The sequence below is a fragment of the Cryptomeria japonica genome, chromosome 2, assembly GCF_030272615.1.
Source record: "Cryptomeria japonica chromosome 2, Sugi_1.0, whole genome shotgun sequence".
Taxonomy (NCBI): domain Eukaryota; kingdom Viridiplantae; phylum Streptophyta; class Pinopsida; order Cupressales; family Cupressaceae; genus Cryptomeria; species Cryptomeria japonica.
This window is the reverse complement of record NC_081406.1, coordinates 625,200,178-625,272,266: the sequence shown is the minus strand read 5'-3', so window position 1 is coordinate 625,272,266 and position 72,089 is coordinate 625,200,178. Positions and strand designations below refer to the sequence as shown.

Sequence of the window (72,089 nt, the reverse complement as noted above, 5' to 3'; positions counted from 1 at the left end):
AAGGTTATCTTTGCTAAGTCCAAGATGAAAGGAGCAACACTCACTTGGTGGAATTACCTCCAAGGTGAGAGGGTGAAGGAAGGTAGAGGTATGATAACCTCATGGGATAGAATGTTGGCAAAAGTGAAGGCACAATTCATCCCAGTGGACTATGAAGTCCAAGTCTACAAGACATTACAAAGTTTGAGACAAAAAGACCTTGATGTGAGTGCATATACCAAGGACTTCTATAGGTTGAGTGTAAGGACCAAACACCATGAGGAGGAACCAGAGAAAGTGGAAAGATATCTTAGTGGATTGAAATATAGTATCCAAGATGAGATCAACATACTAGCACCTGAGACAATAAACAAGTGCTTCCAACTAGCACTAAGGGTAGCGGAGAAGCTAAAGAGAAAGAATGATCAGAATAACAAAGGCAGAGGGGGCCAAAACATCAGAGGAAGAGGCCATATAAATGGTAGAGGATAGAGTCCTAGGCCACAAGGAGAGGCTAAAAAAGAAAGTCAGCATGGAGATGGTAACACAAGAAGGGGTTTCAGAGGAAGAAGACCTAATCATAGAGGTATATTTGGTGGAAGAAGCTCAGAGCCTTTCAGATGCTACAACTACAATCAAGTAGGTCATACCGCAACCAAGTGCCCTGAGAAGACCAGATCAAGCTCCCAAGGAGAGAGGAGAACACATTTGGTTCAAGACATTGATTGTCAAAGTGTCAATTCACCTGATTCCTATGGACTTCTAGAGAGAGGAGAATCTTTGATGATGAGGAGAACATTGTTGAAGATACCAAGCAATACTGAACCCCCACAAAGGAAGACACTCTTCCGGACCACATGCAAAGAAGGAGGCAAGGTATGTAGGGTTATAATAGATTTAGGTTCAAATGCAAATTTAGTATCCTTAGAAATAGTAGAGAAGTTAAAATTGAGAAGAATTCCTCATCCATTTCCATATAAAGTTTCTTGGCTTGGTAAAGGAAAACAAACCTTGGTAGAGGAGCAATCATGGGTTGAATTTCACTTTGGAGCATAAAAAGACAAAATTCTGTTTGATATTGTTGAGATGGATGTCTGTCATCTTCTTTTTCGAAGGCTATGGCAATATGACTTCAAGGCCCATCATGATGGACACAAGAACACCTACGCCATCACCAAAGATGAAAATGTGATTGAGTTGATACCCCTGCCTGATAATAGCGAGGATCAGAAGGAGAAGCATGCCAAAATCATGATTATGGAAGGAAAAGAGTTCCTCAAGGCAATCAAGGAAGAAGGAGCACCTTGTTTTACAATGATGTTAGTAACAAGGCAAGAAGAAGAGTCCACTGCAGATGGCAAGGTAAAAAAGAAAATGGTGATAGTCCTTGAGGAGGTGAAGGAAATGTTGAGAGAATACAAGGAAATAGTTGTAGGAGAGTTGTGAAGGACTCTAACATCAATAAGGGAGATAAGCCATTGCATTGACTTTATTCCCGATGCCACCTTACCAAACAAGCCAGCCTACAAAATGACTCCCCAACAGAAAGAGGAAGTTGCAGGGGAGATCCAAGAGTTGCTTGATAAAGGTTTGATAGGGAAGAGCTTGATCCCTTGTGCAGTCCTGACTGTCTTAGCACCAAAGAAGAAGGGAACATGGAGATTATGCATTGATTCTTGGGCCATTAACAAGATAACCATATGGTATAGATTCCCTGTGTCTAGAATAGAGATTTGCTCGATTGTTTAGGAGGTGCAAGATATTATTCCATGATTGATTTAAAAAGTGGTTATCACCAAATAAGGATTAGAGCAAGTGATAAGTGGAAAATTTCTTTTAAAACAAACAAAGGATTGTATGAATGGAGGGTGATGCCATTTGGGTTGTCAAATTCCCCTAGCACTTTCTTGAGGCTCATGAATGAGGTGTTGGAGGAATTCATTGGTAAATTTGTCATAGTATATCTAGATGACATCCTAGTGTTCATCAAGACAAAGAAGGAGCACCTAAAACATTTGGATATGGTATTAAGAAGGTTGAATGAAGAGAAACTAATGATAAACATGGAAAAGTGTGTATTTTTGTAGGAATAGCTGACTTACCTTGGGTTTGTGATTTCTAGAGGAAATCTGAAAAATGGATGCTGATAAAGCGAATGCCATTCTCACATGGCTGACTCCTAGAATAATTGGTGATGTAAGGAGTTTGCATGGCCTTGCTATATTTTATAGGAAGTTTATCAAGAATTTTAGACATATTTGTGCTCCCATGTTAGAGACCATTGGGGGTGAACAAAAGTGCAAATTTTCATGGACCAAGGAGTCAGATGAAGCATTTGAAATGTTGAAGAAAAAGGTATGCCAACAACTTGTTCTTACCTTACCTAATTTTGACAAAATCTTTTAGATTGAATATGACGCAAGTCATTTGGTAATAGATGCAATGCTCAGCCAGGAAGGTAGACCAATTGCATTATTTAGCGAAAAGTTCAATGATGCTAAAAATAAAAATTCTTCCTATGATTTGGAGATGTATACATTAGTTCAAGCACTTTGTGGAGGCACTATTTGCCACCCAAAGAGTTTATTGTGTATACAGATAATCAGGCACTAAGCTTCCCAAATAGTCAGGAGAAATTGAGCCATAAACTTATGAAGTGGGTTGAGTCCATTCAAGACTACACCTTTACAATCAAACACAAGAAAGGTGTCTCAAACAAAGTTGCAGATGCTCTTAGTAGGAGGGCACTAACAATTTCATAAATCCAGTTGGAGAGTATAAGAGTTGATTTACTCAAGGGTATGTATGCCACAGATAAAGATTTCAAAGACATCTACAAGGTATGCACTGAGTTTGGTAGCAAGTATCATTTAGAGTATTCTGATTATTTGATTCAAGATGGTCTTATTTTCAATAGATGCCGGTTATGCATCCCAAAATGTTTAATGGGGGATAACATAATTAGGGAGAAGCATAGTGGTTGCATGGGAGGAAACTTTGGACTAGACAAAACTCTTGAGTTGGTGAGAAGATTTTATCACTGGCATAAATTGCAGACATACGTTAGAAAATTTGTGGATTCATGTGTGGTGTGTCAAAAGGCCAAGGGGGATACAATAAACATAGGACTATACAAGCCATTGCCCATTCCTTCAAGATCTTGGGAAAGTGTGAGCATGGAATTTGTGATGGGTTTGCCAAGAACTGAAAAAGGTTTTGACAGTGTTTTTGTAGTTGTTGACAGGTTTGGCAAGATGGCATATTTCTTTCCATGAAAGAGCACAAGTTATGTTACACACATTACAAACCATTTCTTTAATGAGGTTCTGAGAATAGATGGTCTACCCTTGAACATTGTGTCAGACAAATATGTGAAATTTGTAGGGCATTTTTGGAGAACTTTATGGAGGAAGTTGGGCACAAACTTGTCTTTTAGTTCAACTTATCATCCGCAAATGGATGGCCAAACAAAAGTAGTCAATAGAATACTTGGAAACTTGTTAAGGTGCCTCACCACGCAACATGGTGGAAACTGGGATTCCATCATCTCCCAAGTAGAATATGCCTATAATGACTCTATTAATAGGAGTACAAGAAGAAGCCCTTTCCAAATTGTCTATGGGTTGAATTCAAGAGGTGTGCTGGAATTGAGAAACCTACCCTCAACTAAACATATCAGTGCTTGTGGAGAAAAAATTGTTGTAGGGATAAAGGAGATTCATGAATAAGTTAGGATGCAATTGCAGAGAAGTAAAAAGAAGTACAAGGCACATGCTTACAGGAGAAAGAGAGATGTGCAGTTCCAAGTTGGAGACATGGTATGGGCAAATCTGAAAAACGAGAGATTGCCAAAAGGGAAACACACAAAGCTCATGATGAGGAAGGTTGGACCTTGTCAAATACTCAAGAAATTTGGGAATGATGCATATGAAATTCAATTACCTTCAAATATAGGTATATACTCAATCTTTAATGTTTCAGATCTAACACCATTCAAAGGTGCAGGGCAAGAAGATGGTACATTCCCAGTGGAAGATGTTGCAGACATCCTGAAAGACTTTCCAAGTCAGGGGCCACCCAAACTTGAAAGGATCTTGGACACCAAGGTTGTGAAGAAAACTAGGAACAAGGTCTACAAACAATACCTTGTCGAGTGGCAAGGACTCCCTAAGGCAGATGTAGTATGGATGGATGAAGACCAGATGAAGAAATATGGGACTACATTGCAGGAACTCATCTCAAGTGGAATTGAGATTCAACCACCTGGGGAGTATGGTGCAGAAGCACCTAAAGACACAAATGAATCCTAAAGAGTCTAATATCACCCATGAGGTGAAAATGTAATGACCTTGTCACATTGACATCATATGTAGTAGGTTGATAGGTTTGTGAGTCAATAAGACGTAATTGATGTAAGGCATTGTCATGGTTGCATTTTATAAGCCACCATGAACAAATGACCGTTTGGGTCAGTAGGAGTCTAGGCATGAGTTAGACAATAAATATTGGTCTTAGAAATATCAGACCAATCCTTGGAATAGGACGAATACACCTTGGAGTCACCAAATTTGAAAGTTGCAAGTTGACAACTTTTGTTGTCATTGCAAAATGTTGTAAAAAGGGGTAACTAATCCTCTAATGGTTCCAACGTTTGAAAAGTGGTTGGAAACCATTAGGGAGAATATATTAGGCCCACTTGGATCGAGTCCATGGTTGTTTTTGAAGTTGTTGAAGTTGGTGATGTTTTGGAGTTTTGGAGTAATACAACATACTTGGAGTTTCCTGAAAATCTATGCGTTTGATGTTCATTTCTGACCCGTATGGATAGGTGGATTCCTGAAACCAAGTGGATGAGCCAAGGAAGTCTCTTACCTTTCATTTGAATCAATTTTGAGGTCTTGAAACAATTGGGTTATAAAGATCCATCAAAATTTATCTGGACTGGTCACAAACCTTGCCAACATCTAGGGTTTCATTGGAGAAAATGCCCTTAATTTGAGATTTTCACCAAAGGACCAAACAGCCTATGGTAAGATGTTAGAGGGGCAATTGTACCATAAGATTTTGGTGTTGGTTTTCAGGGAGGCTTCAAGCCCGAGGAGATTGAATTGACCCTAGGCAGGCATCTCTATGTGACCTCCTGAATTGTAGCAGTGAAAATCACTTGTAGTAGGAAAAGGAGATGGGATCAAGTCCTGAAACCTTGGATTTGGTGGTTTAACATCTTAAGACACCTTTCAGATGTGTTGGTTTAGTCAGGGGACTAATACAAGGGGTAATTGCTTTGTAAATTAGGCCTAATTGGCTTAATTAGGTCTGTAAGGACAGTAAGGGTACAAACCTTTAAAATTGGGGTTAGAGTCTAAGACTCTGGGGAATTGTGACACAACGGGGAAATTACTTCAACAAATTTGTTCCTCCTTTAAGTGTCCCTTTCCCTACCCAGTCATCACCTATGCCTACTTATCATAATGTCCCACCGCCTTATTCTCAGTCCATGCCTTCCTTGAATAACATCACACCACCTTCTCAATCAACAATGTCTAACATCAATTCTTCTACCGAAGCGACAATTAACAATCTTGCTCAAACTGTGTCTTCCTTACAACAACAAATTGCTTCTATGAGTCAATCCAAGTTTAGCGTGCCCACCTTTGATGTTGCGAGCCTACTTTCTTTTGATATTGTTAAAGTCGTGCCACCTAAACATGTTGAGGTCCCTCAATTAGAACTCTATAATAGAAAAGGTGATCCTCTTACGCATGTCAAAACATTTCAAACCTTGTGTACCGATTTTGCTTATGATCAAAGATTGCTTTAAAAATTGTTTACAAGAACACTAAGAGATAAGGCTTTACAATGGTATTGCTCTTTTCCTTCTTATTCTATCACTTCCTTTCAACAACTGGCAGATGCTTTCATCCAACAATTTCAAAACAACATTGGTCCTAAAATCACTTTGACTGATTTAATGCATTGTAAACAAGGTGTTAAAGAAAAAGTGACTGATTTCATTGGTAGATATAAGCATTTGTGTGCTCAAATTTATTTTCATGTACCTGATAATGATATTCAAAGAATTTTCAGTTCTAATTTACCAAAAGATATCAGGGAAAATCTTCTTTTGTCTGAGTTTACTTCCTTTCCGCAGTTGTGTGCAACACTCCATAATTATCAACTGGTTCTAAGTCAAATGGAACAATCCACTCATATGGCTCTGAGTGATAAGGGGGAGAGTGTTCAACAACCGTTTGCAAAGTTCAAACCAACAAAAAGCTTCATCAAGTTCAATGATACAATCAACAACAACAATGTGAATACTACAACAGGTGTGCCTTGTATTTCTAAATTTTTCCAAAGAGAAAGATAGTTTACTTCTTTGAATGAATCTTTACATAGTATTATGTCTTAGTTGTTTACATTTGATTGATAATAATAATATATTTGTGGCAGGTATGAATGATAAAGACAATAAATCAGTAGCTCCACCTAATCAAAATCTTATGATTTACACTGATCCCTTACATTCTCATACCTCTAACATTATTGAGGTTGTGCCTAATTCTTTCTCTTCTGAAGAATTCAACTCTATGGCTTCGAACTTGGTAAATATGGTAGAAAAACAAGATACGCCTAAGGATCCTTGTATTACATTTGACCCTAGTGAGACCATTAGAGCACTTGATGGCCCTTTATACATAGTTGCGAAGGTTAAGGATATCACTTGCCGTGGTGCCCTTATTGATCCCTCTTGTATGGTTAATGTCATCATTGAGGAGTATCTTTTCACTTGACAATTGCATAAACCAATATATGATGCTTCTAATGTGGTTGTGAAATAATTTGATGGCTTTTCTTGTTCTACCATTGGCTCTATCACCCTTCCTGTTGAAGTTCATATTAAATCCATGGATGTTGATTTTGTTATCATACCCTCTTCTGAGCAATTCCGTGTGAAGATGGGCTTCTTGGCATTGTGTTGTCATTGATGTCAATCGATATAGGATGTTACCGGTATCACAAACATTGATGTCAACTAGTGAACAAGAGGTTGTTGGCATTAGAGTTTGATGTCAACCAGAATAGAAGATGGACAGGTATGAGAGAAGAGTTGATGTGTTGTCATTGGTGACAACCAGGTGACAATCTACATGCAGAAGGAAGAACCAGTGTGTACCGGTACGCTAGAGGTGCAATACAATGACCATTTTGTAAAAGGGTTGTTGATATGGTGTTGCATACAACTAGAATGAAGAGACTACATGATGTGCATTGATTGTTCTGAAGTGGTGGAATTCTATTTGGATCACATCAACACCGGAGGTGAAGTATGAGCAGGCCACCATATTGCTAGTGTAAGGCTAACTAGCATGACTCCCGCCGGATGAAGAAGTTGTCACAGACTAGGTGATAGGTTGACAAAGTATGGTGCCTCTGTGTGCAAGATGACATATGGAAAACCACCGGTACATATGTCATGTCGAAGATGTATCCTCTCCTCGGTAATGTCACACTTGTATCGGCATAATGATTCCTTGAGATAGACATGTGATTGAATACACAGACCAGATGTACAAGTGGAAGATGAGCAAGCCTCCAGAGCATGAGATCAAAAATGCACACCGGATAAGAAAGTGGAAACAAGGTGTGCTACTGAGACATTGAAGGAAGAATGAGATGTTGAGATGGTGTGTTTGTCATCCTAATAAACCAATTGAGAGGAGAACCGGTTTGATGAAGAAGGATGCTAGTGAGTCTGTAGGAATATACATGGTGATACCAGGATGCTGAAGGAAGGTTGATGCAAAATAGTTGGAGTGTGATGACTTGGTGTCATCAATGTGTCTCACCGACAATATGGAAAAGGTGATGGTAGGAAGGATAACCGACAAGGTGATTTGTGCTAGTAGGGTCAGTGAACCGATTATGTCAGTGGTCGGTGACTAAGCTGATCCGACAGAGTAGTGTGATGAGGTGGATACCAACTGTGATGCCACATGGAGCTGAGGTGGCGAATATGCGGAGGTCGGTGACGTTTGGTGTCAAAGAGGTAGTTGTGATTGGTCGATATTAAATATTGATTGCGACAATCACAGAGGAGTTGCAGAGTGTGCGACTTGATGAAAGATGAATGATAGAGGAAGATCAGGGATCTGTTGGCACCATGATCGATGTCTGATATCCGACTGCAGATTGACCTCGAGAAGGAAACAGTTGGATCATAAATGTGTCGACTGATTTTGAGGCTAAAAAACAGGGTTAGATTTGCTATTTTTAGCAAATATGCATTGGATGATGCATTCCTCTAATGCAGGTGATTGGATCTGATAAAGATTTGATCGGTGGAAGAAACCCTAACCGATTGAAGTTTGAATTGGTTTCTAGTGGGAAAACTTGTTTATATATATGAAAGCCAAAATGAATGAGGAGTGTTGGTTGAATGATGTTGCATGGGAAGACTATGTTGGATAGAGTGTTGGTATACCTCTATGAGTAATGAAATCAGTTAGAGTATGCTTGGCGAAGATCTTAAGTGACTAAGTATTAGAAGGAGAACTGATAAGAGGGTTTAACTGATAAGGTCAAGGCTACCAGTGAGAAGGTGGTAGAAAGTGAATGCAAGTTGAATGAAGAAATAGAGGAATCTAGTCAAGCAAGAAGAAATGATAGAGAACCGGTAGTGACAGGTAGCTATGGACAAGATAGAAGTAAACCGGAAGAGATGAGGAAGTATGTTGAGTGAAAGGAATCAGTAAGAAGCAACAGTGTGAGGAAGAGAGAAGAGAGTGAAAGAGGAGATCCATCTTGATAGTGGCTGGGTTATTAAAGATTCAGTCAGAGTAAGCAAAGAACAAGTAAGGCAGAGAAGACACCTTACCGATAGGAAGGATTGTGTTGAGAGGTTACAAGATTCACTTATAACTAGATTACTAACTTTATATTTGAATATAATGCATTATGTTCACTGAGTTGTAGCTTGGTACAAGGGTCGTAGCTCCCTTAGGTTGGTGCCCATAAACTAGTAGGGGTTGGTGATCCTTTGGTTTGTAGCCCATAAATTAGTCAGGGCTTGTAGCTCCTTGGGTTGGTGCCCTAAACATTGTAACTGAGTTTCATTGTGAGGCTAGATTGGAGTAGTAGACTCCAGCAACATTGCTCACCGAGGTTTTTCCCATCTTGGATTTTCCTCATACATACTAGTGTTATGTGATGTCCCTTTGTGTGTATGCATTTGAGTTTAGTCTCCTCACTAACTTGTAAGTCTGCATTGAGTTAGAATCCGTTAACCGGTATGCTCACCTAGAATAATTAAAGGGAAAAGTTGAGAACCACTGATTCACCCCCCTCTCAGTGGTGCATTGTGTCTAACGGGGCTATCCTTGGCTATCTTCCATGAAGGCTATTGCTTCTCCAATCCACAAGTGTTTGAAATTTCCTCACAATGGAGAAATCATGACCGTGAATCATAGCTTATTTCATCCCATCTGACAGAACACCCGGTGTTCCTCTTGATTTCTTTTGGCCTAAAAAATTTCAATCTCTTCCATCAAGGACTGATGCTCTTTTTTAATCTTATCAAAAATGGAAGAAAGATATGATCTTATCCTTAGGTCAATCTAGATCCCCAACACTTGAAATTCCTATTATTCCTCAAGATGAGGTTCTTCCCCTTACAGATAGAACTAATCTCCCTCCTAAGGAAGATCGTCAACCTATTCCTATGGATGTGACTACACCTTCTCCTAAGAGGAACAACAATATTCCTCCTAAGGTTAGACCTATACCTCCTCCTCATGATGGACCTGGTCTTCTTCCTACACCTACCATTCCTCCTTTCTATGGCGCAGTTCCACCTCATTCCTCTTATCGAGAGAAGAGGCCTGCTTCTCCTCTTGTTCAACCAAAAAGACCTTAACCTAAACCTTCAACTATCAAGCAGAGAAACATTCTTACTTTTTCAAGTGTTCCTTCTCCTTCTCAGCTTTCCACTAAGACTCGACAGAATCGTTGTGTGAGAGAACACCGACGAAGACACCATGTTTGAGCTCATGAAGCTATCCCTCAAAATACTCAATCTCCTCAGACTTCGACAGTTGACATGATTCCCTTTTCTCCCAAACAAGATGTTCAACCTACATCTCCAAATCATAAGTTGCACAAAACATGTGATGGTTTTACTCCTATTCATGTTCTTTCTCCTCTTTCTCTAAACTTTGATGAAGAAATGGGTGAAAATGTTATTCATGATGACAATACAACTCCTAATGCTTCTGATAGTGAGTATGAATATGTTGATGTGGACAAGCATTTATCAACTGAATTTTTGCAAACCCTAATCCTAACTCCTACAATCGAACAAAGTGACTTACAACATGAGCATAGTCCTTGTTTGGATCTTGTGATAGCTCCATCTGCTGTGCTCGATGTCGCTCCTCTAGCATGTTGCTTGCCTTCCCAAAATAGTGATCAACAAGATCAGGAGGCAGATGTCATGCTAGATTAGCAATATTAGTATTGTAGATATTCTCTCTCTCTCTCTCTCTCTCTCTCTCTCTCTCTCCCCTTTCTTGCTCTTTTGTGACCATTCTTCTATGTGTATAAATGCTCTTCTATTATCCCCTCAATGTCTACTTGGGGACGATGCAAAGTATTAAGATATTTTCTTGGTCTCTTTCATGTTGACTCAAAAGACATCCTCTCTTCCCTTTCTTCTAAGGTAGTGTCCTTCTTTGGGGAATGCCAATTATTATATGAATACACATACATGATATACATGAGTTATCGTACAACCTACTGACCTTGAGGAAAGTGAAACTATCTCGTACCTCATGTTTTGTGTTCATTATCCTTGGGTTTATTCCTTGATTGAGGGCTAAATTCTTGCGATAACGTGCTTCCTCTCTTCTTTCTCTCTTGGGTGTATCCTACCTTAAAGCAATCGCTCTCGATAAGGCATGTGCGACCACTTTAACATGGGGGCATACACTCTGCTCATATTTTCCTTCTTGATACTTAGAATTACTTAGTGAACTTTGTTTTGCTTTGTAATCTTTAGTATCCTTGCTTTCATGACTCATAGTGAGGGGAACTTTGCTACTTGCTGTCATGGTTCTCCCCTTCTCAATATTCCCTTTTACTTTGTCAATCCAAGTCGGAAGATCCTAAGTCCATTGGGGGCTTGGCACATCTTGCCTCCTTGACGTGGTAAAAGTCTTTCAATCTTGTTTCCTTGTACTTTACTGACACTATTGGCGTACGCTCGTACTCCCGCTAAAGTGGGGGCTAAATGTATTGTCATAAAATTATGACCCTAGCAATTTTTGACCGCATTAGGGTCCTCACACATGTGAGATCGAATCCCCTAGCCTAATCAGGAACCAAAGACTGCTCAACCCTCAGAATCTGCTTCTTCCTTGGCCTCTGCACCACCCTATCTACACTCTGCCTTGGAGAAAGGGGTAGGAAAGGGGCGTGGCGTCCTTGTCCCTGCCTTATTTTGGGGCAGGACCTTTCCTAAGCATGCATTGTAGGTTGTGCAGTGAGCGGGAAAACTTCCCCGATGTCGGCTTGTGACGAAAATCAGTTTCATTAGCCCTAATTGACATGTATTTAAGTTGCATTTTCCCTCTCATTTGCATAAGTTGGGTTAAGCGATAAGACATATACACGAGATCAAGCATTCATGAGCATTCAAGCATTCCTTTCCAACATTGAGCATTCTCAAGTCTCCCTTCAAGGATAGGCGTTGCATTCAAGTAAAGGATTCAACCATTGAGGGGATATTGATTCCAATATTCAATTCCACACAAGCATTTCTATCAACATTTTCTATCACAACCTCCCTTGAGGTGATTTACATTTCAGTCCTTCATTTACATCTACTTGCAAGTACTTTCTTTCATTACTTGGTTAATTCCAAAACCGGGGTTTGACCTAAAGGCAAGCCCCCAATCCCAACCCATTTTCCTCTCTTTTCTATGTGTAAGTTTCAGGTGCACAACTGTACTTTTGAATTCGGGCTCCATTTGCAGAGGTGGAAAAATCCTTTCAATTCGTGGATTTTTCAGAGGACCGTGTACATACCCGCCACGGTCCAGGCAACTTTTCCTCAAATTCACAGGGCGGCTTCGTCTCGATATATTATTGCCAGATTCAGGTGCACAAACTCATCCCATACTCCGGTCTCGAGTTATAATCAATTCTTTGTCACTTTTGCACTACATAATTCAATCAATTCCTTTCCATTTCAAATAGGAAGAGGGGATTAGCTTATCATTCCCATTTCACTCAGAATTCTATCTTCTTCTTTGGAGGTTGAATCTAGTGAACTGTCCTCTCCTCTTCCAGTTTAATTAGGTGAAAAGTGTTTGAAGGGAAATCCGTAGTGAAACTCTCATCTCTCATTGGAGGGAAAGGGTAGTTTTCCTCTTGATCTCCCATTCACACATTTTTCACCCACCAATACATTTTGGTGACATTACAATAGAAGACTGCCATCTAGCTTCCAATTTATTATACAAAGAATCAAGTATCTGTCGTTGTAATTCAATCAATGCTTTTCTATACTGATTCATGTACCAAACAACTTAATCTTCAATCTATTTTTGCTCTTCCTCATCAAAATGATTATAATTCTTATGTACACCAACTAATATACCATAATTCCTTATGTTTCCAATCATTTATCAAGTATAGTGGCTTCAGTTACCTATGGCTTTACTGGTTTAACAGTAGGTGCTCCAACCGCTTTGGATTTCTTACCACTTGCCCTCAATTCCTTCTTGTCTCCTTCAGATTTTGTTTCTTCTGCCTCTTCCTCTGCAGCAACCTTAAAAAATCTTTGGGCTTGATCTTTCTTCCTCTTACCAGTAGCTTTAGGTGCTTCTTGTGCAATCTCTTTAGCTTTTCTTCTGATTTGTATCTTAGGAGGACGAGGAGGGGGCTTCTCCTTAACAACTGTACTTGTGGTTTGTCTACCGGTAGGTGCACTAGAGGTTCTTGCCTTTCCAACTTCAAATCTGGTTCTAGCTTCAACAATCATTTCCTTTGTAAAGCCTTGTTCCACAACAAATTCTTCAACTTCTTTTCTGACCTTTTTAGCTATTACCGGTTTTGCCAACTCAGAATGTACCTCTGTTGATTTCTCTTTAAACATTCCAAACCTAGTTACACTAGGATCTACTGGTGTAGATAGAAGATGATCAACATAAACAATTAAGATGTCTGCTTCTACCTCATATCCCATAGGCATCCCATGAAGTTCTTGGATCTGCAACCTCCATCTGACAAGAATCAGTATCAACCATAAAACAGATAGAGTCTTCATACCTTTTCACTACATGCGTATCCTTTCTTTGTCATGCATTCTCTTCTAGAAATCCTTGAAGTATCCCCATATTTTTGTAAACTCATTCCCAAGCATTTTAATACTTCTCTTAATTTGCAATATTGCCGGTGTATCCTCAGATCATTGAATATCACCAATATCGGGAAAGAAGTTCTGAAAATAGAAAGACAAACCAATAATCAACTAACCAAACTTGAACTTCTGCCACTTGTCCTTCTTGATTGATTCACGATTCAACATCAATTGTGCTCTCAAGGCTTCTGCTAAATCATAATCAACATTCTCTTTCAACATCCAGTAAGCTACGTGGATAGCAACTTCGGGAATGCTATTCATTTGACTTGAATGGTAAACTCTATAGTTGATAACCATAGATGCAAACTTTACCTCTGGATCTTCAATCTCATTTACTATCATCGCATGACCATCCCACTTCGATTTTGTCAATCGGATAACCTCATCTCTCAGGATTGATCTAAGAACATGAACTTCATCGATGGCCCATAATCTGGTGACAACATGGGTAGCCTCCTTTGTAATCTTGTGTGGTCGATCTAACCACATAAACTGATCGTGAATCCTGCTCAAAACATATCTGACATGCTCTTCTTCAAAATCATCTATAAAGTTCACAACATGGTGAAAACCTTTATCGGTAACCCTTTTGAATTGATCCTTTATCACTCCTTGTTCATCACACAGTAATAAGTATTGATCAAAGATGGCAAATGTGCCCAAATCCTCCAGTTTGCAATGGATGTATTATCTAATGTCTTCAACATGCAAAACTCCGTAGGGTACACTAGATAGGGCTCTAGCTGGATCTGTCTCTGTTGACTTATGAGGATATCTCTTGAATTTCGGTCAAGACCTTTTGGTAACATCGACAATGTGTGGTGTATCCATTGTGAAAAATCAAACATAGAATTAGATTCACAGATAAATACCTTTCAACTTCTTCGTAGCTAGAGTTTCCGGTCAAAATACACTTTCATTGATTCACTTCTCCACAAATCTTCTCAATCCGCTATCAAGTTCGCCAAAGCAGCAATCAAATGCCTTTATGTACATCTGTCACTCTCTGAATGTGCTCTTGAAAATGCAAGATGAGAAATGAGACTATAAAACACCTTTTATTTCATTTAATGCTAAACCAATTGAACATACCCTAATCATCGTTCAACCCTAAAACTTGCTACCAGTTTACATACCACATCCAATTTACCAATTATATCTCAAAATCACTTTATAACATCATATTGCATCAAAACATGCAGATTTGACTTACCACACACCATTAGGGGGTCTAGAAATGGATCTGACAATGTGCTCCCCCTAAGCTTCATACATAGCTTAGTTTTCTGGTGAGGGATTCTCCACACCAGATGAAGAGTTGGAGTCCTGTGATGGTTTCTCCTCACTTTTCTTCTTCCATATCTTATTCATCTCACTTCTGGTTTCTTCCAAATCTACCTTCTTCTTTCCTTTTCGATTAACAGACTGATTAACTAGTTGGTTCATGCTTGCTCTACAAAACTTTGCAAGGTGTCCCGATTTGTGACAATGAAAACATGCCATTCCAGATGCTCTCCAGGGTCTAGCATTGCCTCTACCAGCTCTTCTCTGGCAATTCATAGCTACATGACCATAGTTGTGATAGATTGAACATGTCACATTCCATCTATTCTCCATTTCATAAGGACTAGACCGATTCACATAAGGTCTCTACCAAGTAGGGTTCCTCCAGTCATTGTAACATCTTTTCCAAGTAGGGTTCCTCTAGTCATTATAAGATCTCTGCCATTCACTATTAGACCTCTGACCCATGTAAGATCTCTGATTGTTCACCCTTGACGTGCACTGAACAACTCTATACCCATACTTGTTGCAATTGAAGCAATATCCATCAAAAGTACTAGGCTTATATCCTTCATATGCATTAGGTCTATATCCATCAAAAGTATTGGATCTACTTCAACAAATATTTTTAGTATGACCTACCTTATGATAGTTAAAACATATTGGTTTGTAGGTTCTCTTATCGATGATCTTCTTGGTCTTTGGTGCAGATTTGGCTTCATGCATGGTGACCTCAGTACCATATGGCTCTCCTTGTTCAAAGGTTATATATCCCAAGATATGTGTATCTCCATTCTGTCTTTGTGTCTGAATCTTCTCATCAAGAATAGCAGCGCTCTTGTTGAATTTAGCTAGTAACTCATTTGCATCAGCCATCTCCTTCGTAAGCTCCTCATTATTCTTTGTGAGACTTTCTCTAAGAGACATAGCCATGTCTAGATCAGCTTGTATTTCCTCTTTCTCCTCTCTTTCCTCTTGAAGATCTACATGCAGGTTACCAATCTCTTGGTTCAGCTTAATGATCTCATGCTCATGATCTCTTATTTTGGCTTCAACTGTCCTCCTGGCTTCCAACTCTTGACTTATTCTGATGGTAATGGCTTCCAAATCTCTCCTCAGATTTGTCTTATCATCATTCAAATTTTCCACCTCATTAACCAAGGAATCAATGTTTTCTTCATAAAATGAACTGATGTCACTGTGTTCCAACAATTGCTTAGCCAAATCTTTTCTCTTAGCCATTAAAGCTTTGTACTTGACCTTTAGTTCATGATAGGCTTCTTCAGATTCTGCAAGTCTATTTGAAAGCTCTTTGTAACTCATTTAACCTTCCCCCATGTTAGCCTTAGAGATCCTTCCCAAGTGGTTAAGCCTTAAGGGAATAGAATCTGATACCAATTGATAAACTTATAAGGTACTGAGAGGGGGGGATGAATCAATGCAAGCAAAAACTTAATATATTTGATAATTACTTTCACCAACTTGAAAAACAATATGCATGCAAGAAATATAACCACATAAGAAAACATCCAACAAAGTATACAAACCATAACACAATGATTTTCACGCGGAAACCCAAATGGGAAAAACCATAGTGGGAATTAATACCCACAAAGATCAACTATCTGCAAAATAGAGATCTGACCAGTTAAGATCATACAACACCGTGTTAGGGGTACACATGTTAAGATTGTTTTAGACCGGTTAAGAGCTATACAATAAGGCCTACTAGGACCCAACCCTATTAGGAGCTACCCGGTTAAGGTATTTCAAAAACAAGCTAATGTGTCACCTTGTTAGAGGATTTCACCTTCAGGCCTGCTAGGATCCTACCACACCCTGTTAGGAGTGACCTTACTAGAGGATTTTCTTGTTGCAACTGTTAGGGAACAACAAGTTTGACTGATCTATTGTTAGCACCTTTGTGCTTGATTAGATCTGCTTCTGCTCAGCTTCTACCACTGACTAAACATCAAAACCTAACTCCTTCCATCGCATGATTACATTTTTACTCTTGATCTCATGAAATCATATAACTTTCATCTCCGTATAAAACTTTGTTAAGTCGGCCAAGAACCTTGGAACAATTTCCTAGGTTCATTGAATCTAGTCATCTTTACATTTTCCCACTCATTACACTTTACTTATGTCGGCCAAACAAAACATAACTTAAAAACATAACATAAAGTCTACCGGTTTATCGATCAAAGTAACTCTGCTTTACTAGTTTTGTATTCTTCTTGCCTGTGATTGTTCTTCCAATCATAACTTGCTCAATACTCTGAATCTACTAATGCGGTTTCAATCAAAGACTCATGCCAACTTCATAAACATATGTTCCAAACCACAACGTCTAACTCTTCTCCAATCGTTTGTACTAGTTTGATGATCTAGCGATTGTTCTTGTTCACCGGTTGCCTGCAACTTAACAGTTTTGTTGTCTGACAGATTCCACTATCGGTTAGGCTATACCGATTGGTCTAAATGACTTAGATGACTAAAAAAACATGGTTTCCATCAATGACAACACAAATAAAGTCATCAATCAGCCTATTACAACAATATCATCATCATCATGCCAACAATAAGGAGAAGGCAAATAAAAAAAGGAGACAAGGAATTTGAAGGTGGTGATGAAGTGATGGTGTATCTGAGAAAAGAAATATTTCTAGTTGTAACCTATAATAAGTTGCAGTTGAGAAAGTTTGGACCTTGTCAGATCTTGAGGAAATTCAGTTCCGAAAATGCATATGAAGTAGAGTTTCCAAACACTTTGGGTATTGCACCTATATTCAAAATTGCAGATCTACATTAGTATCATGAGACAAAATTCAGTGAAGATAGTGTTGCAGACTTGGAGAAATAGATGCCTCAAAAGGAAACAAATCAGATTGAAGACATTTTGGACAGTAGGATTGGGCGTAGCACCCAGAGCAACCAGTACAGAGAGTATCTTGTGAAGTGGAAGGACATACCAGTTTAAGATTCATCTTGGATTTCTTAGGCATAGGTAGATCATTTTGGTTTTCCCCTAACCCCAACAAGGTGAGAGACTCACTTTTTCAACAACCCCAGATGTTTGATATAGGAGCATCCCTGGTTCTTGGCAATCTTGCATCAACCAAAAACATTCCTTTCTAGTTTGTTTTTTGTTTTGCTGTTTCAACATTTCTTTCAGCATTTTCTTGCATTTGCTCATAGGATCTTGGAGACCTAGATTTTGCTTGTGGACATGTTCATCTACTTTATCCTTGGTTTGTGGGACGTTTGAATCTTTTCTCGACAAGTTATCGATTCTGGAATCTGAGACAGTTTTTTGGTTTAGAACACCGGAACCGTTTGTACCTATTTTGGCTTTGGCGAATCTTGCGGATCCTTTTCGTAGCTTGTGGAGCTTCAATTCGTTGTTTCTGACGTTCCTTGGCATGTGGCTGACCTTTCCTTTGGTCCGCACTACATCCTTTGGATTTTCTGAAGGATTCTGTTTAGCGGAGGCTAACCTGGTAGTTTTAAACGTTTCATCTTATTCATCGGCATTTGATTCATCTTGGGCCAACGCGGATCCCTCTTAATCATATAAATCAATGTAATTAAGCACTAGAAGTCATTCATTTAGAACATAGAAGGTATATCTTGAAATTAAGAGGTCCGAAGTTGACCAACATTGTAATTGAACATGTTTGTATTTGGCATGTGAGCCAAATCTGGTAGCATGCATGTTGCCGACAGATTGTAATTGGTTTCCATGATATAATTCGATCAGTTCTGCATTTCCTCCATCATCTTGTCTTGTTTCTGTTGTGTTTTACTCTTGTTGCACGGTTCAGATTGAACTCCTCGAGGTTCCTCCTAACTGTGATTGCACCAGTGCCAAACCACTTGATCTTTTCTTTTTCATGTTTGCTTAAGTGGGGGCCAAACCACTTGATCTTTTTTCCTAGATGGGGGCCAAACCATTTAATTTTATTTTTTATTTTTTATTTATTATTTTTTATTTATTTTTAAATGTTTGCCTTTGGGTGCCTACAAGAAGTTGAGTCCACTTTTTGGCCAAAAAATGGAAGTGTTTTCCTTGTTTTTTAGATTTTGTCCTGTTTGACCTAAAAATTTGAAGCACTTAAAGCTAAAATCTTTTTAAAAAGTCAGTAATAGAAAATTTAGTTCTCGATGTCTACTTTCCAAATATGTAATTTATTTTAATACCTAGATCTTAAAAATTAAGTTTTAATAGACATTACTAGAACCTATAGTTTAAAAGTCTCTTTTCAGGACCATACCATGCTCGTGTATGACAAACATAATTTGACCTATATGAAAGTATTTTTTTGAATCTTTTTAGAAAAAGATCTATAACTCACTCACCTTTGATGAGGATATTTTTTTGTAATTTTTTTCTACATATTTTTTTTGTTAATTTATTATTGGGCATAATCATTGTTTTGAAAAATCCTCGTGTACGACAAGCATAATTTGACCTAAACTTAACATTTTATTTTTTAAAAACTGTATAGAATTGTCTCTAGTTTGATGTCATATTAATTTTTTTTCAAAAAACTTAAAGACAAAAAAGTTATTAAAAAACCATGTTATTTCAAGTTTATGGACATCTTTCATTAGATATTATTTTAAAAATAAAAATATTGATCCATTTTAAAAATATATATATTTGGAATCTAGACAGTCTCTACTGTAATGGGTTTTCATTGTTTTTTTTTTTTTTTTTGAAAATTTGGTGTTTAGATATATTTTTGAAGTCATTATTTTGTATGAAGATTGATTTGGCCTTCAAGTTGCAGGTCAAACAAGGTCCAAGACAAAGGGTCGGCACTCCAAGCCATTTTCCAAGCCAAAATCCATTAGAACAATCGAGCCATAATTAAAAATAAAAAAGCAAATGGGATCCCATTTTAAAATAGAATGGGATCTGATTTTTTTAATTTTTTTTGTTATTGCTTTTATTTATTATAACATTTAAGTCTAAGTCACGTTTCCCTTTGTCTTTTTCCTTTCTTATACTTTAAGTTATATTTCATGTATATATTGGCAGGATGTTTGAGAGTGATTTTAGATCTCTAGGAGATATAATGCGAATTCTAAAATTTGGAAGATCTTATAAATTTTCAGACAGTCGAATTCCAGCAACTAGCAGGCTCCTATCAGCATTTCTCACTCTCTATATCACTCTCTTTATCTCTCTCAAGCTCTAGACCTATCTCTCTCAATATTAATCTTGCTTTATCCCTCTCTACCTCTCTCTATCTCTCTCCTCTCTCTCCCAAAATCTAGATCTATCTCTCCACCTCTCTCTCACATCTTTAACTCTCTACTCTTTGTCTTCTCTCTTTCTATGCACCTCCCCTCACTCCCTCCCTGCCTCTATTTCTCTCTATACACATCTCTCTCTCTCTCTCTCTATATATATATATATACCTACTTAGATGTTTAAATATTTAAATTTCTTTCTGATATGTTTAAATGTTATGTACATATGTTCTAGATATTTTCAATGTTATGTATAAATGTTATACATGTATAGTTAGATGTTAAAATGTTATCCTAGGACCCCTTAGTACATCCTAGGACCTCTTAAGACACATATGACCCCTTAAGACACTTAGGACCCCTTAGTATATCCTAGGACCTATTAAGACATTATAGGACATCTTTTGACCCCTTAAGACACCTAGGACCCCTTAGTACATCCTAGGACCTCTTAAGACATCATACGGCCCCTTAGTACATCCTAAGAGCTTTTAAGACTCATGCGACCCCTTAGTAATCCTAGGACATCTATTGACCCCTTAAGGCACCTAGGACCCTTAGTAGTACATCTTAAGACATCATACCACCCCAAGTAGGACATCTTAGTACATCCCAGGACCCCATAAGACACCTAAGACTCCTTAGTACATCCTAGGACCTATTAAGACAAATCATATGACCCCTTAGTACATCCTAGGCCTCTAAAGACATCCTATTACATAAGACAGACCCTTAGTACATACTAGGCCCCTTAAGACATCCTAGTACATCTCTCTCTCTCTCTCTCTCTCTCTCTCTCTCTCTCCATTTGTCCCCTTTTAGCCTTTTTAATATTCTCTCTCTCTTATGGTATCCTAAGGGGTCATATGGTGTTCTAACACATGTGTGGCCCCTTAAGAACCCATATGACCCCTTTTAACATCCTAGTACACAACATGACCCCTTAGGACACCATATGAACCCTTTTAACATCATAGTACATGACATGACCCCTTAGGACACCATATGACCCCTTAGGAAAATATGACGTCCTAATGGATCATATGGTGTCCTAAGGGGTCATATGGTGTTCTAACATATGTGTCACCCCTTAGGACCCCATATGACCCCTAACAACACCATATAACCTCTTAGAAAACCATATAACCCCTCAGGATACCATATGACCCATTTTAACATCTTAGTACATGACATGACCCCTTAGGACACCATATGACCCCTTAGTAAAATATGATGGATCCTAATGGGTCATATGGTGTCCTAAGGGGTCATATGGTATTCTAACACATGTGTGGCCCCTTAGGAGCCCATATGACCCCTAACAATAACATATGACCCCTTTTAACATCCTAGTACGACATGACCCCTCGGGACAATATATGACCCCTTTTAAAATCCTCGTTCATGATATAACCCCTAACGACACCATATGACCCCTTAGGACACCATATGATATCCTAATGGGTCATATGGTGTCCTAAGGGGTCATATGGTGTTCTAACACATGTGTGGCCTCTCATGACCCCATATGACCCCTAACAACACCATATGACCCATTACGATACCATATGACCCTTTAGGACACCATATGACCCATTATGACAATATGATGTCCTTATGGGTCATATGGTGTCCTAGCGGGTCATATGATGTTATAAAATGTCTGTGGTCCCTTATGACCCCTGACGACACGATATGACCCCTTAGGACACCACACGACCCTTTACACCATATGACCCCTTAAGAAAATATGATGTCTTAAGGCATCATATGGTGTCTAAATGTGTCATATGGTGTTCTAACACATGAGTGGACCTTTAGGACCCCATATGACCCTTAATGACACCATATGACCCCTCAAGACACCATATAACCCATAACACCACCATATTACCCCTTTGGACACTATATAATCCCTCAGGATACCATATCACCCATTGGAACATCATATGGTGTCCTAAGGGGTCATATGGGGTCCTAAGGGGCCACACATGTGTTAAAACACCATATGACCCCTTAGGATGCCATATGGTGTCCTTAGGGCTCATATGATGTCTTAGGTCATGTACTAGGATGTTAGAAAGGGTCATATGGTGTCTTGAGGGGTCATATGGAGTCGTTAGGTGTCATATGGTGTCGCTAGGTGTCATATGGGGTCTTAAGGGGTCATAAGGTGTCATTAGGGGTCATATGGGGTCCTAAGGGGCCACACGTGTCAGAAAACCATATGACCCCTTGGGACATCATATTGTTGTAAGGGGTCATATGGTGTCCTAAGGGTTCATATGGCATAGTTGGATGTTAAAAGGGGTCATATGGTATCCTAAGGGGTCATATAGTGTCCTAAGGGGTCATATAGTGTCATATGGTGTCTTAAAGGGCCACACATGTGTTAGAACACTATATGACACCTTATGACATCACATTGTCCTAAGGGTTGATATGGTGTTTTAATGGGTCATATGGTGTCATAAGGGGTCATCTCGTGTACTAGGATGTAAAAGGAATCATATGGTGTCCTGATGAGTCATATAGTGTCCTAAGGGGTCATATGGTGTCGTTAGGGGTCATATGGTATCCTGAGGAGTCACATAGTGTCCTAAGGGGTCATATGGTGTCGTTAGGGATCATATTGGGTCCTAAGGGGTCATATGGTGTCGTTAGGTGTCATATGGGGTCCGAAGGGGCCACATATGTGTTAGAGCACCATATGCCCCCTTTAGACACCATATGACCCCTTAGGACATCATATTGTCCTAAAGAGTCATATGGTGTCCTAAGGGTTCATATGGTGTCTTAAGGGGTCATGTCGTGTACTAGGATGTTAAAATGGGTCATATGGTGTCCTAAGGGGTCATATAGTTACCTAAGGGGTCATATGGTGTACTGAGGGGTCATATAGTGTCCTAAGGGGTCATATGGTGTTGTTAGAGGTCATATGGTGTCGTTAGGTGTCATATGGGGTCCTTAGGGGGCACACATGTGTTAGAACACCATATGACCCCTTAAGACACCATATGACCCATTAGGACATCATATGGTCCTAAGGGGTCATATAGGGTCCTAAGGGGCCACACATGTGTTAGAACACCACATGACCCCTTAGGGTGTCATATGGCATCCTTAGGGCTCATATGGTGTCCTAAGGGGTCATTTTGTATATACTAGGATGTTAAAAAGGGTCATATGGAGTCATGGGGTGTTGGTATTATGGATGACTTCGTCATGTGTTGCATTGGTTTTGTCATTGATGTCAACACTTATCTTCTTGGAGGTCTACATTATTGATTTGGCAATCTGGTTATATTGGTTTATTATTAACCCGACACATTGTGTTCACTGGTATGGTTAGTGGCTTATGCATAATCATCGATATGGTTAGTTTCTTATACAATGTTGTGGAGGATATTTAAGTGAAGATGAAATTGTTTCTAAAGTTTTAAGCGCTTTGCCACTGGCTTACAAAATGAAAGTAACTGCTATTAATGAATTGAGAACAATGCCTAATACATCAATTTCTAGAGATACCTTGGTTGGAAAACTTTCTGCATTTGAGCTTGAAGAGTTTGGTCCTGTTGCTATAGTCAAAACTGATATAGCTTTCAAAGCATCATCATGAGCATCATCATCATCATCTGATAAAACTGATTGGAAAATGCTTTATGCAAAAGAAATTGAAGATATGAGAAGAGAAAATGAAGAACTTGAAGAATTTGAAGCACTATTTGCAAGGAAGATGCCTAAAGGTCCAATAGGAAGTAAGTATGAAAGTAAAGCACCTTTTAAATGTTTTAATTGCAATAAAGTTGGTCATATGGCTTCTAGGTGTCCTGATAGACATGCAACACTAAGATAGGAAGCAAAAAGAAAATATAAACCTAACCCTAAATATCAAAAATACAGATTTAAGAAAAACAAAGATAAGTCATGTTACTATGCAGATGAAGGTGTTACAGATGATTCAAATGAAGATCTAACAGATAGTGGATGGGCATTTGTTACAATAAAAGAAGATCAATCGACACCTATTGTCAACCCGGTAGAGCAGGCATTAGCAACAAAAATTGAAGAAATGATGAATGGATCATTGATAGCGGATGCTCACATCATATGACTGGTGATAAAAGCAAATTATTATCATTACAGGAAATTCATGGAGGTCTAGTAAGATTTGGACATGACAAAGCTTATTTAATTAAAGGAAGAGGCACTATATATTTGGATGGTAAGCACAATATTGATAATGTTTATTATGTAGAAGGTTTAAAGCATAATATTTTGAGTGTTGGTCAATTAGTGGAAAAATGATTTCAATTACAATTCAAGAATGAAAAATGCAAAATCATGAACAAAACTGGATTGGAGATTGCAATCGGTAATCAGACTAAAGGTAATATCTTTCACTTGAATACTAGTGATAAGACATGTTTGATTGCACACATTGATGAAAGTTGGTTATGACATAAAATACTTTGTCATGTGAATTTTGATTGCATTGTAAAGATCAGTTCAACTAAGGCAGTAAGGGGTTTACCTAAGATTGTGAAACCTCATAATCTAGTATGTAAGGAATGTCAAATGGGAAAGCAAGTTAGAACAACATTTAAGAGCAATTCCGATAAATCCAATAATATTCTTGATTTAATTCATACTGATTTATGTGGTCCAACAAGAACAAGAAGTCTTCAGGGAGATAGATACTTTATGCTAATAATTGATGATTATTCTAGAATGTGTTGGGTTACTTTTCTCAGGGAGAAATCAGAAGCTTTTGGAAGATTCAAGATATACAAGGCAATGGTAGAGAATGAAACCGACAAGAAAATCAAATGTTATGATTTGATCAAGGAGGGGAATTTACATCTAGAGAATTTAATGCATTCTGTGAGGAGAATGGAATCGAAAGACAACTATCAGCACCCCAGACACCTTAACAAAATGGAGTTGTGGAAAGGAATAACAAAACTATTTTGGATGCAGCAAGAACCATGATGATGGAAGAAAATCTACCTCATGTATATTGGAGAGAAGCAGTGAATACAACGGTTTATACTTTCAACAGAGTTCGCATCAAAAGTGAAACCAGTAAGACCCCTTATGAACTATGGTTTGGTCATACTCCTACTCTTAAATACTTCAGAATATTTGGAAGCAAATGTTATATTAGGAGAGATGCGTATATTGGCAAATTTGATCCTAGAAGTGACGAAGGAATATTTCTTGGTTATTCAACTAGAAGCAAGGCATATAGATGTTATAATAAAAGATTGCAGAAAATCATTGAGAGTACTAATGTGAAGAGAGATGAACATTTTAGAGGAGAATTAAGATTTGTAGAACCGACAGTTGAAATTATTATAAATGAACTGACACAGATTGCACCGGTACAGAGTGAAGATCCAGTCACACTGACATTATTAAAAATCTCAACTATGACTAAAGAACAACAACATGTGAATAAGCCCACATATGTAAGATTGAATCATTCAGAGAATCAGATAATTGGAAACAAAAATCAAGGTGTTATGACAAGAGGAATATTGACAAATGAAGAGGTATGTTTAATTTCTCAAGTTGAACCAGCATATGTTATTAAAGCATGTCAAGATAAACATTGGATAAAAGCAATGGAAGATGAATTAGAACAGATTGAAAAGAATAAAACTTGGGCATTAGTTTCTCGACCTAAAGACAAAAACGTAATTGGAACTAAATGGGTATTTAGAAATAAATGTAATGAGGAGGGTGAAGAAATTAGAAACAAAGCAAGATTAGTTTGTAAAGGTTATTCACAGAAAAAATGAATTGATTATAATGAAACCTTTGCACTGGTAGCTAGAATTGAAGCAGTTAGACTATTTCTTGCATTTGCAGCTCATAAGAACTATAAAGTTTATCAGATGGATGTAAAATGTGCTTTTTTGAATGGAGATCTTGAAGAAGAAATTTACATTGAACAACCTGATGGATTTTCTTTGACAGTTGATAAGGATATGGTTTGCAGGTTAAGGAAAACTTTATATGGATTAAAGAAAGCTCCCAGAGCTTGGTATGCTAGACTTGATAAATATCTTTTAAAGCTTGGATACACAAAAATACTGACAGCAACTTGTACTACAAAATCACCAATGATGATATTTTGGTTATTGAAGTATTTGTGGATGATATCATTTTTGGAGGTGAAGATGGATTATGTAAAGACTTTGCTAATAAGATGCAAGAAGAATTTGAAATGTCTATGATTGGAGAGATAAACAAATTTCTAGGTTTGTAGATTTCCCAAACAGATAAATGTATATTCATATGTCAAACAAAATACTTGAAGGAACTTTTGAAGAAATTTGGTATGGAAAACTCCAAACCGGTAAGCACTCCTATGACTACAACAGATAAATTGACATTGAAGGATGATTAAGCTCCTATAAAGCCAACAAGGTACAAATATATGATTGGAGGATTACTGTATTTGACACAAACCATACCTGATATAATGAATGCAGTCTGTATTGTTTCAAGATTTCAAAACAATCTTATAGAAAATCAAGAATCAACAGTAAAAAGGATTTTTCGGTACCTACAAGGCACAACAAATCTTGGTTTATGGTATCCTAAGAATGACAATTTTGAGTTATGTGCATATATAGATACAAATTGGGTAGGAGATGTAGATGATAGAAAGAGTACCACTGGCGGTGCATTCTTTCTTGGCAGAAGGTTAATTTCATGGATAACAAAAAAGCAGACTTGTACATCATTATCTACAATAGAATCAAAATATGTTGCAGCAATAACAAATTATACTTAGGTATTATGGATCAAACAAATGTTGAAGGACATAAAGGTAAAATGCAAATAAGCAATAATTATTTATTGTGATAATTCAACAGCAATTGATATATTAAAGAATTTGGTATTTCACTCTAAGACAAAGCATGTTTCTATTAAGTACAATTTTCTGAAAGAGAATGTTGAAGAAAATGAAGTGAGATTGGTTTATGTGAATACTAAAGAGAAAATTGTAGATATTTTTACAAAGCCTTTGACTAAGGAAACATTTGAATATCTTAGAGAGAAGCTTGGGGTAATTTCCCCATCGACAGAGACTTGAATGATAAAGATTGGCATCAAACCATCAAAGACTAACAGAAAAATCTTTTTTCGGCTTTGATGAAGGAGAGCTACTGCTCAGGGGGAGTATTTAGTTGTATGTTATGTCTTGATTCTTAACTACTTTGGCATTTGATGTCAAAGGAGGAGAGATATCTATGGAAAAACATTGTACTTGGGTAGAAATGTATTTTTGGTTTTGGTTGTATTGTTTCTGTTTTTGATACAAAACTTTGTATTGGTCTATTTTGGGAGATTGTTAGATGTCTTTCCATCTAGTGCTTCCATCAATGCCAAAGGGGAAGATTGTTGGTACTATGGATGACTTCGTCATGTGTTGCATTGGTTTTGTCATTGATGTCAACACTTATCTTCTTGGAGGTCTATATTATTGATTTGACACTCTGGTTATATTGGTTTATTGTTGAACCGACACATTGTGTTCACTGGTATGGTTAGTGGCTTATGCACAATCACTGGTATATGTTCACCAATAGGATATATGGTTCACCGGAAGTTGATGATAACTTGTTATCATCTAAAGATCATTTGGTTATGTAGTACCCCTTCCCTAATCAATTTCTAATCTTGGTTAGTTTATCTTAATACAATGATTATAGTCAGATGTTTGATTTAATGCATAGCTGTTGATGTGGTTTTCACACTAGTTGTATGCAAGTTGTTTAGTGTTCCTATTTCATGGTATTAATATCGGGCTAACGCTTTCATTAAGTTTATATATATATGCATGTATGACTCTTGGTTGTAGGAGATTTCAAGTACAACGCCGCATGAGTGCGAGGTTCGTCTTCACCTGGATTTGCAGGTTTGAGTGTACCTCTTTAATCCTTAGAGTTGGATTAGGTAGTCGTAAGACCCTAGTTGACCTTAGTCGTGCTCAAGTGAGCATCGTCAGTCGCCGTCGGTAATCCCTTTTTGGTTGGGTTTGCGAGTCGTCTGTTTGGTTGACCTTCTCAGTTTGCGTGCTTGGTGTGTATGGTTAAATTGATTATTAGTCCTTAGTATTTTATTTGACTAAATATGTGTTCGTGCATTAAAGATTAATGGATTAGATTAATCGAGATTTCGTTATGCGATTTTCGTTGATATTGGATTGCTTGTTTTAAATTGGGAGTAAGTTCAATTAAATAATTGATTTTGAATATTAAATGCATTTTGTATATGCTGTTGAAAAAGAAAGTTTTGTATTTAATTGCAATAGACTTAATTGTATTCTGTTGGCTTTTTAAATTAGAAAGGTTAAATTGAATTAAATGAGGAAATCAATTTGGAATTGAAAAAAAACAATTTAATTTGTTGATATAGTTAGAAAAGAATTAATTTTGAGAATTATTTTTAAATAAAAATTTTAATTCCAAAAAAATGAAATTTTGGTCAACTCTTCCTTATAACCAAAAATTTTGGGAAATTTTGAGGATGGAGATTTTTGGAAAATATTTGGTTGGAAAAAGATTTTGGATGAAATTTGGCGATTGTGGAAGGAGGAATTATTGAGCTTGCAGGTTGGGCTCTTCAGTAAATCTCTACCAGGATTGCGTATGAAGGTAGGATTCTAAATTGTTTTCTTGTTGCCAAAAGAATTTACTGTTCTGGTTGAAAGAAATGAATTCGTTATTGAAAAATCAGTTTGATTGATTAATAGAGTAGAATGGAAATAAGATCTTGAATTATCCCTCCTTGATTTCATTCTTTGTTTTCAAATCAATTTCTGGTTTGCTAAGAATGATTTAAAATTAAATAAAATTGAAATTTAGTTGGGGGTTTTGGCAGATTAGATGTTAAATTTGTGAAGATCAATCTTGTTTGACCAGTATGCTGTCGGTTTTGGAGGAATTTTTCCCTTTCCTGATCTGGGTATTTTTTTAAAAGATTGCAAATGGGTGAATAAAAATAAAAATCTATTTTTCTTTAGTCTCTGGGAGACTGTTTTTTTTTTACTGTGTGTTGCACAGTGATCTTTTTAAAAATAAAAATAAAAATAAAATAAAATTAATAATGGGAAACCCCAACCACGTGGGAGAGTACCCCACCACGTGGAGGGGTGTTGCGTGCCCATTAGGCAGCAACGCTTCCCATGGGAAGCTGCGTGCTCCCTTTGGGAACAACAGCGCTCCCAATGGGATGCAGCGTGTGCTCCCAAGGGGGGGGACCACGTGGGGGTCCACGTGGGTACCCTCCCCCATGCTTATGTTTTTTTTGTATAAAAAAAAGAAGAAACGTTCTTTTTTAATATTTAAAATATATATATATATATATATATATATTATAGTTTAATATTATTAAATTTAATTTTAAATTAAGTTTTTAATTATATTGGATATTTTAATTAAGTTTTGTTTTATTATGATTAAATATTGGCATTAATTAATAATTCAAGTATAATTTGTTATTAATTGATTGTATAAGGTTAAATATACAATAATTGATATTCAAATCTTATCTTATTATTAATGCATATTTTTTTGTAATTAAATACTTAATTGGTTAATTTCGTTATTAATTATTAATTTGTTATATTTAATTAATCGTGGATTATTAAATATATTCATTAATTAATAGTTAATTTTAGTAATTTTCTTTATATGCTCATGGAAACAATTTGTTAATTTGGGAATGGGTTTTCTTTATTTGGCTTCCCTAAATATGTATATTTCCTTGATCTGTATAGTGTAAATTGGTTCTGGAAAAGACAAATGTGTAGGATTTATTTTGAACCAGTACGTCAATGATGTTCTATTTGAAGATTAAATATCTTAATTAATTGGTTAATGGTTGTTTAAATTATATTCTTGTGAAATTGGTTAAAGAACTCGTTATGGCGTATTTTTGTATGTTCGATGCAATGAACCTTAGAGAGTTAGAAAACCAAGAACAACCTATACCTAGATGAGGTAGATAACTGCAATATAATATAGATCATGTAGAAAACTTGATCAACTTTTAATGTTTAGATCAATTCGGAAAGATTGTATCTGTTGAATATTGCCTATGCGAGTTTAATTTTTGTATTCGCTTTTGCTTATGTAATGGCAAGTCGTGCTTTATTTGTTAGGACCCTGTCGTATGGAATGATTTGGGGTACCTGTTTCAGTCCTCGGTTCCGAGTTGACTGTTGTTTTGCGGTAGTGTCGTATTTGGTCATATCCTTTGTGTGGGTGTCGAATGATGATTCGTGTTTGACCAGATGGTTGTTCTCTCCTCCTTGAACTCTGTTCGTCCGACCATGTGTATTCCTTGGTTTTTGAGTTCGTCTGAGTATAGTCTAGTGTCGTATGGGAAAGTGGCTTTCGGTTGGGGACCGCACCCAAAGTGGCTGCTGGGTAACCCATCGAAAGGGAGTCTAATAAGTGATAACCTAACAATAGATTAGAATGTAATCTCTAAGTAAGATAATGTGCCTCACACATGGGACGAGTGCTAACATAGACTTGACATGTTGTGAGAAGGCCTGAAATGGCAAACCACCATCCTTGTCTTCACGAGAGGATGTGTGGGTCCACATGAGGCTTGGATGGGCCGGAGCCTCGGATTAGGTTGCCAGGGTAACCCAGTGTATGGGGCCGGAACCTATGAAGACCTGCCATGGTAACCGTACCAGGTTGTGTGATGACACTTGTCCCTACGTTCGCTAGTGTGTTGTCGTTTTGTCCTGTTAGGAGTACCTTTGTGGGTCGTCCTATTGTCTATGCCCTTGTGATTACTTGGTTTCATGTTAGACCTTGGGTGGTGATGACTCAGTTTTGTGGACGCTCTCCTGGACCTTTGTTTTAGCTTTGATTATGTTTGGTTGGATCCTGTTCTTTTCAAGGATCGTTTATGTATTTATTGACCGATGTGGTCATTTGTATATTGTTTATATTTCGCCTTGATGGCCGGATTGTAATGGTGTAACCTCTTGTATTCTTAACTTTATTATTTATCAGAGGGGTCTTGCAGTTGAGCAGACCCGAAGATGTAGCCCTTTAGGGGTGAACTCCGAGATCATTATGGTGTTATGTGATGTTATTCTCTTATGTTTCCCTTATTCAACTTTATCATGTATGAATAGCTTATGTTAGAATGTATAAGTGGATAAGATGGAATTAATTTTAAATGCTTATATGCAGTCTTTCTTGAATGCCATTTTGATCGAATGCATAAGTGGTTTAGATGAGATTTATCGTAGATACATGTATGTAATCGTCTTTTAAAATGCAATAAGTTGGAATATGAAAGAATGTAACTTAGAGTAATGAAATATATTCAGTTGTTGTTAAGGAAATTAAGTATGCTTGAAAAGATCTCATATGGTTATGATGAAATTCTAGTGTGTTAGAATATTAGATGTATGGTTTGTATTTTAATGAAAAGCTTGAATGAAGATTATGAATAGATCTGAACGGATGAACCTTTGCTTCTGATTTATATTTCCATCTTCTGAAAGAAATTATCCTGATTAAGAATTATCTCGTTATTACGATAATTAGCTTATTGGACTAATTGTGTGAGTTAAGTGAATTGTGAAATTTAAGTAATCTCGTTGGGAAACTCTTTAGGTGTTAGTTGATGTCTTCCGCTATGTAATTCTGAATCTTTGATATCTTGTTGTATCTTATGTGGTGTATCTTTAAAAAAAAAATTTATTGCACTCTAATCTTGTATTTTGGCTTATCCCTTCAGGGTTTCCTGGCGGGCCATTACATTTGGTATCAGAGCCCATGTTGCAAACACTGGGATCTCTGGTGTCGCGGGTTCCCTCTAATGGTGTGAGGTGTATCGACCTTATGTGTATGCTTGTCCTCCTTTTGCATGTGAGTGATTGAACAGACCTTAAATTGTGTGTAACGTGTGTGTTCACACCTTAGTTTCACCTTGTTGATGTTGGTGTTTGAGTGTTTATATGTGCATTGTTTGCTTATTGATGTTTGGGTCTACGATTTCTCTTATTTTGAAAGAGAGTCGTATGTACCTTCCTTTTTGAGTGTTGTACTCTTTAGACTAATCCACTTGGGTTGGTCCGTGCTTGTCTTGAATCTGAAAGTACGAATTGTGTTTGTTTAAAATTACGATCTAGCTTAGTGTTGTCCACTTGAAGGACCAGTATGGCAAGTATTGAATGCTTATTTTGTAGAAAATTAAATGATCATCACCATTCCTCTCTCTCTCTCTCTCTAGAAATTAAAATGATTAGGATATGTGTAATTATCTTTGATTCGAGTTTTCTTGTTTGCGAGAGAGAAAAGGGTGCGACTTCTTGAACCCTTGTGTGAGCCTTATGACGCTTATGTTTTAGATTATTAAAGGGCTATGGGTTTAAAAAATTATTTTGGTTATTGGGAGAAAATTGTATGTGTACGTTTAAAGAATTCTCCATGTGTATTTTGTAGGAGTAGCATAACTAAATTCTATCTTAGTAAGGTGCATTAATATGCGAATAGTTGAATTATGTGACAACTGCTTTGTTTGTAAAAGATGTATAAATTGGAACATGTTATAGTAGCTTCGAAAGTGTATTAATGTGTTCCTCGAAAGATTGTTTTATGTGTTTCATTAAACCAGTTTGATTGAAGATTTATTTTAGCAATGCTCCATTGAACTCGCTTTTGGGCATATGTAATTACCTTGATGTGTTTAGAAAGTGCGAATGAAAAGCTTGTTTGATGTGCATGCATTAATATGTTTTATTTGGGTAATAGCTCCTCGCTTACCTTTTGATCGTAATGTGATTTCTATAATAGGTTGCAAAATTATGACATGTGTCTGTATTGTATTATTATAAGAGAGTGTTCTCAAGAGGTCTGGTATTATCGAAAAGGATTGCCTGTCTTGATCTCTGTTTTGTTTGGAAAAACTAGAACCTCCTGTTGCAACCATAATTATTGGAAATGTTTTGTTAGGCTGATTGTCATCCTTCTAACGGTAGCGAAATGAAAACCGTGTAATTAAATGATAGGCTTATAGTGAGAAATTTTATATTATAGTGTGATCTTGATTGATCTTGTGTCTTTGTAGGAAATAGTTTGGTTATCAAACTCTCTTTCCCTTCTCTTTGCCTAATCATAAGATTTTTAGAAATGGTATTAAGGAACGCATTGATTTAAATAGAATGTTTATAAAACATGTGAAATTGTACTATTGCATTTTGGCTTCATATTGAAAGATGAAAATCTCGAGCTTTAGAAAAGAATTTGCTTAGCTAGTAATTTAGTTACGGATGCTTAGTGAAATTTGAGAAAGATATAGGAATGATGTTATTTCCTTATGTAATTGTGAATTGTTAATAATTTCAGTACTTGTATCTAGAGTAAATTTGATTCAGTTATTTATGTAGAAAGCATAATTAAAATCTTCCTTGTATAGATGTTAGCATATTGAAAAGTACTCCCTGTAAATGTGACTAAACCAGTACTGGTGTAATTGTGTGTATTGTAAGAAACCAGTACTTATTATATGTGCCCATGGATTGGTGAAGTAATCAACCATGGAGGATATGTTGCTTATGAGTATGGGAGACCATACTGTTTATGTGATGTTGTTTATTTGTTTCCCTGCTGAGTACCAAACCTTGGGTTGTGGGTAACTCAGTATGTTAAGGGGTAGTATTCGAAGTAACCGTTCCTTGAATAGTATGGATTGGCGTGCGAGTAATGTCTGCGCGAAGCGACTTTAGCTTCTCTACTTCGAGGAATGATATAGTTGTACTATTAAACTGTATCAAAGGTGTACTCAATATTTTCCCTTTTGATGAATCTATTTTATAGGTTTATATGTGACAGCCTATTCCTCTCCTTTATTTGAGCATATGGATGGTGATTCTTGAGCAGAGTGATGGTGTAATTTGGAGGATCCTTTGCCTTGTCTTCATGAAAGGTAGGGTTATTCACTTGTGCTGCCAGTTAGTACATGTTGGTGGGCATGTGGGTGGACCCGAGTCATGTATACCTTTGACTTACGACGAGTATCCTTCTAGATACATTGCTATGTGGGATGTGACTTGCGCGTGTTTTTTTTTCCGTGAGGTACACTACCATGTGGGATATGCCCATTGCGTGTTTTCTCCGCTTGGGGTATTGCCATGCCGCGTGACGACGTGATGCGGGGTGATGTCAAGGTGCACACCGCCATGCCATGTGGGTAGTGTGACTATGTCGCACCACATGATGAGCTACTGCAATGGCTAGTCAGTTGTTCCTTCCTTCCTCGTTGGTGGCTAGATGCTAGTCACATAGTGATGTTATGTGCAGTTGTGATATTCTTTTTTTTTTTTCTTTGGGGATCAACAATTTATTTTACTTTGATTTTGAAGGTTTAGCCATGATCTTGTGATCTTTTGCACTTTGAATTGGTGTTGAAATTCCGGATTATTTTCTTGTCTTACTGTTGGAATTGATGATTTATTATCTTTATTCATCTGTACTTTGGTGGCTAAACTGGTTTATCCTTATTGTTTTCGGATGCTGGTCTTGTGTCGAAATGTGAAATTCCTCTCCAAGGACGTATGATACGGAATTGGTAGAGTGTGTGCGAGGAAGTAGATGTAGGGAACCTTGAGGATGGGGGTATGTGAGGCTGTGTTGCAGCTAGGACCCACTACCTACCTATGTGTGGTGACTATCTCTTGGAGGCTAACCACCTTGCTCAACAAGGGATATTCACAAAGGTCTTGTATGGAAGGTAGCACCGCTATGGTGTGCCTAACACCATCAAGCCTTTGAGTGAGTTATTGGATATTTGTGATCATATTGTTGTTCTGAGATCAGGCATAGAGATGCTGATCATGCATGTTATCTTTGACCGAGCATTAGACATGCTCACATGTGGCCTTTTGAGTTATGCATTCCAGTTATGTGGATGGTTATTATTTGTATCATGGAGTAAATTGTGTTAACTTGTCACTATGTTATGGGACATAGTCATTAGAAAGGTTTTTATATGCCTGACAAGTGTAATCAATTCAGTTATTTTGTTGCTCTTATTTCATGAAAGTTAAATTGGTTGTAGAAATTGATATTTAAAGCTAGTTCTATTCAATAAAATTTTATGATAAAGATGTATTGGTGAAAGGAAATTGATCTTGATGGCATATTTTCTTGTCATGTTTGATAGATGATTATGGTAATTGTTGGTTACCTCTTTGTAAATGCTTTAATTTGGTGTAATGAAAGGGAGAAAATTCTTGTTTCCCTGGTATAATTGTGGATAATTTCTAGAATGTTATAAGAAATGTATGAATTTAGATGTAGCTTGCCAATGGATAATGGCGTTTGTAAAGGATTTTGCAATAATATTTCATTTGATTATGGAAAGATTTCTATGTGCAATTTGATCTTTGTTGAATGAGTTTCAGGGCTGATGCGTAGAACATTTTCTCCATCTAGCCTTACGACTTCCAGGAGTAAGTCGGAACCTGGGGGGGAGAATGTAGTACCCCTGCCCTAATCAATTTCTAATCTTGGTTAGTTTATCTTAATACAATGATTATAGTCAGATGTTTGATTTAATGCATAGTTGTTGATGTGGTTTTCACACTAGTTGTATGCAAGTTGTTTAGTGTTCCTATTTCGTGGTATTAATATCGGGCTAACGCTTTCATTAAGTTTATATATATATGCATGTATGACTCTTGCTTGCAGGATATTTCAGGTACAACGCCGCATGAGTGCGAGGTTCATCTTCACCTGTATTTGCAGGTTTGAGTGTACCTCTTTAATCCTTAGAATTGGATTAGGTGGTCGTAAGACCCTAGTTGACCTTACTCGTGCTCAAGTGAGCATCGTCAGTCGCCGTCGGTAATCCCTTTTTGGTTGGGTTTGTGAGTCGTCTGTTTGGTTGACCTTCTCGGTTTGCGTGCTTGGTGTGTATGGTTAAATTGATTATTAGTCCTTAGTATTTTATTTGACTAAATATGTGTTCGTGCATTAAAGATTAATGGACTAGATTAATCGGGATTTCGTTATGCGATTTTCGTTGATATTGGATTGCTCGTTTTAAATTGGGAGTAAGTTCAATTAAATAGTTGATTTTGAATATTAAATGCATTTTGTATATGCTGTTGAAAAAGAAAGTTTTGTATTTAATTGCAATAGACTTAATTGTATTCTGTTGGCTTTTTAAATTAGAAAGGTTAAATTGAATTAAATGAGGAAATCAATTTGGAATTGAAAAAAAACAATTTAATTTGTTGATATAGTTAGAAAAGAATTAATTTTGAGAATTAATTTTAAATAAAAATTTTAATTCCAAAAAAATGAAATTTTGGTCAACTCTTCCTTATAACCTAAAATTTTGGGAAATTTTGAGGATGGAGATTTTTGGAAAATATTTGGTTGGAAAAAGATTTTGGATGAAATTTGGGGATTGTGGAAGGAGGAGGAATTATTGAGCTTGCAGGTTGGGCTCTTCAGTAAATCTCTACCAGGATTGCATATGAAGGTAGGATTCTAAATTGTTTTCTTGTTGCCAAAAGAATTTACTGTTCTGGTTGAAAGAAATGAATTCGTTATTGAAAAATCGGTTTGATTGATTAATAGAGTAGAATGGAAATAAGATCTTAAATTATCCCTCCTTGATTTCATTCTTTGTTTTCAAATCAATTTCTGGTTTGCTAAGAATGATTTAAAATTAAATAAAATTGAAATTTAGTTGGGGGTTTTGGCAGATTAGATGTTAAATTTGTGAAGATCAATCTTGTTTGACTAGTATGCTGTTGGTTTTGGAGGAATTTTTCCCTTTCCTGATCTAGGTATTTTTTTAAAAGATTGCAAATGGGTGAATTAAAATAAAAATATATTTTTCTTTAGTCTCTGGGAGACTGTTTTTTTTTAACTGTGTGTTGCACAGTGATCTTTTTAAAAAAAAAAAAAAAATTAATAATGGGAAACCCCAACCACGTGGGAGAGTACCCCACCACGTGGAGGGGTGCTGCGTGCCCATTGGGCAGCAGCGCTTCCCATGGGAAGCTGCGTGCTCCCTTTGGGAACAGCAGCGCTCCCATGGGGGCTGCGTGCTCCCAATGGGATGCAGCGTGTGCTCCCAAGGGGGGGGCCCACGTGGGGGTCCACGTGGGTACCCTCCCCCATGCTTATGTTTTTTTTGTATAAAAAAAAGAAGAAACGTTCTTTTTTAATTTTTTTTTTTTAAAATAAAAAAATATATATTATAGTTTAATATTATTAAATTTAATTTTAAATTAAGTTTTTAATTATATTGGATATTTTAATTAAGTTTTTTTTTAATTATGATTAAATATTGGCATTAATTAATAATTCAAGTATAATTTGTTATTAATTGATTGTATAAGGTTAAATATACAATAATTGATATTCAAATCTTATCTTATTATTAATGCATTTTTTTTGTAATTAAATACTTAATTGGTTAATTCCGTTATTAATTATTAATTTGTTATATTTAATTAATCGTGGATTATTAAATATATTCATTAATTAATAGTTAATTTTAGTAATTTTCTTTATATGCTCATGGAAACAATTTGTTAATTTGGGAATGGGTTTTCTTTATTTGGCTTCCCTAAATATGTATATTTCCTTGATCTGTATAGTGTAAATTGGTTCTGGAAAAGACAAATGTGTAGGATTTATTTTGAACCAGTACGTCAATGATGTTCTATTTGAAGATTAAATATCTTAATTAATTGGTTAATGGTTGTTTAAATTATATTCTTGTGAAATTGGTTAAAGAACTCGTTATGGCGTATTTTTGTATGTTCGATGCAATGAACCTTAGAGAGTTAGAAAACCAAAAACAACCTATACCTAGATGAGGTAGATAAGTGCAATATAATATAGATCATGTAGAAAACTTGATCAACTTTTAATGTTTAGATCAATTCGGAAAGATTGTATCTGTTGAATATTGCCTATGCGAGTTTAATTTCTGTATTCGCTTTTGCTTATGTAATGGCAAGTCGTGCTTTGTTTGTTAGGACCCTGTCGTATGGAATGATTTGGGGTACCTGTTTTAGTCCTCGGTTCCGAGTTGACTGTTGTTTTGCGGTAGTGTCGTATTTGGTCATATCCTTTGTGTGGGTGTCGAATGATGATTCGTGTTTGACCAGATGGTTGTTCTCTCCTTCTTGAACTCCGTTCGTCCGACCATGTGTATTCCTTGGTTTTTGAGTTCGTCTAAGTATAGTCTAGTGTCGTATGGGAAAGTGGCTTTCAGTTGGGGGCCGCGCCCAAAGTGGCTGCTGGGTAACCCATCGAAAGGGAGTCTAATAAGTGATAACCTAACAGTAGATTAGAATGTAATCTCTAAGTAAGATAATGTGCCTCACACATGGGACGAGTGCTAACATAGACTCGACATGTTGTGAGAAGGCCTGAAATGGCAAACCACCATCCTTGTCTTCACGAGAGGATGTGTGGGTCCACATGAGGCTTGGATGGGCCAGAGGCTCGGATTAGGTTGCCAGGGTAACCCAGTGTATGGGGCCGGAACCTATGAAGACCTGCCATGGTAACCGTACTAGGTTGTGTGATGACACTTGTCCCTACGTTCGCTAGTGTGTTGTCGTTTTGTCCTGTTAGGAGTACCTTTGTGGGTCGTCCTATTGTCTATGCCCTTGTGAGTACTTGGTTTCATGTTAGACCTTGGGTGGTGATGACTCAGTTTTGTGGACGCTCTCCTGGACCTTTGTTTTAGCTTTGATTATGTTTGGCTGGATCCTATTCTTTTTAGGGATCGTTTATGTATTTATTGACCGATGTGGTCATTTGTATATTGTTTATATTTCGCCTTGATGGCCGGATTGTAATGGTGTAACCTCTTGTATTCTTAACTTTATTATTTATCAGAGGGGTCTTGCAGTTGAGCAGACCCGGAGATGTAGCCCTTTAGGGGTGAACTCTGAGATCATTATGGTGTTATGTGATGTTATTCTCTTATGTTTCCCTTATTCAACTTTATCATGTATGAATAGCTTATGTTAGAATGTATAAGTGGATAAGATGGAATTAATTTTAAATGCTTATATGCAGTCTTTCTTGAATGCCATTTTGATCGAATGCATAAGTGGTTTAGATGAGATTTATCGTAGATACATGTATGTAATCGTCTTTTAAAATGCAATAAATTGGAATATGAAAGAATGTAACTTAGAGTAATGAAATATATTCAGTTGTTGTTAAGGAAATTAAGTATGCTTGAAAAGATCTCATATGGTTATGATGAAATTCTAGTGTGTTAGAATATTAGATGTATGGTTTGTATTTTAATGAAAAGCTTGAATGAAGATTATGAATAGATCTGAATGGATGAACCTTTGCTTGTGATTTATATTTCCATCTTCTGAAAGAAATTATCCTGATTAAGAATTATCTCGTTATTACGATAATTAGCTTATTGGACTAATTGCGTGAGTTAAGTGAATTGTGAAATTTAAGTAATCTCGTTGGGAAACTCTTTAGGTGTTAGTTGATGTCTTCTGCTATGTAATTCTGAATCTTTGATATCTTGTTGTATCTTATGTGGTGTATCTTTAAAAAAAAAAATTATTGCACTCTAATCTTGTATTTTGGCTTATCCCTTCGGGGTTTCCTGGCGGGCCATTACAGGTTATGTCGAAGGCATGGATCAGATGTTTTTCTTATTGGACTAATTGGGTTCACATATTTGCCTTTATTGGCAGATAAGTCTAGGTTATGGATCGGTACAAGATATCATGTTCCAGATCAGCACGACACATTTTGAAAATAGTCTATTGATTGGAAAATGTGTAAATGTATTGAGCCGACACATTGTATCACATCAAGACTTAATTTGTAATTGATTTAATTGTAATATCTTTAGTGAGCCGACATAATGTTGAGGTCTTAGGTTTTGTATAAATGATTGTAAGATCTTATTGAAGATCAGATATTATGTGTGTGTGCGAATATTGAAGAGCGAAAATAAGCAAATCCTTGTGTGAATCACGCAGATATTATCTGAAGGTTTAAGGAAGGTTATGAAGGTGTTTGACACTCATGGTCAAAGCTTAAACCGGTACTGAATCCAACATTGCATATGCTATTCTGAAGCAATACATTGTTATTGGATTTAACCATCCAATTGTAGTCAGTGTGCCTCCTATTTTGTGATTGAGCAGTAAGCTCTAGACGGTTGGCCTTTCTGCATGTGCAGACCCCATTTGTATACACTTACTATCTGCAGTAGTATCATTTGATTGTGGGTAAGGTTTCCCACCGTGGTTTTTCCCCTTATAGGGTTTCCACGTCAAAATATCTATGTCATGTGTTATGGATGTTGTTTTCCTTTCTGTTTCATGCATTAAGTTATACTGGTACTACTATAATAGTTAATCTATTTTACCAGCATTAAAGTTTATTTTAATGACACTGAGTTTTAAGTTGGGATAATTTGTTTTGGGTTATAATTTATTGACAACTGGTTGACAACTTATTCATCCCCCTCTCAGTTGTCCTTCTCAATTCCTAACATGGGGTCATATGGGGTCCTAAGGAGCCACATATGTGTTAGAATACCATATGACCCCTTAAGACACCATATTGTCTTAAAGGGTCATGTCGTACATACCGAGATGTTAAAAAGGGTCATATGGTGTCATGAGGGGTCATATGAGGTGGTAAGGGGCCACACATGTGTTAGAACACCATATGACCCCTTAGGACACCATATGACCCTTTAGGAGATCATATTGTCCTAAGGGGTCATATGGTGTTCTAAGGGGTCATATGGTATCCTAAGGGCTCATGTCATGTGTTAGGATGTCAAAAGGGGTCATATGGTCTCCTGAGGGGTAAGTAGAGAGGGGGAGGGAAGGAGGGAGGGATGTATTAATAGAGAGAGAGGAAGAGAGAGAGGAAGAGGGGAGATAGTGATAAGTTTAGAGGGGGGAAATAGATAAAGAGAGGTGGAGAGGGAAGGAGATAGAGAAGTGAGATATACAAAAGTGGAGGGGGGAGAGTTGGAGTGAGGGAGAGAAGGAGAGGTATTCAAAGAGAGGGAGGGAAGGAGAGGTATTCTTTACTCCACCTCTTTATCAAGTACCCATCTATCTATACTATCTATCTCCCCTCTCCCTTTATGTATTTATCTCTTGTCTCTAGATATGGGTATCTATCTTCCCTCCTACTCTTTTTATCTCCCCTCTCCCTCTCTCTACCTACCTCTCTTTCCATCCCTATCTACTTTTATATCCCCTAATTCTCTATCTCCTTCCCTCCATTCTACTCTCTCTCTCTCTCTCTCTCTCCTTCCATCTCCATACTCTCTCTAGCTACTTATCTCTATCTAACTAACCTCTCTTTAAATACCTCTCCTTCTCTCCCTCACTCCAAGTCTCCCCTCCACTTTTGTATATATCACCTATCTCTATCTCTCTCCTTCCATCTCCACCTCTCTCTATCTATTTTACCCATCTCAACTTATCACTATCTCCCCTCTTCCTCTCTCTCTTTCTCTCTATATATATCCCTCTCTACAAGACCTTTATTTCTATCTTTTCTTCTATCTCCCAAACCTTCACTTACCACTTCTATCAATCTCACTCTCTCCCCACTCTCTCTCTATTACCTTTTTCTCAAACTACATCTCTCTTCCTCCCCACATATATCTCTACCTCTCTCTAGAGTGAGATAGAGAAGTAGAGAGGGGATAGAAGGATATAAAATTAGAGAGAGTGAGAGAGATAGATAGAGATAGATAGATAGGTATATGTAGAGAAATAGAGTTAAATAGTGAGGGGATGCGTAGAGATAGATGAGATAGAGATTAAAGAGTTAAGGATGTGAGAGAGAGGTAGGGATAGGTCTATATTTTGGGAGAGAAAGGAGAGCTCGAGATAGAGAAGTAGAGAGGAGATAGAGGGGAGGTAAAAGTAGAGAGAGAAGGAGGGAGGGGTGGAGAGGTAGAGAGAGAGATCTCAAGTGGGAGAGAGATGTATATAGAGAAAGATAAGTTGGTAGGGAGGGTGAGAAAGATACGTAGAGAGAGAGAATTATATATGTATAGAAATAGAGGTAGGTAGGGAGTGAGGGGAGGTGTGTGAGAGAGGAGACAAAGAGTAGAGAGTTATGGATGTGAGAGAGATAGAGAGATAGGTCTAGATTTCTGGATAGAGAGAGAAAAGCATGAGATATAGAGGTAGAGAGGGGATAGAGGAAGAGTGTTATGGAGAGAGATGAGTCTAGAGCTCAAGGAAGATAAAAGAGAGCTAGAAAATGCTGATAGGAGCTAGAAAACTTATAAGATCTTCTAAAATCTAGAATTTGCATTATAACTCCTAGAGATTTGAAACCACTTTCAAACATATTTCCTATATAGATATGGAGAGAGATGAGTCTAGAGATCAAGGAAGATAAAGAGAGATAGAAACCACTTTCAAACATCCTGCCTATATTTATAACATGTTAGTCTACATCTAATGTATTTGCGATGTATTAGTTAGCAATATCTCTTTTAAACTTTAGTTTCATCTCGTTGGGGGTAACCTCGTCTGATCAATGAAATTCTACCTCCTTGACGATCTTCCTTTATGTTCCTCTACTTTAGCTTCGCATCTCTCAGCAAAGACATGCTCGCTAAAGTGGGGGCAAAATGTAATATCAAAAATCGCACTTGGCATAATTCAACACAACAAATGGTGCTTTCCTCCACGTCATCAGAGGTCGTGTGCCGCCATCTTTGTCCTTTTTTCCACTCAGGATCACTTTGTCAGCTTCAAATTGGTATTTCACCAACTTTATCGACCTGTCACCTTCGGGACTATAGCGCGATGCAGAGACACGTGCGCAGCGCGCTAGCATCCCGTGAATCTGATAGTCCGTAGGTGGTCATTTGAGCGTTACACCTACGCCTGGAAGTAATCGTAATGCCTCTACATGCACCCACTGGCGTCGGTTTCTCTTTCAGAACCTATATCTCTGTCTTGTTTGAAGGTAATTTTTTGGATCTTTTGGTATTTTGGGATCACTTCTTATAGGTTGGAGCTTTGAGCAATCTTCTTGGGAAAATACTCACCATTTATCACGAGACCACCATTGTTGCAACCTTTGGAGAACTCACGATATTGTCTTTATGAGTGTTGAGGGGAGTAATTCTTACTCTTCATAGTTGATTTGTGTATCTATAATCCTTCATTTTTAATCCATTGATCATCTCAATCGTATCTATTTTATCTTTGATCATTCTATCTTTCTTTGTGGTTTTATCTAGGTTGTCTGTGGTGGTGGAAACACCAAAATGAGGGTCTAACTAAGGAAGACTCTAAAATACAACCCCCAACATTTTCCTTTCTCGTCTGTGTGTAGGTTTTTGTGGTGGTGAAGAAGCTATCTTATTGTGGGAGGCTTTAATCGTGGACTGGTTGTAAGTTTTCCTTATTTCTTTTATTTCATTTTAGTATCTTGTGTTTCACATTATTAATTTATTGCATTAGTATCCATCTTCATTTAGTTCTATAATCACATTTGTTGCTGTTGTACGGATTTTGTACCCTGTCCATGTAGGACGACAACACGTCATGTTGATGTCCTAGTTTTGCACGCTCATCATGAAGATAGAGGCTAAGTAGAGTCATTCGCCAGTTCCATTTGATGTTTGATATCTTAGTTTTGAATTTGTATCCCCTGACTCACCTTAAGCACTAGTATAAGTGAGGTATTGGAGGGTCAATTTGTTCTCTTGGGTTTATCATCCTTGAGGTAGCAAATTTCCTCCATTACTGTAGGATTGATTGGATTCATTAGAAACAAAGAAAAATAAATATTTCCTTTAAAGAGATCATAAGGTAAATAGATACTTAAGCAATAATGAAATTCAACCCTATAGTGTATGAGTTTGAGACAATAAATTATAAACGGAGACACTTTTTGAAATGGTTATGATGGATTAAGATTACTTAGCTCTATGTATAAGTTGATGGCAATGACTACAAGTGGTCATCTTGTGATCCAAATGTTGCTCAAATGATGTCAAATATGGCTCTATAATGCTCTAAGAAACAACAAAATAAATTGCGTTGCCTTCAAATTCATTATTATGATGTTAAATTGATCTAGGTTAATTGTGCAATGCATAGTTGACCTTCAATGTGTGAAATCAACTATCTAGGTTTAATGATCTAAAAAATACTTTGCCTCGCTTTTTCAATAATTGAACATATTGGAGTGGTGTACATAGACACCATTTGAGAATTTGGGGTAGGGAGTATTCTCCCTTGGTCAAAACCCTAGGTTAAATGATTTTAAAGATTTTGAGTGAATATCGAAGGCAATAAGCAACAATGCAATTTGTTTATCTATCGTTAAGTATGCAGATGTTGATATAAGCGGGGAATGCTTGGGTGCATTTTTTGAATGATATAAAATATAGTAGAGGAGAGCTTATTCGATTATCTTCCAAAAAATGAACTAGGGCGATACCCTTAATGGTCCCACCCTAGAATACAATTTTAAATGTGTGTCACTTCAAATCAATGAGCAAAGACTAGTTTGAGTGGGACATATACCTAATTTGAAATTTAGAATTTATATTGACGAAGGTCAAATTAACTTCATATAATTAAACCAGATATGAATTTGTGCAATGAAATCAATTCATATAAATAAACAAGTAAATTATAACTTGAAACTAATTCTGAAAAACATATAAAGATAAAATCAAACTAAATTAAAAAATAAAAAAATTCTCACATTTAATTAAAAAACACACAATCCTTTTCTTTTCCACTATTACATCATTAGAATGCCCATTTTCATTCTAAGAATTTGTTTATTAGAATAACAACAAAGCATTACAAATAAGCAAAGCCATCCTAGAGCCTTCCTCATTCAGACAAGCGTCACCAAAATTATAAAAAAAATAATTAAGATCACGATAAGTTCATAGTCGCCTGCTATTTTATTACAATCTGAAAACAAATTCATGTCACGACACCTCCATTATGAGTTGACTGAATATAAAAAATGCAAAATAAAGCAGTTTTCTGGTCTACTCACAAGAATTTTGGCTGTCCCAGCGGTTCCGTCACTATTCTTCACATCACGAATTCTTTTTTAATTCTTTCCTTCTGTTCTGTAGCGTGGAATTGGCAATGGCATCCCAGAATTCTCTGCACACAATATTTTTTAAGTATATGAGCTCATATAATTGTGACAGCACGTCATGGCGAGATGATAAAAAGTCAGAATCACTCAATTGGCTTAAATGTCATATATTGCAGGTTTAATGGCCCACAAGTACAATTTCTTATCATCAAGTAATCATTTGTCAATGGGTATGGCCGAAATTTTAATATTGTCAATGGGAAGAGATGGAGCATTGATTTCACACGGAAACGCAACAAAAATTAGGTGTCTGTAAGAGTATATACAGAATGGCGAGCAGGCTGTGCTGGTAAGGATTGTATTAATGGATTTCCAGAACACAGAGGTGAAGCTGAGTGTGTTTGTTCTTCTGGTTTTTGTGTTAATTGTAATATATCCAGATGGATGTGTTGCCAGATTTTATGTGGATTTCATTCAAGCAGATTTCTCGGCAACTGAGTTGAATCATGTGGACGATGGAGGGATTTTTCTGGCCTCCCAGAATGGAACTTTCAATTTGCAGCTGGACAATCCGGAGAACGGACCTGATTTCTATGTGTGCGTGGTGCATTCACAATCCAATGTTGTGGTTTGGACGGCCAATCGTGCGGCACCCATTTCGAATTCGGACCAGTTCATTCTCACGCAGGCAGGTGCTAGCATCAAGACGACCCAGGGTCGAATCCTGTGGTCTGCCAAGGGCAAAAATGTCGGGAATCTGCAGCTCAGGGACGATGGCAATCTGGTAATGCGGGATTTATCGAACGGATCGGTGTGGGAGAGCTTCGATCACCCGACCGATACGCTTCTTCCTGGGCAGCGGCTGGTGCTGGGGTCGAATCTCATAAGCAATGCGGCGGAGGATGACTTTTCTGTGGGAAATTACGAAGTTTTGCTCACAGAGAATGATCTTCTCCTGCGCTGGCGTGTTCAGGGATTCGATCAAGAGACCTATTGGAGCATGGCGGGGGACTCCAGTGTGATTAAATTGCGGTCCAGTGCTGCTTTTACCCTAGCTTATGCTGCTCTGGAGCAATCAGGACTGAACCTTTACGCAAATTCCTCGTCTTCTTCTTCTGCTTCTTCTTCCATGGTTTTGCAGATCCCTATTTCGAGTAATACGGCTCTGACAAGGGCAGTGATCGAACCCTCGGGGAATTTCGAGGTCCTGAGCTTCATAAGCGGGAGATGGTTGTCTGAAATGGAGGCGGTGGAAGAGAAGTGCCTCTTGCCGGCCACCTGCGGCCCGCTCGGGATCTGCCTAGGGTTAAGTAATTCTCAGAGATATCAGTGCTCCTGCCCTGCGGGTTTCCAGATGGTAAACCAGTCGGATCCCTCTCAGGGCTGCAAAGGTCCTCAATCTCCAAATTGCAGTTCCAATTACGGCGATCTGCTAGTGGGAAACTCTATTGATTTCATCAAATTGGGAGGCGGGCTGGACTACTTTGCCCTAAAATTTGAAACCCCAATTAAAGCATCCGCCATTCAAGACTGCCAACAGATTTGCCTCAAAAACTGCTCCTGCACTGCGTTTTTCTTCGACAACGCCTCGGTTTCCTGCTACTTTAACGGACCAGTCGGAACAATCAGAAGCACCAGCAAGGGTTCCCAAGATGCTTATTTCAAAGTCATCAGTGGAAATACAAGCGGAGAAAAGCAGAGTACAGCTCAATTGCTTCCCATAATGTTAGGAGTAGCAGCGGCCATCTTCATCTCCTTCGCGTGTGTCGCGCTGATTGTACTCCGGTACAGGAAAAGAATAAGTCATCCGCCATTAAAAAAGGCAGCGACTCCGGATTGCGACAATGAAGACGAGAACCTCCTGCTTTCGATTCCCGGGCTCCCCACGCGCTTCAACTACGCTGAGCTCCAGTCGGCCACCGACAATTTCAAGTACAAGATCGGATCCGGGGGTTTCGGCACAGTGTACCAGGGAACCCTACTAGACAACACCAGAGTCGCAGTGAAGAAGCTCCAGAGCCTCTTAGGACAGGGCAAAAAGGAATTTTACTCAGAAATTGCCACAATCGGCAGCATACACCATGTAAATCTCGTAAAGCTCCGCGGCTTCTGCGCCGAGGGTTCGAATCGCCTGCTGGTGTACGAATACATGAACAGAGGCTCCCTGGATCGATCTCTCTTCGGAGGCCCTGTTCTGGAATGGCAGGAGCGCTATGAAATTGCCCTAGCCACGGCCAGAGGACTCTCTTATCTCCACCATGGCTGCCGCGAAAAGATCATCCACTGTGACATTAAGCCCGAAAATATCCTTCTGGACGACAAATTGGAGACAAAAGTTTCGGATTTTGGACTGGCCAAGCTTCTGAGCAGAGAAGAATCGCAGGCTTTCACCACCATGCGTGGCACCCGCGGCTACCTTGCGCCCGAATGGCTCACCAATTCCGCCATTTCTGACAAAACTGATGTCTACAGCTACGGCATGTTGGTCCTGGAAATCGTCGGCGGGAGGAAAAACAGTTTGACTCCCGAATCTGGAGCTCAAGCGCAGGATACCTTCAATTATTTTCCAACTCACGCGCTTCGGCTCTGTGAAGAGCGGAGATTTTCCGAGGTGGCGGACCCGAGGTTGGAAGGAAGATTTCAGGTGGATCAAGTGGAGAAGCTGGTGAAAATCGCCCTGTGTTGCGTCCACGAGGATTCGAACCTGAGACCGACCATGAGCAAGGTTGTCCATATGCTTGAGGGAAATGTGGAGGTCGATGATCCGCAGGTGGATTCCTTGATGTTTTTGAAGATCTATGCCAGGACGCTTAATAACTCTCCCATGGAGAAAACTCCCATGCTCTCCACCACCAGAACTGTTAATAAATATTCGCCTATGACCAGTTATGCAAACAACTCGATGATATCTTCGGTTCAGGTCTCAGGACCTAGATGACAAATGAGATCTTTGGTTCAGGTTTCAGAACTTTGATGACAAATGAAATCTTCTGTTCAGGTTTCTCTGGTATTCTGCATTCTTCTGCAACGCTTCTCATTTTTACTACCGTGGATTTTGTAGAAAGATCCTGTTAAAAACTGCTCATTTTAAGCCTTGCATTACAGTTTTCATCGATCATCCATCGATTTTGGTGATAACAATTTTATATTGTATTATAGTTGCGCATTTCTGATCTTAATTTTCTGTCGCCTTCCACGAATTCAATTCAGATGTGTGAAATTAGAGAGTTTGTATAGCGAGCTAATTAATGCTTCCGAGGTATTTAGTAAAAGCAAAACATGAATTTCTTGTAATGTAATTTATTTACTAAATTTGTAAGGGTGTTTTACCTATTTTTTTGGTTTTGGATTCATTTGAATTTTTGTTATCATTGTATTAATTTAGTAAATCGTATTATTTTTATAAGAATATTAGGGTGAAATTTATGTATTTACATTAATTTTGTATTTATTTTATGTGAATGTTTTAATGTAATTATGTATTCATAAATTACACAATTTTAATTGTGTTTTTCTAATATGGTTATTTATCTATCTTGTATATATTTTCATAGATCTTTTATTTATAATTTTCGTTGATGTATCTTTCCATATGCATTTATTATGCACTTTGATTTTAGCAGTCTTTTATACTAGGTGAACCCCACAAATCCCACACTAGTGGATCTGTTCCTTGATTGTCTAAAATTTAGATATAAATTATGGTCAATTATTGCCATTATTTTCTCACCTCAAGCTAATTCAACACACATTTACAATTTATTGTTATTTCATTTTAAAGGTATTCCATTGCATTTATTCGATTATAAGGTAGTTATTTGAATATTTTAAAGTTATGAAATGAGAATTAGAGCAACTTCAATGGATTTAATTTTGCATCACATCATCCTAAAGCATTTACATGCTCTAAGCTTGTTGTCATCAATCATTCACACAACCATAAAAGTGTTATTCTTTAGGGGTTGAACTAGGAGAATGTGTACCCTAGCAATATAATAACCTTCTAAAGGCATTTTAAGTATTGATAGTTCTCATAGTAGAGTAGATAGTAACGAATTAGATAATTCATGAAACAAGAAAGCACATTACACCATATCAAATTTGCAGCTAAATATTAGATCTACACCCACAAAAATGCTTGACCCGTAGACTTGATCATTCATAGAGTTGACATAATATTTCAATTTTGAAGAAAAATTTAGATAGAGAGGACCATTTTCAAGTTCAAAGATTGTAAGTGCCTAAAATTGAATAGGCATGCATGGTATTCTAATTCAACACACGACCCATATGACATGAAGAAACCTCTCTCAAAATTTTCATTTGTCTTTAATGAAATTGCTTGGTTGGCTCCTAGGGCCCTTGTTTTCTCTCATTTTATATTTGTTGGTCACATACCCTACCCATGTTTCTCATCATCTATTAAAAATAGGTATTTTGAACTTCAAGCAGCATAATTGACTTTCTTGCATTAAATCACCCAAACAATCTTAGATTCCCCTAGGCATTTCATTTACTGGGAAGATAGGCAATTTGCCATTTTTGTTGGCACATGAAAATCATAGATCTAATCATTTTTGCATCGATTTTTGACACCCAACTTGAGTTCATTCCACTCTTGATTGCACCCAAGCCCTGGAAATCTTAGTTTGAAACCTAATCATGAGTTTGAACCTTATTAATATCTCCCAAAAGGATTTTCATTGATCTTTTGCTTCTTTTCTTTTTGAAAATCCCAATTTTTTCGCTTGTACATAGCCATAGTAACAATTTAAGTGTTTATCCTAGAGATCTTTCTCTTTTTTAATTAAAGATCAATACTCTTCATAGGTCTTTTATAGGACAAGCCTTCTTTAAGTCCTAGGCTCTCCAAATTAACCATTCACTACTCCTAAATATTTGTAACCAATATCAGTATATATTCTTGAGTTTTGTTTTTTGAATATTTTTTAGAAGTCCTCCATTCCTTGTTCATTAAGAAGGATTTCAAACTTTGAGAAAATAAAAGAGACCTTTAAGAATGTGTGTCATAATAAGTTTCATTAGTATTCAATATTGCTCACATTCCATGTGTGAGATTTTCATTTCCAATATGTTAGAATAGTTTATTTGTAAAATAAGCTAGAATAATTTGAATCAAAGTTAATTAGCTTCACATTTTTATTTAGGTCTACAATATTTTGATGTAGTTGACTAGATTTAGCAATTAAAATAGATTAGTTTGTTTTTACTAAGCTAGATTAGATTATTTATTTAAATTAAATTTTTTAGTTACATTAGAGTACCTCTTTCAAATATTAGCATGATTTTTGAAAAATAAGTAATCAATTCCAGATAAAGAATCATAAAATTATTTAGAATATTAAACAATCACTAAATACAAATAAATACTTGCATTTATTTATCAATCCCATAAAAACTAGCAAGTTGCATCTTTAATTTATTTAATAAAGTTGCATTATAAACAAAGAGAAAAAAAAATCCTTTGTAATCTTACATTTATCTCAAATTATTTAAGCAACATTTAGTTCTTTATAAATTGAAAAAGAATAAGGGTTGGGGGCCTAGTTCGTTTGGCGAGAGCTTCCAATGGTGAAGCATGAGGTCATGAGGTCTAGTCTCCCCCAACCCACATGGTATCGGAGGACGTGTTGTGCCGGCGTCACCAGTCACGTTAAAAAGTTTACCTAATGCACTGCATTTTATAGGTGGTGCTATACCCGATTCTTACAGTCTAAAAAAAAACTTTAAAAAGAATAAAAATATTACTTATATACTCATTTTGATTAATTATTCATTTTAGTTTATTATCAATTATTTAATACATTCGAAAATAAAAAATGTAAACAATATAAAATTAATTTTATTTCATATGTTGTTACTTCAGTAGTTATTGGCTTTTCCAATGCTCAACTCATAAAAAAATATAAGAGCTAAACAATCCATGTCTTCTAGTCTTTGTACAATTGAACTATGAGCTCTATTCTTGGACTTCAAACAATAAAGCAATAAATCAAGGTGAAAAATATACTTAAAAATAAAGTTCAAAAAATATTTAGATAAATAACTTTAAAGGTGTTCCTTATTCATATACCTATGTATCCTAGAATCACATTTAGATTTTCCACTTGTGTGTAGTTATTTAATGCTTTGAGGTACTTAGAAAAGAAAAACACGAATTTATTGTAATGTAATTTGTTTACTAAATTTGTAAGGGTTTTTACCTACTTTTTTGTTTAGGGATTAAATCGTATGATTTTTATAAGAATATCAGGCTGAAATTTATGTATTTATGTTAATTTTGTTTAATTTTGTATTTATTTTATGTGAATTAAATTGCATAATTTTAATTGTGTTTTTTTTTTAATTGTTATTTGTCTATCTTGCATATATTTTCATAGATCCCTTATTTATCATGTTTGTTGATGTATCTTTTCATATGCATTTATTATGCACTTTGTTTTTAGTACTCTTTTATACCAGGTGAACCCCACAAATCCCACACTAGTGGATCTATTCTTTGATTTTCTAAAATTTGGATATAAATTATGGTCAGCTATTGACATTATTTTCTCACCTCAAGCTAATTCAACACACATTTACAATTTATTGTTATTTCATTTTAAAGGTATTCCATGCATTCATTCGATTATAAGATAATTATTTGAATATCATTCAATGTTATGAAATGAGAATCGGAGCAACATTTCAATTAGAGCAACTAAAATGGTTTTAATTTTGCATCACATCATTCACACAACCATAAAGGTGCTATTCTTTAGGGGTTGAACTACGAAAATGTGTACCCTAGCAATATAATAGCCTTCTAAAGGTATTTTAAGTATTGATAGTTCTCATAATAGAGGATATGGTGTTGAATTAGATAATTTATGAACAAGAAAGCACATTATACCATATCAAATTTGTGGCTAAATATTAGATTTATACCCACAAAATTTTTCTAGACCCATAGACTTAATACTTCATAGAGTTGACATAATATATTAATTTTGAGGAAAAATATAGATAGGGAGGACCATTTTCAAGTTCAAACATTGTAAGTGCCTAAAATTGTATAGGCATGCATGGTAGTCTAATGATGATTTGATGATCCAGCACATGACCCATACAACGTGAAGAAACCTCTCTCAATTTGTCTAGTCCTTTATGTAAATGCTATCTTAGAACTAGACAGGGGTTTCATTTATTGGAAAGATAGGCAATTTTCTATTTTTGTTGTCACATGAAAAATCATAGATTTCATAATTTTGCATCAATTTTGGTCACCCAACTTGAGTTCATTCCACTCTTGCTTGCACCCAAGCCTTGGAAATCTTAGTTTGAACCCCCAATCATGAGTTTGAACCTTATTAATGTCTACCCCCAAAGGATTTTCATTGATCTTTTACTTCTTTTCTTTTGAAAAAATCTTAATTTTTGCTCTTCTACATAGCCATTATAACCATTTTCAGAGTTTTTATCCTAGATATTTCTTTTTCCAAAGATCAATTCTCTTCATAGGTCTTCTATAGGACAAGCCTTCTTTAGACCCTAGGCTCTCTAAATTAACCATTCACTAAGTTGCTTAATATTTGAAACCAATAGCTACATCAACATATACTCTTGAGTTTTGTTTTCTTAATTTTTTTAGTCCTCCATTCCATTAAGAAGAATTTCCAAATTTGAGAAAATGAAAGAGACTTCTAAGAATGTGTATGCGACATCAAGTTTCATTAGTATTCAAGATTACTCACATCCTATGTGTGAGATTTATTTATTTCATTTCCTATATATTAGAGTAATTAGAATCAAAGTTAATTAGCTTCACATTTTTCTTTAGATCTACAACATTTTGATGCAAATAAAATAGATTAATTTGTCTTTATTAAATTAGATTAGATTAATTACTATTTAATTACTTTACAAACCTCTTTCAAATATGCAGTATGATTGAAAAATAAATAAATAATCAATTCCAAACAAACAACCATAAACTTTTAAAAAATATCAAATAATCCTAAATAAAAAAATAAACAAGTATTCATTTATCATTCCCATAAAAAACTAGCAAGCTACCTCTCTCATTTATTTAACAAAGTTGGATTGTAAACAAGGAGAAAAAAATATTTCTTTCTATCTTGCATTTATCCAAGTCATTTAAGTAGCATTTAGTTATTTACAATTAAAAAAGAATATAAATACTAGTTCTATTCATTTTAGTTATTATTCATTTAATGGATTATTAATTATTTAATACATTGAAAATTACAAAATGTAAGTGAGATTAAATTCATTTTATTGTATATGTTGATACTTTAGCATTAGTCACAATCATTAACTTTTCCAATGTTAAACTCATCAAAAATATAATAGCTAAACCGCCATGTCTTCTAGGTCCTTGTACAATTGAACTATGAGCTCTATTCTTAGACTTCAAACAATTAAACAATAAATCAAAGTGAGAATAAAAAACATAAATAAGTTCAAACAAAAATATTTAGATAAGTAACTTCAAACCTATGCTCTTTATTCATATATCTATGTATCCTATAGTCACATTTAGATTTTACACTTGTGTAAGTATCGAAGAGGATTTGGTTTCAATTTAGGATAGTTGAGGGAAATTTTCTCAACACAATTTGTTTTTTCTAGAACTAGAAGCTCATGAAATATAAAGAGTAAGAGGACTCATTATGAAATTGAGAAGTGTTCAGGTAAAGTTGTTAGAGTTATCTTTTAATATTTAATTATTAGTCTATTATACTCTATGCCTAAGCTAAACTTAGCAACCTTATAATTCTTTAAGGTTTTTCTCCTTTAGGGTTTCGAGTATCATTTTATAAGGATTCTCTCTTTGTATTTTCATAACAACTATAATGATTGAATTGCATTCTTGTTGCACAATCAATGTGACTTCTCTTTTCTGGATCTCTGAATTTTGGCCTCCATAGCTATTTTGCTTCTCTCTTTATGTGATAGGTTTGCATACAGGTGATCTTTGGGAGTTGTAGAGTTGATTTTTCCTCAACTCCAATATGGTATCAGAGCTTTAGATATGCATGCCCCTGTTCTCTTCATGAGAGTTTTTGAGCCTTGTTCTTCAAATCTGAGTATTCGAGGGTTTGTGCAGTTGCTTTTTTCAATTTTGGGGGGTAGCTGATTTTTTGGTTTATTTTGGTGCTAAAAGGACCTCATAGTTGGATTCAAAAGGTTGATTCCATGAATTTTGATATATAATTTGTCTATTTCGGTGACAAGGGCATCTGGGGCATGATTTTTTATTGGCACATTTTTCGAAGCACAAAAATCTGTACGAGTGTACCTGCAAATGCATCAGAAAATTTTCATCATTAATTTTTTTAACCCTCTTTATGCCCTACAAGAGGGTTTTTTTTCTTTTGATCGTAACTTGGTCATACAGAGACGCTTTTTCAAAAACCTTATATCATCAAAAAGCTCTATTCGAGCTCTATCTAGATCTGGAGGTTTGAATTTCTGATTTTTCTTTTTTGATGGTGTTTTTTTTCTGTCAAAGCTAGAAGTTCCTTTTTGCACTCCGGGAGACATCACTTGAGCATCCGAACTCCATTTTTTGAAAACTTTATATTGTTGGAAAACTTGTTCTGTGTACTTTCCAGTCATATGAGTGTTGTTCCAGATTCTCTGCTCCAGGTATATTTTATTCAGTTTTTTTTTCAGCACTCTAGTGAATATCTTGGATGTTTCATGTCCTGGGATCTCTTTCTTTGAGTAGGATGTCTCGTCTTTGGTTGTTTTTCCTTATTTCCAGGCTTCTGTCTCTTCTGATCATTATAGCATTTTATTTATGCAAACACACTGAGATAAAGTGCCACCATGCATTGTATACTTGGGATCTTGCACATCTTGTGTCTTATTGTACATGCACTACATTATAAAGTGCCATGGGGGGGTTGATGTTTTCCTCTTGTTTGCCATCTACCTTTGTCAAGTGAGTGTTCCTTCCACGACACTATGTACTTTCTCTACACCTTCGATGTTCATAGTTCTTCGTCATGTAGTTCTTATTGGTCATTCTTTTCAATGTACCTATCCCTCTCCCTTTTCAGCATTATGGGGAGGTTTGTCCTGTTGTTCTAATGCTTCCTTGGTTTGATTGATCAGCTCTTCAGTCTTTGGTGTTTCATGCCATTTGTATCTTCGAGTTCAGTTGCTTGCCTTTGTTTGCCATCTGATTCGAGTAGTGTCATTTGAGGGCACTCATGCAGATTACAGTCTTCTCTACTTGGTCATGTTCTATTTCAATGGAGGTTCTTCAGATCAACAGTTAATCTTTGACAGTGTTTGCAGCTATTTCATGTTTCAGTGGTGTTCTTCATTCTCTTCTTTTTTGTTCCTATCTTCTAGAACACTCTTGTGTGGAGGCTTGTTAGTCCTTCACTTGAGCTTTCATCTCTTCTTGGAGAAGAGTTTTGTTCCCACGAGGTTTTCTCCTTTTTCTCCACTTTACAGAGATTTTATTGTACTTGGGTACCTCATCAGGCCTAGTTGTCGAGACCCATTGTCCTTAGTTGTTTTTTAGCTACTCCCTAAGTTCATCTTAAGGGGGGTGTTAGAGTTATCTTTTATTAGCTAATAATTATTTATTTAATTATTAGTCTATTATACTCTATGCTTAAGCTAAACTTAAGAATCTTATAATTCTTTAGGGTTTTTCTCCTTTAAGGTTTCGAGTATCCTTTTATAAGGATTATCTCTTTGTATTTTCATAAAAACTGTAATTATTGAATTGCATTATGGTTGCACAATCAATATGACTCCTCTTTTCTGGATCTCTGAATTCTGGCCTCCATAGTTTTTTTGTTTCTCTTTTTTTGTGACAGGTTTGCATGCAGTGATCTTTGGGAGCTATAGAGTTGATTTTTCCTCAATTCCAATAGTAACTTTTTAGGAAAAAAACTAATCATCTTAACTATTTCCTCAATAATAGGCTAGATATTGCATATATTAGGAAATAGAGTTACTTTTTAATTTATAAAATCATTTTATTTTACTTTATGATAGAATTATTGTAATCTATATTTCAAAAGGGTTTTAGCTTATTATTAATAATGATATCTTTGAATCAATTATACATAAGGATTTTTTAAAAATCAGTGTAAAACTTATAATATTAATGTACACATTTATAAGCAAGAATAACAAAATAAAATAAAATTGTATTGAATGTTATTGGTTGAAATATTTGAATTCTAATGGGAGCCTACACATAGATTTAAAATATATTAATTTCTTTCTCTATCTCAAACATATGTAACAATTATCTATAACAATAATTGTCAATTTTATTTTTAATCTTCTTATTTCTTATAGTATTCACTAGACGTAATAAGTGTAAACATTTATTAATAGTTAATAGTTAACTTTTGAAAGCAGTGATATATTATTTTATATTTGTAAAGCATGACAAGTGTCAAATCAATTATTATTATTTTTCTAATATTTAAAATAGATACAAAGTGTTACATTAGATGTTGTCAACGTCCTTCCTTAATAAAGATTTTTTAAGTTTGTACTAATAATTATTATTTATAATTTTACGTTTATAGAGCATGACAAGTGTATTAAAAACTTATTATAAATTTTCTAATTAATTTAAAATTTGATGTCAAATGTCATTAACACCTTATATTACTTATGCATGCCATCATTATTATACTAATATAAAAATATATTTATTTAAATTACAAGTAATTATCTAATATTTTATTTGATTATTATTATTATGGATAATGTAGACAGTTTGACATTCAAAATTCAACAGTTGAATTTAATAATTAAAATCTTTTAACTTAATCAAATTATAAACACATAGCATAATTAAATATTAATATTCAAACATATTCGATAGACACTAATTACTATATGATATTTATTTATTTGAAACTTAAACATATAAATAAATAATTAAATAAAACATATAATTTTTCTAGGATAAATTATTGTGCATGAATCGACAAATTATTATTTCCAAAAATGGTATTATTGACACTTGAAATCATTAACAAACTGTAAAAAATTATAATAGGTAATAGATATTATATACTATCTATTGTAATTTATAATAATGATATACATTATTTTAGAAGGTTTATTATAAAAATAATAATTTATTTATAATATTTTTGAATGGTAAGATTAGGATATAATTGTTTCTAATTTTATATTATTTTTATATGAATTTTTAGTATGTTTTTTCTTATATAAATTTAGAAACTTTATCATTTTATTTTTAAAATATTTTTTATAAGATTGTCTTACATATCAATTTAGAAACTTCTCATAATTAAAATGATAAGATATAATCATTTCTAATTTTTAAAATATTGTAATAAAAAAATTCAAAATAATTTTTATTTTAATTAAAATATATATTTTTGGATGTGAATTTAGAAACTTACTAAGTTAAAGATTTTTTAGTGTATTCTAATTTATCGTTATTTTTTAAATTTTTACATTCTTTTTATTATATAAGATATTACATGGATTTTTTTAAAAAATTAACAGCAATTGAATTTTTCTGTACTTCAATCTGTGAAGCTTAAAAGTATTTATTTTGTAAGTTCATAAAATTATGTTTATTTCTCAATATAAATGGATTTTTTATTTTCAAGAAATGACAAATTGAATTTTATTGTAGCTTCAATGTGTGAAGTTTTAAAATATTTATTTTACTGTAGCTTCAATTTGTGAAGCTTAAAAGTATTTATTTTATGGTAGCTTCAATTTCAATCTGTGAAACTTAAAAGTATTTATTTTACTATAGCTTCAATTTGTAAAGCTTAAAGTACTCCAATCTTGAAGCTTGAAGTATTTATTTTACTAGAGCTTTGATCTATTAAGGTTAGGGTATTTATTTTGTAAGTACCTTTTTAATGCATGTGAGCAGTTTTCTTTAATAATCATATTTCTTTGAATTATTTTGGTGCAACACAAAATTCTTCCTTTTTGGTACCCTTCTCTATCTTGCATCTACAATTTTTGTAAGTCTCTTTCTCTACAACCTATTTTTCTTTTTTATGCACAACCTCTACTCTTTTATATCTTCCTTCTTGTTTTGATTAAATTGATAAAAATGTTTAAATAGTAATAAAAATTATATTAAATTATTCACAAATTAAAAAGAATTGACACTTAATATTTTTCTTAAAACGTAAAATGAAAGACATTACAATGACTAAACTTTCATAAAAAAATCATATGACAAGCAGGGGTGACCATCAAATTCCATGCGTGGATAAGATCATATTAGGTTGGATATTATGTGGGAGTTTGAAGATTTATTTGAATGAGTAGGGGTCTCATTAGATAAATAAAATCTTACATAAATGATTATTTTTTAATTTTTAATAGGAGATATAAGTAATAGGTCTTAGATTTTGAATTTTTTTTACTAGTTAATTATTTAAAAATTTTAAATGTTCGTCAATTAACTTTTTATTATTTTATATTTATTTAATGAGTTGAGTTGAATATGAAAACTAATAAAATTTATGAGACCACCAACTTTCATAAATTTTGGAGCTTAACATTTTAAACTTAAACTACACAACAAAATTCATAAGATTACTCCCTTTTAAATATTCATAAAAAATCTTAGCAATGCCAACATCTACTATTTTTTTAAGAAGCCCTAGTCAATGGGACCCTTAATTCAATAATATCTCAACGAATGATCTAACTTTAACTTATTTGAATTCAATAACTTGAGAGGGAAATAATACTCGTGGGCAATCCAATAGTTGCTCATGCTCTCATACTGCATTCAAGGCCTCCTTCACTTCAATGTAGTCTATTTTGAAGTGGACCACTAACTGATAAGACATCAAATTAATTTCACTTACTCAAGGTACTTTCTGACACTAACTCAAAGCAATAAGTCATGTTAATCTTACTACTCAATCTATGTGACAATTGTTCTTTTGTTAAATTTTCTTTTTCAAATTGATCCATTATCATAATGTCAAAGTGTTTTATCTGAAATGTCCAAATTAAACCATCTCATATCTACAATGGTGACAAAAAAATAATAATGTGGTGTGATATAAGAAGGCTTGATAAGTTATGTGTAGAAATAAGAAGAAAAAAGTTAAAGAAGAAAACAGCCCCTTCAAAAATGACAAGAAATACATCAATACTTCTCTCTTTTTATGAAAATTATATATTAAAATTAAGCTTATGAGGTCATGTCTTAAAATTAGATCCATGGAGTTAGAATGAAAAAACAAGGATTTGATTCTAAAATGGAAAAAAATAAATTAAGTCAATCTATAGTCCATCAATAAAAACAAATGTCAATTACAAAAGTAATATTAAAAAACCTAATATAATTAAAAACCAAAGGGTAAGGAGCCCATTTCCATAGAAATCTAACCTATCACCTATAAAATAACTCTGTGTTCATTTAATTTCTAAAATTAAAATGATTACATGATAATAGAAAAATAAAGAATCATTGTTTTCTACTTACAAACATTTTTGAAAAATGAAATAAGCTAATATGGATATTTTAAATACATTCATTTAAAAGGACATGGTTAATATTATGGGACTATTGGAGCTCATTCTAATCAATCTCATGTCTAGTTAGAGCTTTCCTCTCTTAAACAAAGTAATGATGGAGCCATAACGAGACCCTAGGTTTCGTTCCTCACCACTTCTAGTAGTAGAAATGAAGAGGCTCACAACAAAAGGCTAGGATGGTACAATAGAATTGAAGATATTTACTATAATTTTGAATGCTAAGTAGGTTGACTAGAAATTTTCTCTTAAAGGCTATGGAAAATTTGAGGAATATTGAAAATCTCAACTAGAATCTCTACTCCTCATTTTTTCACTTCCCAACTAGTAGCTCAATACATATGATATTTTATGAATAAATTGGACTAGAGTTTGGAAAAGCAAATAATGGTTGGTCATCTTTTGTTTTCTCTAGCCTATACAAGCAAGTAGATTTTTTTTTAACTCCCTCTCTTGTAAGGGATTTTGTATCACTTTATCAACTCGCTGAAATGCAACATAAAATGTACCTTTTATTTTTTAATTTAATACAATAGAAGTGGTTTTCAAGATCATACCTACCAAAAAAAATTATGTATATAGACATGCATAGACACATTAATAAGTTAGTAGAAAATAGAGCTATTTTATGTAGATATTGTTGAAGTTTCAAAGCTTTGATACCATGTTAAATTTTGCAACACAAAAGATTGCAACACGGGACTGCAAGATCAAATGGAAAACAAGAACACCTTCCACAAGAGAGAGTTGCACAATTGAATGCTATATTACTCAAAAGAAAAGAATACAGAATTACGAGATGAGTTATAATTTGCACAGTAAGGTGCTTATAAAAAAAACATAGAGTTAAATTTGGGAGAACTAAAGTACAAGCATAAGAAGTTAAATAAAGCTCATATCTATTTAAACTAGATGCATAAAAGCTAAACTAGGCGCACAACTAAAATAAACACTCCTAAGTGAACTTAAGCAAAACAGTAAAAAAGCATAACTAGTTGTAAAATAGAGTTATTTCATGTATATATAAAATCATTAAATTGTTTTAGTTTATGTAGAATTATAGTAATCTATATTTGTAAGGCACTTTAACTTGTTGTTAATAAGTTAAACATAAAAAAAAATTAAAATCAATTCAAACTTATAATGTCAATATACACATTTCTAAGTGAGAATGACATAAAAAATATTATTCTCAATATTACTAATTGCAATATTTTAATTATTATGTGAGCCCATGCTTAGAAAATGTCATTTTTTTTTTTTTCTAACTCGAAACATAAGTGAAAATTATCTATAACAACGATTAACATTTTTATATCTCTTTCTTTATTTAATACTTACTAGAAATGATGATTGTCTAAATATTTATTATTTGTTAACTTTTAAATACTAATACATATAATTTAATAGTTGTAGAACATGATAGATGTCAAATCATTTTTTACTATTTTATTATTATTTAAATAGATCTCACTATTTACTTATTACAGCATACTATTGGTAAATAGATCTACTTATAATAGGACCCTTAGATAACATCCCTAAACTACATTCTATTTTCTAAAGCTGACCTTCCAGAGTTTTCTTTTTTCAGTACTCTATTTTCCAGCCAACATCTTCCAACTACAATTTTTACAAATTATGGGGACTCTACTACCATGTTACTCGATTAAAAAATACGGTGGAATATAATAGTTAGATATAACATGAACAATTCTTGAATTTATTTTTAGATATAGAGGTTGAATGGTCACAATATTTAATTGAGGTTGAATGGTCACAATATTTAATTGTTGAAAGATGCTTTGGTTATTTTAATGGAATGGCAAGCAATTATATTATGTTAAAATAAAAGATTGAAAATAATCTCACAAAAGGAGACAAGCACAAGAGATAAGCCACAAAAGTCTTGAAGGAAAAATCACTGTCATTATGTTACAAAGCTTTCATATGCTTAGCTTGATTTGCATTAAAATTTAATCAAGACAAGATTATTATTCATCTAGAATAAATATGCACGACACTTAATTTGTATTGTGTAATATTTTGTGTCATTGAGACTATTTGTGGATCCACATTATTATATTGAATTGACATGCATTTAACTTTCTCAATTATTATATGGTTTATTATTCATCCACAAAAAGTATGCGAGTTCTAATTGTTCCATTTTTGACTTCATATAATCGACTTTAATGGAGGGGAAGTTTACGCTAATTGTGATGGATGTGATAACTTAGAGGGTTGTGATTTAACTCTTGTGATATTGGATTTGTCTTCAAGTATTTTTCATGATTAAATTGACTAAAACTCTAATTGCCATTATCTTGTGACCAATTTCTATAAAAAAAATTATTATCTTTCATGTCATTGAGGATTTGGTTGCGGTAAAAACTGTCTATTTCTAACAACTTAGGTTTAGAATGATCACAACACTATTGGTGTGTCCATTGAACCCATGAATCCAACTACTAGTAATTAATATATTTGATACTTTTGAATATCTTTAAATATGATCATTAACATTAGTACATTAAAATATCTTTTAAATTACTTCCTTTTTATAGAATTATTAAAAATATATTAAATTATCTAAAATTGATTACTATAAAGAAAACCTTGTCACACAAATCTGTTTGTGATAAGGAGGCTTACTTGTAGGATCATGTCTTAATATGTAGACTTACAAAAATTGGGCCAAATTTAAGTGACCTTCACTCCTAGATTTTTGAAAATTGGAAAGAATACATGGAGAAAGAAATTTGCATTTACTCCTATTCCAAAGGTTTGTTCATTCTTGAATTTGACTCTTTTGAAGATAAGGCTTTAGTGTTGGAGACTAGGCCTTAGGTTTTCCATGAAGATTGTTATGTATGAAACTCTAGTTTCTCTCTTTTGATCCATGTGCAAAGACCTTCTCTTCTACTTATCTTTGGGTGTGGCTTCCTTATCTCCCCTTGTAGTTCTGGGAACTAGGCTATTTGTGAGCCATAGGTAATGGCTTAGGAAAGTATCATTTCACCTCAAAAGAATCTTTCAATTATCAAAGCTCTAATTGTGCACATTTTTGTATGAAATGTATCTATCTAGAGGCCTATCTGCATAAATATTGCTAGAGGTGGGTAATTGCTACTAGAAGCAACCTATTGACTATGAAAAAATTGCTTTCTAAGTGTAGGAAATGTTTTTCACTGGATCATTCTACTAACTAATGTCAGAAGTTCTAAGTCTATGACTAGGGTATTCATTCTCCAATGGCAAACCTACTTTATGGATTGGGTTAGAGCCTCAACATTATATTATTCTTTCCCAACTCACAGGAATCAAATATTTTCTCCCCAAGCTCCTCAAGACGAAAAAATCAAAGGTAACTCAACCTCCTTCTCTTGGTACACATGTTGTGTTTGTCAAGGATAGGCAAGCAAACAATTTTGGTACCGATCTTTCTATGGACTCCCCAACCTTGTGGGAGAAATCACGTACAAAGTCTATTAATACCAAGATCTCTCTAGAGTCATAGGTCACTTTGGCAAATACAAGTTCTAATGAGTTGCAAGGATTAAATTGTTCGAGTTTGGTTGAGTGTAAAGACATGAATAATTTTGTCTCCTCTCCTCAGATTGATGAAGAGTGGACAGAAGTAGAGGAATAAATCTTCCTTTTCTAAGTCTAAGCATCAAATCATAGTAAGATCATCAAGGAAATGGGAAAAACTAGAAGTACAATGTAATTTTGCTGCAACGTTTTTTTTGTACTGAAAAAATTTGGAAATTTTGTTGCAACCTTGAGTTGAAATTTTAGTAAATTAGCATTGTACCCCATATTAAGATGGGTTGGTAAGGATCATGGTGAAGTAATCTAAGGAAAATTCACCATAGGGATTAGTGATGAACCTCATTTTGAATATTTGAAGGGTTGTAAAATCTTTTCATATTAATATGTATAAGAGCGGACCCATGTCTTCACTTTACTTAATTGGTTCTATTTTATTGTTTTTGTGACTAGTTTTATTCTAGTACTGAATTTCGATGGTTTGTGTTTCTCATTTGTAAATATTAGAACCCTTCCCCGATTATATTAATCAAAAATATTAATACATTGAAATATCTTTGACATTTCTACTTTCTTATCGAATCACTTAAATTATATTAAATTATTATAAAAAACTAATGACTATTAAAAAAAAACAATATACAAATATTTATGATTGTGCCAACCAAAAATATAGAGAAAATAATAAAAAACAATAGAGTAAGTCAAATTTATAAATATGGAAGCTTGAATTGCATAACTCTGATAAATTGGATGCTCTCACTCCTCTTGAGACCCCTTTCTTCTGTCGTGTTTGTAAAGGTTCAGACCTTCGCCTACTTTATCTAATCAGAACACAACTGTATAAATATGGATTCTGTAATAATATCACGATGAAAATTTGTGTATATCAAACTATGTGACTAGTCTAAAATTTAGATGGTAATATGGGCTTTGCATTGCTGTAAAACACGGCCTTGCAGGGATTTGTGGCATACAACCAAGATCTTGGACCGAACAGCACCCAACTGCAAACTTGAACTTTTCATCACCTGAAAAGACGAGAGATGTAATCCAACTTTTAAGATATTGTTTTGAATAATGAACATGCAAGAGAATCAGAATACATCATTGATCCATGTATACCTTAAGATGAATGGTGTGCAAGACTATGCCATCGGAGACGAACATAGAAGCGTTCAACACATTCAAATTATCTTTCATGAGCAACACCAATAAATCAGAAAACACAAATGGCGGAGATTCTACTGTAATCACCACCTCTTCTGCCCTCGCCATTGCACTCATATTTACTCTCACATCAAATAAAACTCCATAGTTTTGCTCCAAATGCTGTTCAAAATTTGCCTCATTCCGCAGCCCATCATTTGATCTTTGGGAAATTTGTCTGATGGATAAAAGTTCATCTCTTTTCCGGACAAGAATCTCAACTCGCTTCTGCAACCAGGGAATATATTCCAGAACTCCACATACAACAGCAGGAATGCTCAAATTCTTCTGCCAAAAACACAAATTTTGAAACCAAATTCAAAACACAAATCAAGATAAACCAACTTAGATTTGAAAGCTGTTCAATAACCAAAACTTACCTTTTTGTAAGGATCTCAGAGTAGCATAAAGCGCGTTCAATATCTTCCTCCTCTGTCGTTCATTGGCGTTGTGACAGACCTCCTTAAAATCTGTGCTCTCCTCATTTGAACACACGAACAATTCATCTAATTCAACAACTTCCTGTTGGATGATTTCAGAGTAATTGGGAAAGCAGAGAATTTCACGCAGAGCACACATTGTTCTACCACAACGAAGATTTCAATCTCTATGCCGTCTTTTCAATCAGACATCTTCCCATTTATTTGTAGACTCAAAATATTATATCCAATCTTTGAAGACCAAAAAAAGAGAGAGGATATACCTGGCCACAACCCTGTTCAGACTGTAGAGTTGAATTTTTTTGAGTTAAATAATTGGCCATGAAAATGGATGGAGCAGATAAAGAAGTGAGGTTTGAGCGCGTGGTGAAGTCGAATGAGCAGGGGCTTTTGTGTGTAGAGCACAAGCAGAGCTGACATGGCTCCAACTACCCGCCTTAACGAAAAGCAAGAAGTAATTTTAATCCTACCAGAGTACCACTCAATCTATGAGGCGGCTAATTTTCTTTCATTAAATTTTCTTTCTACGACTCTTTCTTCTTATGCAACCTCTGATGTCGATTTGAATGTTTTTCTGTCAGTCTTAAATCTCACACATTAAGCAACATTTTAAGTTTAGAGAATGTTAGTCAATTTCGAGTGTTTAACACTTCTAAGTCAAAAATGGAGAGAAAATAATATTGTGGTGTGATTTTACAAGGCTTGATGAGTATAAGTGGAAAGAAGGAAGGAGAAGAAGCAAACAGCCACTTCCTCGAAGGATGAGATCACGATCTATTTTGAATGAGCAGGGTTTTTATTTAAAATTAGGGAAAAAAATATTTAGGATGGATTAGAATAGATAAAGTTGTTTCTGGATTAAATTGTGTATATTTTTTTAATCAATGTTTTGGATCACACTTCATGATCTATCATCAAGATAATGAGAAGAAAAATAAATTAAAAAATTGTAGTCTTTACTTAGTTGAATTGAATATGAAAACTAATATAATATTAGTGAGACCACCAACTTTCATAAATTTTGAAACTTAATTTTTTAAGCTTAAACTACATACCAAAATTTATAAGACCACCCACTTCAAAATTTTCCTAACAAATCTTAGCAACACCCGTGCTAATTTTTTTTGAAATCCCTCGTCCATAAGACCTTAATAATGAATTTAATAATATCACAATGAATTATCTAACTTTAAATTATTTGAATTCAATAATTTGAGAGAAAAAGAACACTCATGGGTGGTCCAATAGTATATTGCATGCATCGCCTCCTCCACTTCAATGCAATATGTTTTGAAGTGGATTGTGAGATATGAGTTTACTAGAGTTGTCATGGGGCCAATTTAACTTCACTTATGCATGGTAAATGCCACACTAACACAGAGGAATAAGTCATGTTAATCTTACCATTCAATCTATATGACAACTTGGGAGCTCATTCTAATCAATCTCTTCTATAGTTAAAGCTTTTCTCTCCTAAACAATGCTATGTTGAGTAATGTTGGAGCAATAACGAGACCCTAGGTTTCGTTCCTCACCACACGGAAAGGTGAAGATGGCATGGTGGAATTAAAGGTAGTTACTATAATTTTGATTACTAAGGAGGTTAACTAGAAATTTTCTCTTAAAGGCAATGTAAAATTTGAGGAAGATTGAAAATCTCGAGAGGAAGTTCTTTGCTCATTTTTCCACTTCCCAACTACTAGAATACACACTATTTTTTTTAATGTATATGATAGATTTAAAGAGTTTTGAAAAGAAAACAATGATTCCTCACTTTTCTTTTCTTTTTGCCTTTTCTAGGGCATACACACACGCGCGTGCACACACATACATACATAATTACTTTATTTTAGTTTATGTTAGAATTAATCTATATTTGCAAGGGATTTTATTTTGTGTCAAATCATTTATCATTTTTTTATTATTTAAAATAGATATAAATTTTAGCATCTTTCATCGAGAGGTATTCTACAATGGCATCAAGGGGAAATGGTGTGAGTGTGTTAATGTTAACTTTTATCTTTTAACTTAAATTTGACAACCATTCACATGCCAAAATATATATGTTTTAGATAGATATATAAATATAAAATAAATAAATAAATAAGATATTATAAAAAAAAAACTACCATTTCATAATTAAAATATTCTTTATAAAAAATATATTTAATAATATTATTTTTATGCTTGTTTGAACAATGATAAGAAGTTTAAAATTTAAATATAAAAAAGTAGATGTTAATTATGGGGAAAAAAAATTGTATAAGGAAAAAATAAACAACATAGATACAATATAATTCAAATATTTTTATATGTGTTAAATATAATTTAAAGTTTAATAAAATAATTTCAGGGTAAATAAAATAGTTCCAATTGATATCTCTCCACATATCTTTAGATAGATTTATTTAAGATATCTATACTAGTTAATTAAATATTTTATAAGCAATATATCAAAATATAATATAATATAATACAATACAATATAACATATCAAAACATAATATAATACTTATAAATGCCAAGGTTAACCACATAGGACACCACCTTGCCAAATGAAGAACAACTAAAGAACTACATGCATTCCCTTAATCAAGAACAACTGAAGAACTAAATACATCGGTTGTGAAGATAAAAAAGGACTAATGTCAAAGAGATATTGACTTAACATCATTTTAACTATTTTACCTAATTCATTTATTACATTTTTAGATAAATGTTAATTATATAGTCATTAATGTACTTACATTCATTTATTTATATAAATTAGATAATATTATAAAAAATAATGCACTATTCTATTAAAATGATTAACAAATTCAAATATACAACCTAATTAATTATCTTGTCTCCTATTTTAATTACTTTTCAATTGAACTTTATATTAAAATAACATTTTATTTTGTTAAAACACATCAGATTGTTGTCCAAGGCAATATCAAAATGGAACTCCATAAAGATACAAATTTTCAAACATGAAAGGTACATATATTCAATCAAAAGAGCTTGGATTGTATTTAATAGAGCTTAGGATGCATTCCATAGAGCTAGAATACATGTACACCATTCCATACAATATTTCTAGTTATATTGTTGTTGCATGTAGCTTATATCAAGATGATTATTGTATATAATATTTTATTATAATATTATTTTATACAATTATTAATATTTTAGATTTCAATAGTGAACTAAATATTAGAGTTAAGTAATTATTGATGTCAAAGTCAATAATGGATAGTATCAATTGCCCTTCAATACTAATACTAGTAAAAATACCAATTTGAACTCCATGTTTGATAATTTGAGATATATAATTAGATTGTGATAATATTATAAAGAGACCCAATTCCATAATTAAATATATTTAACAAATTAAATTATGATCAAATCCTATATAAATTGTAGGCAAGGGTAGATGGAGCTAAGAAAATAATCTATCAATCTTCCACTTTCCATGTTGAAGATCACAAACCAAAACCCACTTTAACATTTAGCTCATTACTCCCACATGTAGACTTTTAAGCACAAGTTAAGGTTCTTGGTGTTGCTAATCCTTAAGACCTTGTTGTTTAACTCCTCCTCCCCTCTTTGTCGACAGACCTTAAATCTCTTCATGGATATTCAACTTCTATTTATGAGATTTCCCTTGATTCTAACAAATTCCATGCACCTTCTTTCATCTTACAAATGTTGAATAATTTCATACTCATGCTCTTACTAAGAATTTATTATAATAATTTGAACTCACTATGGATATTCCCAATTGAGATCTATGTTTGGTTTAAATATATTTTATTTGTTAAACTTTTCTATAGTCTTTATTTTTTTGCCTATTTTTTATTTGATCTTACACGTAAGTGCATTGAAAGAAACATCATGAATTGAGGCCTCTCTATTACAAAATTTTAATATTCTTTCTTTTTCTTATGCTTCCATAAATATGAACATTTAAATTTATGATATTTCCTTGTGATTCCATTAAAGATACATAAACTAAATTGAGTTAAGAGTCACAATAATTTTAATAAAAATACAAAACTTTACAAATAAATTAACATCCAAGAGATAGAATGCAATTTTATTTTCCATAAGCTAATAGAATTAGGTTTTTTATCACTTGTTTTAAAGGGAAGCTTCTAAGATGAGCATTTATAACTATCATACCTCAAAGTAGAGCAACTATTTTTTAAATGATATAAGATTGTGAATTTTTTAATGATTTCTTAAGATAATATAAAAAGAACATATTAAGAAGTTATTATTTAAAAATTATCTAAAGTTATGATAAAGTATTACAATATTTTAAGAAGTCAAGGACACTTGGATGATTATTAAAAAAAATTATCACTACTAATTCATATTGCATATGATATGGGAAATGTTTTATTTATCACATCAATTAAATTTGTTAAGTAAAATAGAGCAAGAAAATATTTTTTTTTAAGAAGGGGTAAACACTTTTGGTCTAGAGCTATGAACTGGTGAGGTCAAAAATGGGGGACCACATCCCCATTTAAACATTCAATAATACCATCCTAGTGAGTTTTAAACCTTGATGGCAATAATAACAACACCACAACTTAATCGTCACACCATTCCAACCCTAGTAAAATAAAGCAAGAAATTATAGGTAAATTTATAAATTTATATTGAGTTTTTTGGTGGGTTTTATTTTGACTCTCTTGATGAAGCATGATACTTGTATAGATGATATTCCACATTAAAAATTGGTGGGGTTATCAAGTATATTCTTATGTAAAGAATGTAGAGGAAACTCATTGCACATGTTCATGTTTCCTTCAAAAGCCTACCCAAGTTTACATTATAGAATATACTTGAAAGAAATATGTTATCTTAAATTTATTATATATAAGTTCACTTAATTTATACCAAATGATAAAAATATACTATTATAATCATATCTTAATTTATTTATTTTTTAGTATTACTTGAACAAAATCCCAAAGACCTACACTCTTTAACATAAGTGTTTCCATTAAAGGCGTTACCTAGATCAAGGTAAAGAAAGTTCATAATACTTGTTATTCAATTTACTAGGTTTAGTGTCATCAAAATAGAAAACTATATACATCCAACTCATTTCTTCATAATGAATCGACTCCATTCCAAGCTCTAAAAAGATCTTGGCATTTTTTTCTCAACAAGTTTCATTATGCCCTTTTTATATTTTTTGGAATGAGGATCTAATGTATTTACTATCCTTCACTTTCATTACTCAAATCTGTTTATGGAACAACATAGAGTCATATATAGATGGCCTTCATGAGAATATATGTACTAGTTTTTACAATTTGAAGTTTGTCAGAGGTAACTCACCAATTATATTTTCTAGACATAAAGAACTCTACAAAGTTATCACATCTCTCCTCTCAAAGCCAAAATATATTCTAACTCATGGTATTTGTATAATCTCTTCTCTCAATAAGGTATTATGAAATGAAACCAAATTTGAAGGAATGCATAGGTTTTATATGGTCAATAATGTATAGCATTTTTGTTTGAATGTCTAAGATCATTTATTTGATAACTCAATGATGAACAATAAGTACCAAACCGGTACTGAGAGGGGGGTTGAATCAGTACAGTCACAAAAACTTTTCTCGAACCAGTTTGACTGCAAACACTGCAAACGTCTGACAGACAGTAACACTGGTCTGAAATAGAGTGCAACCGATCAAGCTAAGAATAACTGTGACAAGCATTAACCGGTTGATTACTTAGCTTTCCACTCAACTTAATACTACACTTACATTTCACCCTTATGCATGAATAGGTAATCTATCATTAGAAATATAATAACAACTAGCTCAACATGATTTACCTTCAGACACAAATCACTTAAATCATCACATGAAAAATACTACACATGACACACAAATTTTTCACGTGGAAACCCAACTGGGAAAAACCACGGTGGGGATGAATACCCACAAGCTGCTTTTGATCTCTTTAGAAGTCTGCTCTATTAGGAGCCTAGTCCAGTTAAAGACTGTTACAACAAGTTCTGCTAGGAACCGATCCTGTTAGGGATCACTCGGTTAAGGGATGGCTAAATACCCGGTTAAGGGTTTAACCCTGTTAGAGGTTACCTTGTTAGAGGATTTCAAGAACTCAATTAGTTTGAGTCACCCTGTTAAAGGATTTACAGTAAGCTAATTAAAGCTACCCGGTTAAGGGATTTTCCAATTGTTGAAGTGGTTAAAGATCAACAGGTATTATAATGATCTGATAATAGCACTCAATGCCTAATGCAAATCCGCTTAAGTTCCTTCCTTTGGCACACACACAATGCAAGAATTAATCCTCTTATCTCATCTGGTCTGGCAAGAATCACATATCTCTTCACTTAGATACACACACACCATTTTCCAACAACCTCAGCATGAAACACAACATCGACCTTATAGGAAACAGATAGGTTGGTAGCATAAACCCTAAACCCTAAGCATTTAGGTTAAGAAATTCAGGCAGTTCAATCCTGGCCATTGAACACTTTGCATTTGAATACAAAAGTCTTGAACATATCTCAAGACATTCTCCATCGTTCATTCTTCACCGCTTTCATGGCGGCTTGTAACTCATCGCGTTCTCCACCGTTTACAGAGACTTCGCATATTCCCGAGGTAGATAGGATCAATCTCCTTCATGCAAGATCCTTCACGCGCTCAAGCTAGCGTGGCAACACAATCAGATCTTCGTTATAATGCTAACTCATCACACAATGTCATCAGTTGAGTCACACAAGCTTGGAACATTTCAACCGGAAACCCTTAAGCTAAGACTACCAACCGATAGTCATATCATGTTAAGTCTTCATAGAGAACATTCCATATGTTGGTTCACATTTCAACATACTGGTTCTCTTGGACAAACATACCACTTCACCTATTGCTCAATATACTAGTTTATACCACTATACCGGTTCACTTCGCCAACTGCTTCGCTTCAATATACCTGTTCACTGCTTTGCACATATACTGGTTCACCACATTGTACCAGTTCACATTTCAGCATATTGTCGGTTCACTCTCCAACATATTGACATCAATGCCAACATATAATCATCATGTCAACATACTCATCACAAATGCCAACAATCTCCCCCTTTGGCATTGATGGCAATATACAAAGATCTCTCTTTCTGCATCACATCTTCTCCCCATTGTTGCGGATATCTTCTCCGCTTCACATCTTCTCCCCCTTTGACAACAATGCCAAAGT

General features: G+C 34.9%; 2 protein-coding genes across 2 annotated transcripts; one reads left to right on the top strand and one right to left on the bottom strand.

Annotated features, from left to right (window-relative positions):
• The first annotated feature begins 45,011 nt into the window (after positions 1 to 45,011).
• Positions 45,012 to 48,188, top strand: LOC131078674 (G-type lectin S-receptor-like serine/threonine-protein kinase At5g35370). The gene has a single exon (XM_058016425.2). The coding sequence runs from the start codon at positions 45,449 to 45,451 to the stop codon at positions 48,020 to 48,022; it is 2,574 nt and encodes an 857-aa protein (XP_057872408.2). The 5' UTR covers positions 45,012 to 45,448; the 3' UTR covers positions 48,023 to 48,188.
• A 15,921-nt stretch (positions 48,189 to 64,109) lies between these two features.
• On the bottom strand, positions 64,110 to 64,983 carry LOC131078701 (transcription factor bHLH101-like). The gene is made up of 3 exons (XM_058016472.2): positions 64,864 to 64,983; positions 64,321 to 64,692; positions 64,110 to 64,226 (listed from the first exon to the last, which is right to left on the bottom strand). The coding sequence occupies exons 1-3, from the start codon at positions 64,981 to 64,983 to the stop codon at positions 64,110 to 64,112; spliced, it is 609 nt and encodes a 202-aa protein (XP_057872455.2).
• Positions 64,984 to 72,089: the final 7,106 nt, after the last annotated feature.

Excerpts from the sequence above, each read along its gene's own strand:
- LOC131078674 (XM_058016425.2), top strand. The coding sequence starts at position 45,449 with ATGGATTTCCAGAACACAGAGGTGAAGCTGAGTGTGTTTGTTCTTCTG.
- LOC131078701 (XM_058016472.2), bottom strand. The coding sequence starts at position 64,983 with ATGTGTGCTCTGCGTGAAATTCTCTGCTTTCCCAATTACTCTGAAATC. Across the intron at positions 64,693-64,863 it reads AGAGCACAGATTTTAAGGAG|AAGAATTTGAGCATTCCTGC; the intron begins GTCTGTCACAAC and ends TGTTTTTGGCAG. Across the intron at positions 64,227-64,320 it reads TGCACACCATTCATCTTAAG|GTGATGAAAAGTTCAAGTTT; the intron begins GTATACATGGAT and ends TCGTCTTTTCAG.